A 72,089-nucleotide genomic window follows, 5' to 3' on the forward strand; every position below is an offset into this window, starting at 1 on the left:
CAACTCGTCTATTACCAATCCATCATCCCATCTATTATGCATCTTTCGTCTCTCTTGTCAGACCAATTTCAAGCATTGGTGAGGTGCTTTGGTAAGGGCGATGGTGTTGGTGGAGGAATAGGCAAGGGAAAGGGACTTGGTGGTGGAATCGGTAAAGGTGGAGGAGTTGGAGGTGGTGCTGGAGGTGGGGCTTCATGGTGGTGATGGTGTTAATGGTGGGTGGTGGTGGTAGTATTGGGTATGTAAAAGAAGATGATGATTTGGGGAAGATGAGGGCATTTTAGTCTTTTCAAATTTTAGCAAATAGGTCAGGGCAATTAGGTCTTTTCAAGTTTTTGAAAAGATAGAAGAAAGGGTAGTTTGATCATTTTTTACCATTTAATACCTAGTGTGGACTTAAATGGCATTAGGGGGGTAAAGCAGGGGTGGTACGTGGAATATTGAGGGGCGGTACGTGGACTTATCAGAAGCTTAGGGGGGTACGAGGAATATTGGGTGCATTACAGGGGGTACATGTATTTAACCCAATATAAAAATGGCCAGCACCTCTCATACTCCGACCCAATTTTATAGTAGTTACCTACAAATAAAAATAAAAAATAAAAAAAATGAAAGAACGCTATCTGGTCATGTGCAGCATGCGGTTCCTACGCCTAGACACAAGGCTGCGCGAAATGACTACCATATCCTCATGTAAAGAAAGTTCCAGAACCATAATAAATCTTTGTCTTCTTTATTTGTTTTTCTCACTCCCTTGCATTGTGCTTTGAGTATGTGAGGAAAAACTTTTGTTTAACCGTTCATATTTGTAAATTCTTGGAAAAACTTGAGTCTATTCCTTTTAGCTTTACATTCCCAATTTAGCCCTTCTTAGGTTGCTATCTATCACAGCCCGCCCAACAAAGGCCCACGGGCCTAACTTGCAAGCCTATGGACTTGGACATTAGGCTAAGACCAAGTCCATGGCCTAGAACTCTTTACACTTGAAGGGAGTCTAGACATGTTTTAAAACATTTAAAAGAAAGGATGGTTAAGGAAAGTTCTAGAGAAGCCTTGTAAATAGCTAAGGAAGGAGGAGACTTCTAGAGTCTCCAAGTAGCTAGAATCCTCCACAAAGGAGGTGAGAAGGTTCTAGTCTCTTAGGCTAGAAATTTCCTAGCCATTGGATAGATGATACATGTAAAGATCTTAGACATTCTTTGGGTTCTTGGTTGCCAATAAATAGAGGTTACCTCATTTGGACAAGGCACCATCCAACCAACCAACCAAGCAAGTGAGCTATTAAGCATTGTAATCCAAGCTTTTGACCAATACAAGTTCATTCTCTCAAACTCTCTCTTATGTTCTCTAAGTTCTCTTCCCAAGTCCCTCAAGGAGTGGTGAAAGGCTGACTTAGTGCTAACAAGAGTGCTAAGTGTCGGCGCGGTTGCTTAGTAAGGTCTAAGGCCGTGACAATTCTGGTATCAGAGCTTCGGTTGCGAGGGAGTATACTTGTGGAGATGTCTACTAACCCTTCAGAGGTCGTGAACATGTTGATGAATGAGCAAGTCCGTGGAAGGCAGGCCATTCCCAACAAGGAGAAGCGAAGAGGCAAAGATAAATTCGTAGATGTTGGTGGTGCTGTGGAGCCACGCTTAGCTCGGGTGGAGCTAGCAACGACCGAGGTGAAGGAGCGCCTTGATGTTGTGGAGCAAAGCGGAGAGGAGCTCGAAGGCCACGTCGTGGAGCTCAAGGAGGAGCTTGTGATCCAAATGGGGGAGCTCAAGGAGTCCCTACAAAGCACTCTCAACACCATAGTACACGCCAAACAGGAGGAGTTTGCCACCTTCAAGACTCAAGTGTGGGAGGCATTGGCGAAGATGGATGCTCGCATCAATGAAGTACAAGCTGATTGGGTCATGTGTAGGAGGGCAGCAGCCGGGGGAGCCACTACCTCACGTGAAGTGTCTAGGGTAGAGATACCAAGGCCTAAGGTGTTCGACAGGAAGAGAGACGCGCGGGAAGTCGACAACTTCTTGTGGCACATGGAGAGGTACTTTGAGGCGATGGCACTCGAGGATGAACCTACTAAGGTACGGATGGCTATACTCCACCTCACTGATACATCGACTCTATGGTGGCATAGAAGGCATGCAGATATAAAAAAAGGTATGTGCACCATAGATACATGGGATAGTTTTAAGAATGAACTTAAAAGGTAATTCTATCCCGGGAATGCTACCTTCTTGGCAAGAAGGAACATCAAAAGGCTCAGGCATACTGGGTCTATTCGGGACTATGTCAAAGAGTTCACCACACTTGCGCTCGATGTCCTGAGTATGACCGACGAGAAATTATTGTTCAACTTCATAGATAGTCTTTAAAACTGGGCTGCGCAAGAGCTGCAACGCGGTGGTGTGCAAGACCTTGCTTCAGCCTTAGCAGCAGCAGAATCATTGATGGAGTTCCAAAGAGAAGACAAGCCAAGAAAGAGCAATGGTGAGAACTGTAGGGGAGACCAAGGTTCTGATGCTCATCACCCCAAGGAAGACAGTAGCAAACCCTCTTCAGGCAAGAAGGGAAAGCTTTGACTTGACAAGAAGGATAAGTTCAAGCCCAAAGACAAGTCTTTCTTGTGTGATGGGCCACACTGGGCAAGGGACTGCCCAAAGAGGAAGGCCTTAAGTGCCCTACTCTAGGAGAAGAGTAAGGAAGAAGAGCCGGTTCTTATGGATTTCCTAATGCAACTTGGTGCCATCAAGGCTAAGACAGAGATCAAGGCCACTACTCCATAGAAGGGGTTGATGTACGTGGAGGCGCACATGAACGGGAAGCCCACATGTGTCATGGTTGACACAGGTGCTACCCATAACTTTGCCTCCTCCATGACACATGTGCTACCCATAACTTTGCCTCAACGGAGGAGGCAAAGAAGCTTGGACTTAAGGTGTCCAAGGAGGGAGGTTGGCTCAAGGCTGTCAACTCCCAAGCTCGTCCCATACAAGGCATAGCTCGAGGGGTTGAGATGCGAATGAGGACGTGGAGAGGCACCGTGGATCTATCAGTGGTGCCTATGGATGACTAACAAGTGGTGCTTGACATGGATTGCCTTAGAAGGGTTAAGGTCATACCCATGCCATTCATCAACACAGTTTGCATCATGGAGGAAGGTGCTCTATGTATGGTCCCGACGGTGCAAGGGACTAAGGAAGGTCCCAAGCTTTTGTCAGCAATGCAACTAAAGAAGGAAGTCAAGAAGGGAGAAGACACCTACCTCGTTGCATTGCTCGAGGAGAAGGAAAATAGCCCCATGGAAGCACTGCCTAAGTCAGTTAAGGAGGTCCTTGATGGATGCAAGGACATTAGGCCATCAGGGATGCACAAACAATCACCACCTAAGGAGAAGGTGGATGTGACCCGGTCTTGCGAAAACAAGATCAAGAAGAACAGAAAGAGAAGGGCTAGCAAAAGAAGGCAATCGACAAGCTTTAAAGAAGGGGACTTAGTGTTCGACAAGTCCCTAAAGGAGGTATTTAAGGAAAAGGTTTGCCGATACATTGACCTATACGGGGTCATAAAGAAGAGACATGAAAGACTCAAGTTGGGCTCAATGGACGTTGCTACTTCGCACAAGAGGAGGATATACAGACGTTCATATAGGCCATATACAGAAGTTCTCCAAGAAGGTTATAACGAGGGCGTTGCCAATTTGGGCTGAGGAGAGTGTCACGGCCCACCTAACAAAGGCCCACGGGCCTAACTTGCAAGCCCATGGACTTGGACATTCGGCTAAGACCAAGTCCATGGCCTAGAACTCTCTACACTTGAAGGGAGTTTAGATATGTTTTAGAACCTCTAGAAGCAAGGATGGTTAAAGAAAGTTCTAGAGAAGCTTCTAGAGAAGCCTTGTAAATAGCTAAGGAAGGAGGAGACTTCTAGAGTTCTCCAAGTAGCTAGAATCTTTCACAAAGGAGGTGGAAAGGTTTTAGTCTCTTAGGCTAGAAATTTCCTAGCCATTGGATAGATGATACATGTAAAGATCTTAGACATTCTTTGGGTTCTTAGTTGCCTATAAATAGAGGTGGCCTCATTTGGCCAAGGCACCACCCAACCAACCACCCAACCACCCACCCAACCAACCAAGCAAGTGAGCTATCAAGCATTGTAATCCAAGCTTTTGACCAATAAAAGTTCATTCTCTCAAACTCTCGCCAAGTCCCTCAAGGAGTGGTGAAAGGCTGACTTAGTGCTAGCAAGAGTGCAAAGTGCCGATGCGGTTGCTTGGTAAGGTCTAAGGCTGTGACATATCGCTCCCACAAGTCATTCATCTCTTCTTTCCATGTCACTTTTGATCGAAACTATGGTCTTATAACTCCTAATCTTATATCATATCAATCCTTACCGCTGCGGCTAATGGCCTCCTCCACGAGCCGCAATACCTCATTAAACAAGGCTCCTTCAACCCTAGTCCTCACGAGCTAAGGGTTAAGGGCTAAAGAAAGAGAAAACCCACAAGGTGTATCATTTAAGATGGAATCATCACAATTATGCTTACAAATTTTTTTTTTTTGTTTGGTAACAATTATGCTTACAATAAAAGATAGAAATAAGGTAGTAGAGGGCACATAAACAGCAGAAAAAAAGTATTGTGAATGAACTAAAACAAAATGCCCTTAAGCTAATCTTATCTAATCCATCCATATTGGATCCAGTCATGATGATCTCAAAGCACAAGGTATCTGCCTACCATCCACTAAATCTTCTTTAAACCCTCTGAGTGCATTATAAAGGAGCAACTTTGTGACTAATATTTCAGAACATTGACTAGAAGGTGATAAATGAAGCATTAAAACCATCTCCAATAGGGTGGATGGGAGGCTGGAAAGAAACCAGAGGTATTTGGGGGGGGGGTTAATCTTTTCAGTTATAGATTAGGTCTTGTTATGCCAAACAAATTGGTATGTGGTGGCTGTTGGATGGAGCCGCTACCCTAGCTTGCACAAGATCATTTGATTTCGCTAACAATTGCTTGGTCGATTGGTTGATGGCTTGTCAGTTGGAGTGCATGCCCCATAGGAGGTCAAGGGATTGACTCTCATGATTTGCATATTTGTATGAGAAAAAAGACATCCCTCCCCCATAATGGTTAGATATCTTTTGTAGTTGGTAGTTAAAATCCCATTAAGGCTTGAAGCAGATAGACAGGGTAAACAAAAAAAAAAAAAAATTTTGAATCCTTATTCGATTTCTAAAAAGGATTACTAATCCTTAACTTTTGGAGGAATCCTTCATCAGTGGTTGTGAATGAATGATTTTTTGAATCTTTTTTTTTTTTATTATTTTTTATCTTAGTTTCGTACTTCCGTAGGAGTTAGTCAAAAGATTGAGAAATAGAACCATCTGATTTAATTCGTTCTCATGAAACATTAAAAGCATCTCCTCTCAACACATTCAATTGTGTGCTTCTGTTTATTTGATTTCCACATCCATATTAATGCAACATTATATTAGATTATGCTTCCTACAAGCAAGCTTGGGAGGCCCACAAGGTGTAGATGGCCGTCCATGATGCAGATAAGTTACCTACATGGCTTATTTTATTGGAAATAAGTTATGGGTTGGGTTACGCAGGTGTTGGGTCTTTAATCCCATAGGTTTTCTTTGTAATGGACCAATTTAATGGACCTAAAATATGGGTAGAAAGTAAGAAAACAAAATTTTCTTCATTAGTTTAGTTAGAGTCCCTATTTTGAGTTTGTTTATTTCATTATTTTAGTTTCCTAGTCAGTTTATGTTACTTTATTAGTTAAGGATTGAGTTATACCTTTTCCTTTTTAGCGTTTGAGTCTGATTTTTAGTCTTCTATATAAGTTTATAAGGGGCTACAGCCTTGTACACGAATTTGATTAATTAGATTTATAGAAAAAAAAAAAACCATAGCTTTGCATTTTGCTGTGAGAGAGTATGGTGAGATGCCATTGGTGAGAGACCAAAATACGGTGAAAGGCCGAGGGTGAGAGATCCGAGTCTGAGAGAGACTACCCTATCTTCCTCTTCCTTGCTTCGATTTTTTTTTAAATTTTTTTATTTTATTGTTCTAAAATTTCCTGCAAATTTGAGAATCAATCGAAGTATTTATTTTTATTGGACCTGAAGTTTGCGATCCTCTTGTGGACTGGTTGTCACTTGTGCCTGATCTCCCATTAGTCCTATAAGTAATAAGATTCTTATAGGTAGTTTACGATTGGTCCCTTGGCTTGAGAAGTCCTTATCATTCTAGTTAAGCTTTATGGTTTTTAGTGTACCAACGGTTGATATATCTCAAACCATATATCGATGCGTTGAATTCATGGTGTCAAGTTGTCTGAAAGAGATGCACAATATGGAATCCACTTCTGTAATGGAGAATATCAAAGAGAGACTTTTTTACATGATTGAACGAAATCAGGATTTGGTGGCATCTCAAATACTCTCTACTATGAGAGAGTATGGTGAGAGACCAAAATACAATGAGAAGTTGTGGGTGAGAGACCCGAGTTTAAGAGAGACTACCTTATCTTTTTATTCCCTGCGTCGATTTCTTTTTGTTTTTATTTTATTGCTCTGAAATTTCCTACAAATCTGAGAATTGATCGCAGTATTTACTGGCTTTTTTTTTTGATAGTTCGAAGTATTTACTGTTGCTGGAATTGAAGTTTACAATCCTCTTGTGGATTGATTGTCATTTGTGACTGGTCTCCCATTACTCCGCTAAGTAATAAGATTCTTATAGGTAGTTTACAATTGGTCCCCTGGATTGAGAAGTCCTTATCATAGCAGTTAGGCTTTTATGGATTTTGGTGTACCAACGGTTGTATCTCTCAAACTATATAAAAATGTATTTGATTCATGGTGTTGAATTGTGTAGAAAGAGATGCACAATACGAATCCACTTCCTATAATGGATAATATCAAAGAGAGTGTGTCTGTACATGGTTGAACGAAAGCCAAATCCTGTGGCATATTTTGTAAATAGTTAACAACCGTTTTTTAAAATTATTAATTAGTATTCAATTATTTTCTAAATATCTTTAAAATATTTTTCTTAGTCCAATCAATGGTACAATTTCTCTGGTAACATAATTACCATGGTCTATGGTGGCAACAATAATTTTACCATTCCTAGAGGACTATCACATGTTACTGTTTAAATCTAGGACTTGAGCATGATTAACTATTGTTTTGAGAGAAATAAGAGTTGTTTTACTTTAGTGCACATACTGGTAAATGTACAACTTTTAATGTACCAATTGATAAAAATGGTGAAGTCCAACTCATCTTCTCTTCTTTCAAACCTTAAATGATTTGGGGAAGATGAGTTGCAAGTTTTTCAAACCCTAAACGATTTGGAGAAGATGAGGGCAATTTGGCCGACTAAAACATAATTTTAAAATTTAATGTCTATAGTTAATGGATTGGGTGTTTTTGTTACTTAGTTTGGAAAACAAGGGAGGTACGTGAAAAATTTCAAATCTCATGGGTGAAAGTGTAATTAAGTCATACCTCAGGAGAGGTATGTGTAATTTTCCCTTAATTTAAAGGTCTATTTATGAGAATGCTAACTTAAGAACATACCTTAAAATAATCCTAACTTATAACGATGTTGTTACTTCTACTTATAAATTGAATACAAAATATGAGATAATATAGACTAGTTTCATGATTTGGGAAAAAAAAATGATACTAGGTTGCATATCTCATGTGAATGAAATTAGTATCTTATTCTTACAAAAAAAAATTAGAATCTTATTTTAATATTATTGAGTAGATGTATCTTGTGTTAGAGATTTTTTCTCATTATTTTAGACTGATTGGAACTGTTTAGGAACCGAAATCAGCCCACCCATTTGTTAGTTGTCCTGGATCTCAAGTTCAGAATCGATTGGTCCGGCTCCTGACTCTTTAGGATCGAAACCGTTTAAGGAACCGGATCAATTGACACCCCTAATTCTGTTTTTTTTTTTGGGGTAACCGACACCCCTATTTTCGGTTCTCGCGTGGTGGTGGGCGGGTCACTAACTCACTCGGTGATTCGAGCTTATGCAATTGAACTGTGGGGCCCATCTCGTATCTCAATTCTCAACGAACCAAAGGGCAAAAGGTAGCAAAGCTTCCCGTGCTTCTAATGCCCACCGTAGAGTGTCGACCACGTTGGTTCATTTCTCTACTCTCTGTAAACCTTGGTTTCATCGGCGATTAGGTTTTCAGGCATTCCCTGCTCTGGCCGGCGCATATTCGAAGACACAATGTGGGTGGAGCTTCTTTGTGGGTTTGTGTCCTATCGGTTGATACGACGGATTCTATACGGACATGACATCGTGGAAATGGAGTCCTTTGACTTGGATGCCATGTTCATGGTTGCCTCCAGGTCTGTTTCATCAATTTGATGTTGGTTTGAGTGGTTTCTTTGTGAAATGGAGAAATTTCCTTACCTGGGTTTGTCTGTAATCTTAATCGCTTTTGGCATTCTGTAGAATCGAGAAGCTTTATGGAGGAAAGGTCTATATTGGTCTTAGGATTCCAGATGCCGATACGGGTACTCGACAGAATATCGATATGGTTCTTGTTACTAAAGGGTTGGAATTTCTCTTCTCCTGGGTTGTATTCTGTGAACAAATTCGAGCAATTATTTTGGTGGCGTTGTAATTTATATTGCTTGCAGGGAGTTGATGGTGATATCGGTCAAGAATTTCTCAGGCTTCGTCGGAATTGATACCGATGGAACCTGGATTTGTACAGATGATGGCAAACACAAGACAGAGAGGTACCCTGATCCTGTGAGTCTCAGTTTTTCATCTTTCTTCCCGCTTTTCTGATGGATTCAGAATTGGTTGTAATTTAATTCAATATTCCAACAGCAAATCGAATAAACTAACAAATAAATACGGAGTTCCCAAACTCCCCTCTCTCTTTTTTGTCTTTACCGCAAGCCTGGCTGTAGAACCCATTCTCAGCTGCATTAGTAACCGTTAACCCCGTTGCCGACAACAAAAAAAAAATGGTAAACTGTAGCATATTGTTAGTGAAATAATAGTATCAAACAAATATCAAGTGATGAGAGCTTCAGTAGCTCCAGGTTCATTCCATTGATACTGACTGTAAAATACAAAACATGGGATATGTAGAAACTACAGTAAGTAAAAGAGGACGAAATGCTACTTCAAGGGTAGCGAGCTCCTAGAACAGAGAAGGTACTTTCCTTATTTCCCTCTTACAGCCCTTCCCCTTGCTTTAAAACAGTACATCCTAACTAATTCTGTTATGATTTTATACGTAATAGACCAAGGTAACAGGTTTTCTTTTCTGCCTTGTACTCCTGCGGGCGGGAACTTCTTCTGAAGGATTCCTTGCTAGGTCAGCTGCCTCGGTGGCACTATCCCTTTCCCTGCCTTGAGCCATATCATCACCATCCCCTTCCCAAAGAACCTTGTCTTCAAGGTTCAGCGGTGGGTACAATTGGCACAGAGTAGTCACATCCTCCCATGAAGCTTCTTCTAGTGGTAATCTATCCCATTGTACCAAGGCTTGGGCTACCCGGCATCTTTGCCCCTTGAGATGATGGTAGTTCAGAACAGCATTTGGGTGTGTAACTGCATCACCATTAGAAGTTACAAACAGCGACAGGATTGCTTGAATTTTAAGGGTTCCATCCAAATTCCGGATGAATGCCAAGTTGTAGCCAGCAATTCAAGTTTATAGGCAATGCTACCAATTCATTCCAATACTTTTGAAGGGGCCAAAGAATCACCTTCCTAGCTTCTGATGGGTGAACAATGCCACATATTGCTGACGATTACGTTGTAGCTTAACAAAGACCCAATTGCCTATGTCAAATTGTTTTTCCACTCTATTTCTGTCCGCATGATTCTTCATGCACTCTTAAGCTTGAGTGAGATTGAATTTGAGTTTTTGCACGATGGCATCTTTGGTTTGGAGGTCTTGGTTGATGTCTGCATTAGAGGAGGAACCAGGAATATTCCTCTAGGTGGCCTACCATACAATGCTTGGAAGGGGGACATGCCTACTACGGTATGAAAGGTAGTATCGTACCAATACTCAGCCCAGTGCAAATACTTGACCCACTGTTGGGATCCATCAAGCACAAACTTTGGAAATACATTTCCAAGCCACGACTGAGCACCTTGGATTAGCCATCCGTCGTTCCCTGAAGTTTGAACAGTTGCTTCCAAAAAGTACCGATAAATAAGGGGTCTCTGTTACTAACAATAGTGCAGGGGTGTCCATGAAGCTTAGTAATTTCAGACGCATAAATTTCAGCAACCAACCATATGGTTAGTGAAGTTCACGGGCAAGGCACATAAATGAGCACACTTGGTTAACTTGTTGATGATGACCGGAATTGAAGTTTTACCAACAGAATGTCAAAGCCTGATGATGAAACCAAAACTTTTAAGATAAACCTTGGAATCAAAAGGTTTTAAGATTGGTAGAACGAAGACAGAGTATATGGTATGTAACTTTAGCAACTCTGGGACGGATAATTAGGGGGTGAAAGTTGATGAGATAGAGATTTCGCAAAGTGGACTTTTGAGGTATCTAGGATCAATCATCAGTAAAGGAAGGTGATATAGAAGATGATGTCTCATAGAGGATTAAAGTAGGATGGCTGAAGCGGAGAGGTGCATCTGGAGTGTTATGTGATCGACGGATTCCTTTAAATTTTAAAGGAAAATTTTACAGGACAGTCATAAGATCGGCTATGATGATGGCATGGAGTGTTGGGTAGTTAAGAAGCATCATATAGATAAGCTAAGTATAGCGGAGATTAGGATGTTGAGATGGATGAATGGCAAAACCAGGAAGGATGAAATAAGGAATTGACCATATTAGAACTGGTTTGGGATTAGCCCGATTCAAGATAAGCTACAAGAAAGTTGCTTGAGGTGGTATGGCCATGTTCAACGGAGGCTGCCGGATGCCCCAGTTCGGAGGAGTGACCTGATTCAGATTGAAGGTACTAAAAGAGCTAGGGGCAGGCCTAAAATGACCCTAGGAGAAGTGGTGAGGAAAGGTATGCGTAGTTTAGGTCATGTTTCTAGTATGACGCCAAATAGAGTTGATTGGAGGGCAAGGATCTATGTAGCCTACCCTTAGTTTGTTTTAGACTGATTCGTAGTTGTGATTGTTGTGTTCCCTTTCCTTTATTCTTATTATTAATAGGGGCACTGTTCTCTGTGCCGTAGCGCAGGCTGCGCCCAGGCACATGGGGGTGGGAGCAATGACTACCCTGCCCCCCTGAGTGGCAGGCCCATGTGCCTAGACGCAGCCTGCACTGCGGCATAGAGAACATTCTCCCTTATTAATATTATTCTTTTTTTTGATCCTCATAAGGATCCGTGTAGCTGACCCCATTTAGTTGAGATAAGGCTGAGTTGTTGTATATAGACATGGACCTATCAAGAGTAGTAGTCTCCCGACCAGCCTTAGCAGCTATGCGGCCGAAAGGCCTAGTGGCATCTCTGAAGTTTTTCATTTATACCCACTTATGATTGCTAGTTTTAACATCAATACGAAATTGTAAATAGATTAATTTCTAAGTACTTACGAAAGGACAATTCTCGCCTCATTGTTACATTGTTCTTGTATATCTGGATTTGACTCTAGCTTTGCCACCACCTCTTCTACTGCATCTATTAGGTCTTGATTCATCCCAAGTTTGTACATGGGATTGAGATAATAGACTGGAAGTGATAGAAACAAGTTGTCAATACTTGCTGAGGATCTAAATGGAACGTAACTTGACTTAGGTATTAAAAAAAAGAACTCACTGGCCTTGTGCAGTAGATGTATAAGTTTCTTCTTCCAGCGGTCTTGTATGATCTGGAGGTACTGCCTTCTATCACGTGGTGCTGTTGTACACATCAAGGTTTGAAAACTCGGGTCTCGGAGCCATCTCGGCCCAGCCAAAAACCGAGTTGGGCAGAGATCTGGCCGAGATCTCGGCGAGTTTGTGCACTTTCTTTTTTTTCCGACTCAGAAGCCCATCTCGGTGGGTTTTAGACCTCTTTTGGGTCTGAAAATCAGTATACAACCTATTTTAGGCCATTTAAACACAATGGCATTATCAGATTTTGCAAAAACTTTGTCCAAATAGGACTTTTACATCGGACCCTTAGTTGGTAGGCGAAGACGTATTAAAATAGCATACTATATACATTAGTGACATAATTTATGTATATAGGACTCAAACAAAACATTCAATTAATAGGAAAACAACTTAATAAGCATTACAAATGTTAAAGTGAATAAGTGATACATCAAATTGCTCAAGCTTAACAATGTTACAAGTTACAACTATCATCACATAAAATTAGATTGAATCACATATTCATTCCCCATTTGTCCCACATAATCTTCCCATGACATATTGTTGCTCCACTGTTGCATATAGTTCTCCACAGCATTCATATAAGAGTTCTCATCCACATATGCCAAGATCCCTATCCTAGGGTATAGCTGTTCCACAGTGGCGTTAGACTGTTGCTGTGAAGGTTGATATCCACTGCTTGTGCTACTGTCATATTGAGGAATGTATGGGACTGGGAATGTGGACCCAAAGGTGGACCCAATGCCAGAGCCAGACTCACTGCTTTGATAGTCATACGCATGTGTTGACTGGCCAAACTGACCATAGGCACTATATTCAGAACCGGTGCTCTGCTGGCCATAATCATAGTGATGATGAGGTTGATATGATTGCCGCGACTGATGCTCACTACCAGTATCCATAGTCATGCTTCCAAAACTTGCTAGCATGGTGTTCATACTCGTGTCATCATACTGAGGTTGGTTGTGTTTGCGACCCGTCCTTCTCTTGTACGTTTTGCTGTGGCCACCATGGTCTTGATCTTGTGTGGCATGTGTAAACTGAGACTCACCTATGAAACGCACAGGGTCCTCCTGGGTTCCCACTTCATGCTGGTATTGCTCGCGCATCCCCGCATGACGATCATCATAATAACCACCACTCCGCATGCCACCAGTACCACCACCACCACCACTACCACCAGTAGGGTCATCACCACCAGTAGGGTCATCACCACCAGCAGGGTCATCACCATCACCATCACCATCACCATCACCATCACCATCACCATCACCATTACCACCACCACCATCATCATCATCAGGAGCAGTTCCTGTTCATCCTCAAAAGGTCTCTGTGACTGAGAATGTGCACGCCTCTCTTGCGACATATAGTCGTCAACATCTGTACCGGTTACGGACGCAATTTTGGAGTCGGGCCTACCTCCAGGCTCATCCATCTCTGGTGCACCACGATCCCTCACCCATTGGAATAGGGGATCCTGATCATCATCAGAGTCCTCCTGGAATATGTTGGCTAGCTCGATGGGATCTTTGTCATTGTTCTCAAATTCTTCACGTATGTGCCTCATCCTTAGTCTCATATTATAATGCACATACACCAGCTGCTCCAGTCGTTGACTACCTAATCTGTTCCGCCTCTTTGAGTGTATCAATGTGAATGTACTCCAGTTGCGCTCGCACCCAGAGGATGAACAAGTTTGTGAGAGCACTTTGATTGCTACCTTCCTCAGGTTGGGTGAACTTGTACCATAAAGCACCTACCAATCAGCTGCATTATAAACATAGAATATTAAGAATATGTGCATTGTAAAGGGATAAAATTATAATTCATAAATGTAAAGTCATGCCACATTGCCACCTACCAGGGTCTGACTTTTGTCTACCCTCTACTGCCGCTTTTCGACTGAAACTTGCTGAGGCCTCTCTGAAGAATTTGATCTATTTTCATTTTAAATTTCAAACAGTGTTAGAGGTAGGGCTACAAGTTTGGCCCTGTCGGCCCGAACCCGCCCTGAGCCCGAACAGGGCCTGGGCTAAGATTTCTGACCCTGAGGGCGGGTTAGGGCCAGAAATTCCTGGCCTTGAGTCAGGGTCGGGTCGGGTCTGGGTTGAGACCTCGGGTCAGCCTAACCCTGATTTTGGCCCTGAAGAAATTTCTTTATTTATTAAAAAATAAAAGGTATTATATGTATATCAAGTACTTAGTGCACTTGGCAGTTTGTATTGTGTAAAATCTAGTAGGTACCAAAAGGTCTTGGGTTCAAGCCTCCTCTCTCACATCCTTTGTCTTGTAATTTTAATTTAATTATTGCAGGGCCAGGGCCAATCAAGGCGGGCTTGGGCTGCGCTTGGCCCGTCAGGGTCAGGGTTAGGGTCAAGGTATTTAGGCCCTGAATCAGGGTCAGGGCGGGCCTGGGCCCAGCTAAGGGCACTTAGGGTTGGGCTAGGGTTTTAAAAAGCCCGGCCCAACCCGACCCTGTTGCAGCCCTAGTTAGAGGCATTAGTATGTGCTATTTAGTAATTACATTCCTTTACTGACTACCAATGTACCAAAGTCCCATAGTCTCACCTGATCATTGCAGTCAGATTGTGTCTTGGGATTGACCTCCAACTTCTCAAAAATAGCTTCAACTACCAGTAACAAATCCGTGTCCAGCCTAAGATTATGCGAGTATTGATACTTTGGATTCAAATAGTATGCTAGTAAAGGGGAAACCACAAATATAAATTGTTAGTCACTTAATACTTTTGAGTTTTGAATATAGAAATGTAAAAACTCATATAAAGTGTAAAGTATGTTGAAGTGTTGAACTCACCAGCTTTATGCAAGGGATGACTCAAGTGCTTCTCCCATCGCTCATCAATGATGTTAATGTATGAGCAGGCACTTTGGGGTATTGCAGCTCGGACCATTTCCTTCATCTTCTGCAGGACAACATATATGTGGGGCAAGGTAGGCTTCTTCTCCGTGTCAACAATCCTTAGTACTGCCACCACTGGCTCTAATATGGCAACAATTTTATACAAGTCCTTCCAAAATCCATCACTTGCAATGGTCTCTTGTGCTGCCTTCCCTTCTTCTGTCCTAGAACCTGACCAACTAAACCATTGCTCACTTACAAACATTGACCTCAAACTTACCACTTTCGACTGAATGCTCTTCAATGCAATGTAATTGGTGGCAAATTGAGTGACACCAGGCCTCACTAAATCCCCCTTGCATTTTTCTCTCATCATGGCTAAAGCATAACCATGGTTATACACAAAGGTGGTTACTTGCCTTGCCCTATTGACCACACCAGCCACCAAAGCTTTTTTCCCCATGTCCTTCAGCATTAAATCAATAGAATGGGCTGCACATGGAGTCCAAAAGAGGCGGATCCTCTTACTCTTCTTGTTCATCAATTTCTCTTCAGCTTTCTTAAAATTAGAATCGTTATTCGTCACAATTTGGATAATGTTCTTTGCTCCTATATCTTCCTCCACCACTTGCTTCAGTAGCTTATACAAGTATGATGCATCCTTGACATGCTTTGATGCATCAATAGACTTCAAGAAGACAGTCTTCCCATTAAAACTCACCATGAAATTTATAATGGACTGTTTAGTAGGTCCAGTCCAACCATCAACCATAAGAGTAACCCCATATGTGTCCCACCTTGGCTTCAGACCCTCTATGTACTCTTTCAGCTCTTCTACCTCTTTAGGCAAATATAGATTATACAACTCATATGGTGTAGGCCGCTTCCATCCTGGGCCAGCCCTCCCTGCAGCGTCAAGGAATGCATTATAATATGTTCCTTGTGCTACATTAGCTGGAATGCCATTGTATAGCATGAACTTGCTGAAGGCTTTCCGTGCTTCCTCTTGTTTACCACCAAACACTTGCGGGATGGTTGGCTGGAAGGCATCTTGTTGCCTTAAGGTAGATGGATCCTGCTAAAAAATGGTATCTGGGGAACGTGCTTGGGGTCGGGCTTGGGGCCGTGGGATATCTCTTGTGCCAGTGCTTCTCCTCCTCTCATCTTGTTGCACTGGTGCAGCTGAGCCAGATCCACCAGCTCCTCTTGCTTGCTCATATGCTCTTATATTCTCAAAATGAAAACTTTGCCTACTCTCTGCCAAAGTCTGCTGATAAATCCTATATTCAGCTTTTGATTCGAACTCACCAGGTGTAGGCCTATATTCATTATCATCTCCTACTCCTCCAAGGATGTCTACACCAGGCCTCTCTAGAACTGCCTCATCGAAAGCTATTTGTTGTCTTTCCCTCTCAGCTTTCTTTGTTCGTACTCCTCTCAAGTTTTGTGCCATTGCCAGTTTCACTTGGCTCGGAACATTTCGGCATTTGGCAACATCCTTGCCCAGACCAGACAAATGTTCCTTTAACCTAGTTGCTCCTCCAGAATTTAGAATCTTTCCACAGTAGTTACACTTTGACTTCTTTTTGTCCTCAGACATCGGGACTCCATGTAGCCATGCTATATCCCCCATTGTGTAAGAAATATCTTATTTTTTACACTGTTACATAAAAAAACATGTATTAATAACTATTACAGACTTAAAGTAAGGTATTAAACACTTAAAGTATTGTATTCATAACTATTAAACATAATATGAAGCTACTAGAACAATCAAATACCTATCTCTTATTTATTCCCTAACCTTAGTATTTATTTATTAATTAAAAATAATATTTATAATTTTTATTAAAAATAATTATACCTTCAAATATAAAATATTATAACATAATGATGTATTTGACATCATTTGAAGTTGGACATTAGGTACAAATGTTATGCATAATTTTCCAACAAAAACAGGTATTTTTCCTTAATTTTATATATTTTTTAATTATTTTAATAATATTATTATTAAATCTGAAAAATAAAATATTTTTTTTAATGGGTGAAAAAAAAAAAAATGACTCCATGAGGCTGTAGAGCATGCAAACTTGTCTAACATACATCAAGATCACATCCAAACAATAAGTATTTATCCTATTTTTTTTAATTTCTTTTTTGAAAAAAATCATTTTTTTTTTCCAGAAATTATAATAAAAAATTTAATAACCCAAAAAAAATTCGGCCTCCATCAAGTGATAGATCGGCCAAACTTGTATAACATAACTTAAAATCACACCCATCTACCAAGATTTCATCAATTTTTTTTCAAAAAAATAGGTTTAGGGAAAATGGGTTACCTTTCAAAAAACCTTCAAAATCTTGATCAATCTTGCAAAACTAAGCTTCAATCTTTAGTTTGGCACCAAAATCAGCTTCCAAAGCTTCGAATCCAACCAAAAAATGAAGAAGGGAAGAGAAGAATTGAGACTTTGAGAGAAGAAGAGAGTTAGAGAGAAGAGAGAGCAAAATAGAGAGGAGTAAGAATGATTCTGTCGAGCTGGGGCTGTTTACAATCTGTAGATGGCTTAAGTGAAGTTAAATGAGTCAATTGACCCAAGCCCATACCTGAAACCAGCAATTAGACCCGAGATCTAGCCGAGATTTTGCATTTTCTCTTCCTGGTTTCATCATAAAATCGAGCCAAAATCGAGACAAGATTTCACGAGATCTCGCCGAGATCTTGGCGAGAAAGTGCACTTCTGAGTTTCGTAAGCCATCTCGACTCGGTAAATGAAAAAACCGAGAATCTCGGCAAGATCTCGCGAGATTTCGGACTATGGTGCACATTTGTGCCTTCATAATCCCCAATGCAGCATATAGGGTGGCAAAATAGGCTTCTTCTCTGAGTCAACCATCCTTAACACTTATACTGTTGGCTCCAATATCATAATTTTCTTCGGATTGTACTTGAAAAGTTCACTGAATATGGTCGATTGGGCTCCTCTCCCTCCAACTAATCAACTCCTTTGATCTAAGGCCAACCATCTGTGTCTCGAAGCTCTTCAGGGCAATGAATTTAGTGGCAAATCTAGTCATACCATGCTACTCAATAACGGTAGGGCATATCTGTGGTTTTAATACAAATGTAGTCACTTATCTTGTCCTCTCAACCACAGATTGTACCATGGCCTCTTCCCCATGTTCTCCAGCATGAGTTCAATGCAGTAGGCTGCACATGGAGTCCATAATAAGTGGTACATATTGTTGTTCATAAGTTTCTCTCCAGCTTTCTTGAAGTTACTGTCATTGTCCGTTACCACTTGGACAACGTTCTCTATCCCCTCCTCTTGTACCACCTCCTTCCACAACCCGTAGATGTACTCGACATCCCTTCTCTCGGTCTCTCTTTGGATGCATCCACTAACTTAAGGAATAGTGTCCTACCATCACAATATACCATGAAGTTGATGATGGACTATCTAGTGGGTCCAGTCCAGCCATCATATATCAGTCACACATAGTCTGCCCACAATGAATTCAAGCTCTATATGTACTCCGTGAGCTCGTTACTTTGTGTGGGCTAATAAACATTATCAGCTCATATATAGTGGGCCCTGCACTCTTGGGTCAACTTTTCCTACAATATCTAAAATGTTCTGGTAGTAGGGACTCTGGGTGGCATTGGCTAGGATACTATGATAGAACCATTTGGACATGGTGTCACCCACTGTACCTTTCTTGTCAGACCCACATATACTCAAGCTTCTTCTGTTTGGTATCCTTTATTCTGAAGATCGCAAGATCCTGGTCAAATATGTCAATGACACCATCTGATAGGACTCCCCGGACACTTTGTGACTGCCGGTAGGGCAATTCCGTCTGCTTTTGCTTCGTCTTCCCCTAGCTCTACCTTGTGCAGAGGATGAACAGCTACCAGCCTCTGGTGCAGCTGGTCAAGAGGAACTAGCTCATCCCTTGAACTCGCTAGCTTTATCCTGCTCTTTCCATTTTGCTTGTTGCCTTAGCACGTCGTATCTCTCTCTTCTCTGCTGCTATCACATTACTGGGCATATCCTCCTCATAGCTATATTCCTCCTGTGGTGCTAATTGTTTCTCCAACAGTCTCTTCAAACTCTTCCCTCTCCTTCTTGTCCAATCTCCTTTGGATATTACCCTCCATGAGGGCAGTCAAGGCCTTTTGCACCTCACCAGGGGTCCTATGGCATTTCACCACATCTTTGAACCCACCAATCAGATGTTGTTTCAGTCTTGTGGTGCCATCACTCATCATTTTATTCCCACAATAATTACACCATGACTTGCTCTTATCATTACTAATGGATAAGCCATGCCTCCATGCAACATCTCCCCCTTGGTCAGTCATTATGCAGCCTTCTTACGCTGTTGCATCAAGAATGTAGGCATTATTAACTTTTCTACAATATATATATTTACCCTATTTTTTGCAAAAGTTTTCTTGGGTTTACCTTCAAATTTGAAATTTGAATGAATGTGGCTTAAATCTACCAAAAGATTGAAGTAGATGCTCCAAAGTAGTCCATAAAGTCTTGATCTAGCAAATGATTGAAGCCAATTAGCTAAGAGTTTCTAAAGATTTCAGTCGAAACAGGAGTTGCGCTCGAAATTTCAACTTTCAAAATGCTTCATTTTATATAAAGGTTTGTAACATTATGGTGAAATGATCGAAACGTTTCGGCGTTTTGGTCATTTTGTGAAAACCTAGGATTCCATGTGTTTCACCCCTCTTTTTGTTTCGACCATGTCATATCCAAGATAATTAATATGCCTATCAAGAAAGATCATATCTTAGGGAAATCACTTATTCATCAATAGAAGAGATACGACAGAAAAATTGATCAGCATATATAGAAATCAGACATGAACCTGGAGCATGCTTAAATCACAGAAAAGTAACAGAATAAATAGTGGGAAAACAATAGAAGGAAACACCACCCGGTGATGGCCCCAGGGAGAAATCTGTGCATACCATTAGAAAGATTCAGTTCTTGGCACATCTCTTGAACACCTTGTCCGGCATTTGCCAAGGATTAAGAACAAGTTGGCCTTGTTTGAGGTGAAGTATTTCTGTGTATACTGTTAAGCTTCAGTGTTGCTTTCTACTTGTTATGCTAGTGGTTTTTTTCCCTTTCCCGATAAATGCCTCCATTATATAGAGGACCCTGGGGTCAACTATCTGGAGGATCCCCAATGCAATTGTACCACATGGTATCCCCCTATTTCATTTCCTTCTTTTCAGGAACTTTTAATACAATGAAGTCCAATCTAATGTGAGGGTCCTCTAGATGGCTGACCCTAGGGTCCCCTAGGCATTTCCCATTTATGAAGAAGAACAAGAAATTCTTCTTTTTCTTTTGTTTTCTTTTCAAATATTTGAACTTAAACTGCAGTTGCAACTTTTGGATTTCAGGTTGTGGAAACTAAGATACAAGTTGCAATTCTTGAATCATACTTGGAGCAAAGGGGTGTAACTTTTCCAGAAGGATACTTGTCTGGCAGAGTTGTACTCCCAAATCCAAACTGCAGGTTTGTATCAAGGGTCTTCTTTTTGCTCCCCTACGTTTGAATCATGGGGCCAGGTAGATCCCTCCTGGACCTTACCAAATTATAAAAACATTATCTTTTAATATTCAATGTGCTTAATGTGATTGACCTATTTCCTGGATAATATTTTCTCTCTCAAAATTTGGTCATAAATAAGAAAAGTGGTTAAAGTTTTTAATTGATTAATAAAGGATTTTAAATTCAGTTTCTTGATTTGGTGCTGTGAACTAGTGAGATACTGTTTTTTTTTTGGGTGAGTACATCACTTGTAGGGTTCTTTTTACTTCCTTCTCGTGCCTAAGGATTTCTGGATGTATTTTCTTTTACTGTATGGAGGGGTAAATTTACTGATGTTGGACGTTATGGCCCTAGATCTTCAGTGGAGGATGTACTGATGTTTCTAATCTGTCATTTTCTTTGCACTTCTCTGATTGAGCTAGTCTTACTCTGATCTCTTTTCCTTTGCCCTTTTCTTTTTGTTGAAAAGTAAAATCCAACCAGTCTTTCTTGATAAGTGAAAAAGTCCCATCTCTATGCATAGGTCAAATCTGGTGTTGACTTTGAGTCTAATGAAAAGAACTATTAGAATAAAATTTTAAAGGTGTGAAATCTATAATTTAAGATTGACTGGTAAATAAGGCAAGTTAGCTTATTCCCTGTTGTTTCTCCTACAGAAAATTTAAAGGTGTACAATTTTCAAAACTTTATAACTCAAATTTATGTCCAAAAAATTTCATGCATTTTGCTTGTATGGTGAAATAAAGTTTATTAAAAGTTTGGGTCCCACTGCAAAACATTAACAGTCAGAATAAATTTTTTTGCTGGTCTATTTGAATCATAGTTGTCGAGGCATTGCCTAGGTGGGCGCCTTGACAAATAGGGTCACCTTGGTTATCTTGGCGGTGCCTTGGTCACCTTGCATCCAGGCTCCCTCCATCGGCTTGGGTTGCCTAGATGCCTTCATAACTATGGTTTGAGGTTATAATATTTATGCCTTTTCTACCTAAAAGTACGAGCCCTACTCTAGATTGGTTATGTTGTTGCTCCTGTTTGTAATTTATTTATGTATTTTTCTAAATATTTAATGGGCAATAAACACCCCAAAATTTACATTATTTTACTTATGCCCATGGCACATGTTAAAGTGCAAAAAGGTGAGCTCAATGGAAGGTAACATTTAACTTGCTGGGTGAATGTCACTTATATCTGGTATACTTTTTTTTTTTTAATGAAACTTAGTCATTTTTGCTGATGCCTTCTTTTAGGATTGTTCATTCAATAAATTTTCCATCAGAAGTCATTCCATTTGACAAGTGGATAGAGCTTGAACCAGAACCAAGAAATTTGTTTCGTGGTTGGATTAAGGATGCATTTCGTGGAGGAAAGAAAGAGATGCAGGATGGGATACAACAGAAGCTTCATTTCATTCTTAGCACAGCTCCAATGTGGGATAGGTTTGTCCTTGTCTGAGCCTTAAAAGCATTCTTATTTTGTCTTATACACTAAATCTGATATTTCTACTGAATGTAAGTTTTGTACCTTTCAGATGGTGACCATAATGTACTGGCTCTGTACTCAGTAGAGGAGTAGAACCTCCTTGACCTTACATATTTCCTGCATCAAAATTCTATACAATTGATTTGCTTCCACCCACCATCCCTTTTCCTACAGATCTATGCCAAAGCTTATAGATAAGATATTTTTTTAAGTTATAAATCATTTAAGTGTATCAATTTTTGGGTAGACAGTTTTACTGTATTTGTATTTTTTGAGAAATGTCGAGATTTATGCACTTTCTTTGGACCATATACCTACTAGGATATTTGGGTGTTTTGAATTAGTTTGTTGGCACAATAGCTTATCAATGTGTGGGATCTTTCATATTTATTGCAAAGCCTCTCCCTATCTCACTAGTTCTGTAGTCTCCTCTCAATAAGAGGAACATGAAGGAAAAGAAAAAGAAACAAAAATGAAAAGGACAGTTATTGGACGTCTGCTTTCAGTAATGGAGAGCACCTCGATTTAAAAAAATGAAAAAACAAGGCTGATTTGGGTTGTTTGTTTCATGTAGATTTCTTTAATCGGTTATGGAAATGAAGAGCAAATTTTTATGTGATAAATAACGGCTCTAACTGTTACTACGGATTATATTTGCTCCCATTTCTTTCTTACATTTATTAATTGTCTTATCCAACAATAACATCGAACTTATTTCCAATTTCTGTGCAGGTTGGAGCTTAAAGATAAGAAATGCTTTCTTGGGGAATTTTTACAGTTCAAAGGAAGAAAAGAGGATATGCAAGTTCTGAGAATCATAAAGAGATCGAAAGTTAGTCGACTAATCATCCAGAAGTCAGCTAGGCTCTGTTTAGGTAATTAGAAATCCTTTCTTTTTTGCCTTGAGATGGTAAAGGGTGAGGAAACATCTATCTCACGGAAGGGAACAGCTATATAAATAATTCAAGAATCACTAGAACAATACTTTCTAGATGGCCGTATTATTTATCAATCTGGCCTATGCATCAGATGGCGTATTTAGGATGGCCAGCAGGAAATTCAAATCAAATTGATAATCTTAATCAAACATTTTAGAGTAGGGTAAGTGAACCCTTTTTTTTTTTGGGGGGGGGGGGGGATTGGGATATTAAACAATCTTCGACTTCCAAGAATATTGGTTGAATGGTCTAAGCTGAAAAGGCAGTATGTAGGATTGTTACAAGCTTTTTGGAATGAACATCTTTTACTGTATGGAACAGATGACAAGACTTCCTCCACATGGATGAAACAGTGTCACAATTGTAGTAGCTTTACATGAAGAACGATGGAAGTGGACTGACATTAAATGAGATGCCAAAAAGTGGTTAAGCAATGAGCATGCATGCTTTAAGAACATAGTCAGTAGATTGACCATATATAAAATGAAGTGCACATCCACTTCTTCACTCAGAGCTGATTTTCTGAGCAATATCCTTAAGTTACTCCTACCCGCTTGGATAATGAATCTGATTTAATGGAGAAAGTCCCTTTCTTTAAGGGTGTCCATTTTAGACCAGAACTGGGAACTGGACTAGAACCAACCCACCCATTAAGTTATTAGTCCGGTTATAGTTCTGAATTTTGGAACCGATTAGTAAACGAAAGGGTTGGTTCTGGGATGGGTCTCACAACCAAAACTTAAAGACCAGTTTGGAACCACTTGGAACCAGAACCACCTGGACCCATTTAAAGCTAGATCATATATTTGTTGTTGGTGATTTGGATTTAGAATTTTGGATTTATTGGTCTGCTTAGTAATGGAGATTTCTTTTTAAGTATTATGGTTTATATTTTTATTGTATGCTTAAGGATGGATATTTGGCTATATGTATGCTTAGGAATGGATAATTTAAGAATGGATATGAATGGAATGGTTATTTCGATGCTTAGGTAAAAATTTTAGAATTTTGGACTTTGTAATAGTGCTGGGAATAGATTAGTAACTGGAACCATCCCACGCATCAATAAATGGCTCTGGATCTCAGGTTTGAAACCGTTAAGATAAACGAGCCAATTTTGATCCTGATCCCTTAGGACCAGAACCGATTAGGAACTGGACTGATTTACACCCTTACCTTTCTGTTTCCTGTAGGCTAAGTTATGGCTTTTCTGCACATGTTTTTACAGTGTTGCACTTAAATATTCCGTCCTATTCTGACTCTGGAACCTTGGGTTTCCTAAAAGCATCATTCCATTATCTTAGTTTTGCATTTCTATCTGATGGTTTCATTATTAGAAAAATTGTGTATCTGTAAACAAAATATACCAAGGGGGGTCAATTCAGTTAGTTTCGTCCTCGTTAACTCACGGCATAGATTTGTTACTGAAAAATCTAGTTTGTTATTTACGTCACTGTTGTCATTCTAGCCAGTTCCTTGTTACTTGTATATGTTATTCTTTGCGGAAACCTATCAGAATATCTCCTTTGGCCTTTCATATGGTGTCTCCTAGCTTAAAAAGACAATATGGAGATTTTGTTCTATTTCTCCATTTTTTTTAAACCTCTTGTACAGTGTACTTGGTTGACCTCTACCATTAGGCAAACTTGGTACTTGACGATCTCATAATCTCGTGATAATTTGTTCAAATGTGTTTTCACTTCATAGCTGTGACACTTCATTCATTTGATATTCTCTTTGCTTTGCAATCTTGTTGGGGAACTAGTCAACTGGAAAAATATGATCCCTGGTACATTTTGAACCAATATAGGATGTTATGTTATTTCAAAAATTTTCCTTTCTTTCCCCAGCTTTGGCAAAGCTTTTCTTTTCACTTACTACTGAGTTAGGATAGTGAGAATTTATTCTTAGGTCTGGTTATCCAAATTAGTCCTTTCATTCCATTATAGTGTGTAGACTGGTGGAGTGTTGCCATTCGGATTCAAGGAACAGACCACTCTTCATTTTTAGGCATCCTGCAACACTCTTACCTTTGCCTCATTTATGAGGTCTTCAACTCTTTTGTACTTTTGTATCTTATTCAAATGCTCCCCCCCTTGTCCTTTTGGAGTTATTTTTACTAACGTCCTTTAGTTCCTTGGCACTCTCTTTCTCTGACTTGCTACCGAGTTTATTGATATGAATACTTCCCCCTTCTGATACTCGTAAAAAAGGCCTTTCTCCCTTCATCTTTCCCAATATGAAGCTCTTGTTTTCTCGACTTGATACTTATAATCAATTTTTCACCCATTGCAGGTTGCTCAAAACTACAGGTTTTGTACTCTCCTCGTGATTATCGAAGTGAGGGGAGTTCAGCTTCTGAATGGAAAGAATTGAAAGTGAGATCAAATACAGAGGTCTTATTTCAGCCCCGGGGTTCTGATAAAGTCCGTAAGTTGAAGCTTTCATCTATAGTTTCAATGTCACTGAGTGCATAAAAAAAACGCGAACACCCGCCCCTTCCTCCTCCACCTCCCCAAAAAATATGTATGTATTTTCTATTTGGCCATCTACTAGGGGTTTCTGTGCATACTTGGGAATCCAGTAATTGGAAGAAATGAAGACAAATATTTGATTATCTATTAGGCCTAGAGAAACAAAAAATGTTCAGTATGTCTTCATTTGCTGCTTTCTGGTTTCACCTCTATTTCCCTCAATTCTTGGAGATGTTTATTTGGATTGGATAAACTGTGTAAGAGGGAGGAATTTACTCTTAGATGTCTTACGAATGCCAACCGAAAGTTATACAGATTCTACTATTTCTGTGGATTTGTTAAGAACACAGAGAAAATCCAACCCAGGGTTTGTGTATTGTATGTGTGCTCGATAATGAAGTTTTCTGGCAAGTTCCGGTCTCAATGTGCTGTGCTTTATTTCATCTTACATTAACTGCAAGGCTCTCCTTCTCTCTGCTTGCTTTATCAGGTCATAGATCTTTTAGTAGAAATTGCACTTTGGTTTTAAAGGCAGATTGAGTGCATGCATCTGTTGCTGCAGCCTCGGAAACTCTCATTTTAACAAAGTAATATGGACCAAGTTTTCCTTCACCAGTAGAAAAAGGAAGAATTCTTTCTCAATATTATCGAGTTAGTCAGGTGCAAATCCATCAGCTATGTCATGCATAGCAAATAAATGAAGAGCAACTAGCAGATGGTGCTTAAAGGGGCAAATTGATCAAGTTTGAATTACTGTAGCAGTTTTTTTTTTTTTTTTTTTAACACCTTATTTGTAAAAGAGCGTACCCAGTCCATGAGGCTCCTATCATTGCAGGGTCTAGGGAGGGTCATAATGTTCGCAACTTTATCCCTGCTTTCGCAAAGAGGCTGTTTCCAGACTCGTACCCGTGACCACTTGGTCACACTAGAGCAATCTTATTTGTCATTGATTTAATATTTTAGATATAAGATTTTCTTATTGACACCTTCTACAAGGTCAAATGATATATTAATTTTTTCTTTTTTATTTCAATTAAGGTAAAACCTATCATTTCGCACATGTATTCAAAGTGTGCGAGACAATCGACTTTTGAAAGTGACATAATGGCAAGTCACTTTCAAATAATAATGAAAATGTTATTTTTACCGAATGATTTAAAGAATTTTTGGAAATAAGACAAGAAGCAATCAAATGAAAGTTACATGTTCTAAATGTTGTTGCATATTGGTTGTCATTATCGGCAACTATGGTCTGATCAGTAATGAGGTGGCCAGTTCTGAGTCTGATATGTGAACCGTTCCAGGCAGCTTCCATATGGGCAGTATGAGTTGGTCAGTTCTTTCTTTATTTATTTCATATTTTTCTTCAAGTGGATGTTAAAATAGGCTTTTCATCTTAAAGTCTTGATAAAAAAAAATACTTAGAAGTTTTCGAAAATTCTGAAATTTTATGATGGTTCATAGCATATTTGATGTTTTATGAAAAATCGGAGTATATATTTTCTGTAATGACATTTTGCCCCCAAGATTATTTTAGATATTTTGTAAATATGGGTTTAAAAATCTAAAATTGTCTCGGTTTTTTGGGTGGATGTGATAAAACATGTTTTGATACATGGATTTAGGCTTTGGTTTGATGAAAAAGATTAGAAAAATAGGCCAAAACAATTTTATCAAGGTACCCTTCAAAAGGATAATTCAGTCTTTTTTTGCATTTAAAAATCCAAAACAAATCAGAAAAATTCCCAAAAAATAATGTTATGTATTTGACTGTTGTCTAACATTTTAGAGTTAATCCCCCCTCTGATTATATGACCATGCCATGTTTGTATGCTCCCAATACCCTTTAGGACATATATGCAATTTAATGAATTCTAATTCAAAAATGACAAAAAAGTGTATATTCTCAGTGCTTGCTGTATAGGATCATGTGATAGGTCATCCCTCACTGTTTTGATTGATATTACATTAAATCATATTTGTTTAGTTATTTAATTCGCTCTCACTCTTTCCATAATTAGGATACATCTATCTTAATGCACATGTTATGACATGTTTAAGTTGAAAATCTTATTTCTTAGTGTATGTGAATATGTTTGAAATGTTTTGGTAAAGCTTCACACATGCACTCTCACTTATTTTGAACATAAAGGGCATTTTTGCCCTCTGAGGGCATTTCGATAAATTTATTAGGTTTAGGGCAAAATTGACTTCCGAGCATTAGAATAATGTAAATTGTAGTAGCTTAGGGTGTTTTAAGTAATATATGCATATTTTCATGCTTCCCTTGACTTCAAAAGTGCATGTTTAAACATATTTACCATTTTATCTTTTAGGGGTAATTTGGTGATTCTCTCTCTATCTACTAGGTCCCTTAGGCTCTGTATGGTAACATGTCATTTCTGTTTTGTCATAGATAGTGTTGGAGCTTGGAATGTTTCATCAAGCGAGTAGAGGTGTGGTCATCTCATCAGATTATTATCCTTTCTAATTTCTAAAGTGTGGCATTACGGCAGTGCTAGGTGGAGATGTTGACATCTAGCAGCTGTCGCATCCAATAGTCCGAACTCATTGGTATGGAGGGTTGGATGCGGCAGCTGCCAGGTGTCGACATCTCTACCTAGCACTGCCGCACTGCCACACTTTAAGGAATTGGAGAGGATAATTTTCCTCATCAAGACATAATTGGGTTTTTTTTTTGGCCGCCAAATGCAAGACAGATGTCCGTTTTTCATGGAAGCTGAGGCTATTTAAGATAGAATTCTTTTTGCTAAGTCCTTATCTCTTTCTATTTCTGGTTATTTTATGTGATTTGCGTGCGCTTAATAGTGATGTAACCTCTCTGGACTGGGCTTCTACCTAGGGCCTTTGTGGAGGATGTTTTTGTATTTGATTCTTGGGAGAATGTTCTCTGTGCTGCAGCGTAGGCTGCGCTTAGGCACATGGGCCTGCCACTCAGGGGGGCAGGGTGGTCATTACGCCCACCCCCATGTGCCTGGGCGCATCTTGCACTATGGCACAGCAGACAGCGCCCCTTGATTCTTTGTTTTCTATTGTGAAGTTCTAGTTTGTCTCTCGCTCATTTCTTGATGAAGGGGGCTCAGTTCCGGGGTTATGGGTTATCCCATTTCTGGTGGATACATCCACCTCCTTTTCCTGTAAACTTTGTGTACTTGGAAGGGTTTCTTCTCATCTCTTGTAAACTTTATGTACTTGGGAAGGGTTTCTTCTCATCTGATTTTCTTTAACATCTTTAGTTTTGTGGATTAAAAAAAAATAAAAATCAATAGACAATGCCACATGGCAAAAATATTATGTCTCACTGTTTGGAAATGGCTTTTGAAAATGATTATGCACCCAACTGAAAACTACCTATGAATCATGAAAGCTTTATCCATTACCAAAAGCTTTAATGTGGTTTTGAATTATTTTCCTAGTTGTTTATTTAAAAAATAACGTATTCAAGGGGGGTGTTTTTTGCGTGAGACGTAGGGGCCATGCCGTGCGCGACAGCCAATGAGAACCCATACACTGGTACATTAGGGGTTGAATTTCCGCCATTTAGGGAGGGGGCACATCGGTCATTTTTGCCTCCATGTGTCTGGATGTGACCCTACATCCCATCAGAGAACATTTCTCCTTTACGCTATTGCGCCTCTATGTCAAATTCTATATCACGGAAATTTGCAAGATTCATACCCTCTTTGATTGCTAAAAACAATAGAGCTGGATTTATAAAAACAAAAATTAAAAGGCAAATTACTACGGTCAAAATTTGCTATTTTCTTATAGGGAGAAAAGCGCTAACCGATCATGTAGTGCGGCGTGTATTTGCGCCGAGACACAGTCATGTGCGAAATGATTGGCGCACCCTTGGTCCTTCCCGTCTTTCGAAGGGTGGACCAGTCATTTCGTGAGCGACTGTGTCTGAGCATAGACACACGCCGTGCTGCACAATTGGGTGACATTCCTTATCCCTTTTTTAAATGTCACTAGTTATTTATTCTGACTCTGATTTGTGGACATATGAAAATATACAATTTAGATAAAAAATAAAAAATAAAAAATGAACAAATAGATAAAAAGAGGGGGGGTGGAACTAAGGACCAAATTGTCTAGGTGCTTGGTTCTTAGGTGAAGGAAACACCCACAAATCTTAGGTCATCATTAGACCCCTTTCAATATATATAAAGTCGAAAATGCACTTCACTATTCCCCTATGCCCATCCAACAACAATGATGGCTATACCTTCTTCATTGTGGTTTAAAGAAAATCCGGTCCATAAAAACCTAGATGAAGAAGACTATCAGCTAAAGAACCTGCAGGTTCGCATGGTTATATTACAAGAAATCTATAAATATCCATTGGGGTTTAACAAGAAATAACTGACTGGTTAGGTGTACTTTCAAGGGTATTGAAGCCTTAAAGTTTTTGTTTTGAGTTGAACACTAGTTATGAGGGGTGAAATTTTTGTTTCTTTTTGGTAGAAGAAAAGAAAATACAATAAAGTAAAGATAAAATATTATTTATAGAATCTAAAGCAGACAAACCCCTTGTTAATTTTCACGCCGTAAAAACAAGCAGAACAACTCATAGTCGTTCAGATGGAATCTATTCTGTGGAAATGTTCCATCTGAACGGTTGAAAATCGTTCACGTATGCTCACGTACGTGAACATTCAACCCCCTTAGTTAAACATATCAACTAACCCATGTTCCCCAATATTACAAAATTGAATTGTTCGAGAGAGTAATTCCAGCTGTTCAAAAATATATAGAGTGTTCCAAAAATTATGAGAGGCGACAGGATCTTTGATTATGTGTTGCAATTCCTTCGACACATTCTAAACCTGCACGTTAGACCATCCATGAGAGAAAACAAAAGTTAGACCTTTGATTGTGTTAATACAATCAAGTTCAACCAAAACAAAATTCCCATTTATCAAAACACCAAAAGCTCATCTTGACTTGTTCAGCCTTCTGTCATGGTGACCTCCACATATTAAAATAGGGAACGTTAGAGATGGAATAGTAAGAATATGGAAAGGATTAGATGCATTACCGTTTTTAGTGATGAAATTATCCATTTTCTCATAGTGAAAAGGCGATAAATACAGTTCAGATGTACATCCTTGGCAACACACTACAATAAAACACACTTGTAGCTACAGATGTAAACGGATCGGATTCAGCTCGGACAGTGCTATATCCGCATCCGCATCCAATTAGTTTTCGGATGGATTTGGATAGTGCTAAACGGATACGGACATGGATACGAATCGAATATTTTATCCATTTACATGTAAATATAGTTTTTCAGATAGCTATAGCCTATCCATATCCGTATCCGCTTAACTTTCGGACGGATTCGGATAGTGCTAAATGGATACGGACACGGATACAGAAACAGATTTCGACTATTCATTTACATCTCTACTTATAGCTATAGATATTTTACTGCGATTTTTTAAAACCACAACTATAGATATCCTATAACTACGGTTTCTTCGTGTGCAATAATATGGAATTCTTATTGTTGCGATACTTAAAAAAAAAACCACAGTACCAGAGGACCTGATTAAACATTTTCACTGTTTATGGGTCTCATGTAATAACAGTGATATATCATATCCCCTTAGCCCTAATTAAGAAAGGAGCAACAGAGCCTTCCGATTATCAGAAGTGAATTAAGAGTTGTCCCTTTCCATTGAATATATTCACATTAATTCCCATGTCTCAAACCAGAATAACCTACACAGCTGTTCTTCTCTTCAAAAGCAAAATAAAAGGATACCAAACGTCCCTCCCTCTGTATAATGGGCCCTTTTGGCTTGTGAGAGGCAAAGTAGAAGGACAGTTATTTAAGCACCCTAAGGATTTATTCTCTCTCTCTCTGAGAGTCCCTGAGGCAGCTTTTAGCTTCTTGAGAGGCACAGCTTTCTGGGTTCCCAGCTGTTTATGTTGTTTTGACAGCTCTAACAATTAAACCTGAACTGGGTCGATCAGCCCCACCCTTGCATGGGCCCGGATATGGTCGACTAGCTGTGTCTATTTACTATTTAGGCGTCCCAATTGCTGTTGTCCTTCTTGGGCAGGACCAGCTCTAATTAAAGGATAGACAAGTAGGGTGTGAACTTAGAACCGAAGCCAGGAACTATACTGGGATTGATCGTTTGAACTGATTGTTAATGTGTCAGTTCGAGTCTTAACTATTAGAGTGATTTATAATTTAAATTGAAAATGTTTTTAGGATCGAGTTTCCCTCCACACAAGGGCCAAGAGAGGGCAGGAATGGGTATTACGAGGGTATTTTGGAATATACTAAAATCCTAGAAGGGGTTTGTGAACCCTAGGATGGTGGTTGAACTGTCATCTTCTATGGGTGGAGGAAAACTATGGGAACGAAATCCCCTCCTAAAATTTTTTGTTACTTAATAGACTTAATGGGATGAGATGAATGTCATAATGGGAAGAGACCTTCAACTAGTAAAGAGAGTAATAATTCCCTTAAATTTGTGGGAGGAAAAAACATTTTCTCTAAAACAAACAGCCTTCATGAAATCCATAACTTTCTGTACTAGTTTTACCTTGTATTCATCGCCTATGGTAAACATAATGATTAATTATTGAGCAACGAAGGAGGATCCACTAAAAGCCGGAACCGAGAACCATCTTGGAAGTGATCCACTAAAACCTGGAACCGTACTGTTATTAAGTGGATGGTTTGGGAGTTTATTTTGGGAATGATTATTAAATGGGATGTGACGGTTCTGGGACGGGTTTTCCAACTGGTTCAAAATTGAATGATCAATAAAGAATGGTTTGGAACCAAAACCGCTAAGACCCATTTAAGATTGGTTAATACTTAATAGTTATAAATAAAAGAATCATGCACCAACAGATGGGCCAATGGAAGCGTGTGTAGGGACATAGATCATGGGGGATTTTTCATTTTATCGAGAGGTGAGGCGGTCATATCGGGGGAACTGTGTTTGGGATCATGGGCTACACAACCAGGCAGTGTTCTCTTTCTCAAATTTTAGGAAAGATGGTAGATGGCCAATTGACTAGTAAAACTGAAATTCTTTTAGGTGGAAGACATGATTTGATCCTACATACCTGTGGTGCATCTCATTTGGAACTTTTGATGGGGGAAAGGAATGTGATAGTTGTTGGAAAGAGGAGTTTAATGGCGGATTAGAGGAAAAGGATGGTTAGTAGAGTGGGACAGTTTGGTGAAGAAAGGTAGGTTATGTATATGCATGGGAAGTGGGAGTGCAAGACAGATTCAAAATCTCCAGCTAACAACACAGAGAATGATAAAATTTTTGGATCCTCCATGGCCACTTGCTCTGTCTAACTTTCACTGGCCCACATGTCAAATCATCTCAAACAACTCCATTAGATATCTGATATATTGTGGGCCTCCCCTTGCATATATGGGCCCCGAAATGGATGGAAAGAAAGGATTCAGTAGAGCCTTCATATGTTATAAAAAAAAACAAAGTGGCATGTCGCTTTTAGTTAAGGGAAACATCTTCTTGTAACTAAGGTTAGTTATAACAAGATTGTACCTTTTTTTTTTTTTTCAAAATAAAATAGAAATTAGACCCACCATCAGTTCTAAGTATGTGATCAGCCTTAATCAATGGGCAAGGTGGAAAGGGAGAGACGTACAGGATGGTCCTATCCACAGGAGAGGGAGAGGGAGAGAGACAAACACAAGTTGGGCACCCCGTGGTGTCCTACCCATAAGGGGGGGGGGGACGAGGGAGAGAGACAAACACAAGTTGGACACCCCGTGGTGTACCCACCCGTTTCCTTTAAGTATAAATGTATAGGGGTGCTGTTCTCTGTGCCACAGTGCAGGTTGCACCCAGGCACATGGGGGTGGGCGCAATGACCACCCTACACCCCTGAGTGGCAGACCCATGTGCCTGGGCGCAGCCTGCACTGCGTAATACCTTTTGTTTCAATGAGGGTAGATCATGCCATTTCATATAAAAATTACATCAAATGCAAAATTAAATGACTTTTCACTTTTGTATTTTTTTTAAATCCCTCCTTACACAACAAATACTATATTAAATAACTTTTGAAAGTAAGACAAGGGTAATTAAAATGAAGGTTACAACGTTACAAGTGAAACACATTCTCTCACTTTCTTCTTAATCACAGTTTTCCTTTATGCATATTTTTCCCATAAAACAGCCAAACACAAACCTAGGGATCGATCATCCATGGCCTCAACTTATATGATTTTCCATTTGTCCACCTTGAGATAAATAAGGAGTATAAACTTGAACGTATGCAAACTTCTTAGTTTATTTGATGATAACTTTATGTACAGAGGAGGTTTTTTTTAGTTCATTTTCTACAATTAGTATAAGCAATGTTGTGACATCTAAGGATTATATATGATCTCAACTTGTGTGGGATATATATATTTCATATGTCCACCATGAAATAAAATGAATTTAAATATAATCATGTGTAAATTTTAATTTATTGGACGGAAACTTCAACACAAAGGAGGAAGATACTTAAGTGTTAATTCATTACTGAAATAAATTAATTCTTTATAATCCTCAAAACAAGGGGTTAGAGGTTTCTTTTCAAATGAGGAAGAGAGAGAGATAGACTCGTGGGAGTGCTGAGGTAGGCCACACTCCTTGACAGAGTTCTTTTTCCCTATATATATTAAGGGGAAAAAAACTGTCTGGAAGTGTGGCCTACGTCAATACTCCCATGACTCTATCTCTCTCCTTCCCATATGAAAAGATACCTCTACCCCTTTGTTTTGAGGAGAAGAGAGATAGACACATGGGAGTGTTGATGTAGGTCACACTCCTAGACAGAAAACTGCTTCCCATATATTAAAAGGGTATATTCATAGCCTCATGGAATCAGCTATAGAGTTTTAACGTAGGTCACATTCTCAGACAAAATTTTCTCTCTCTCTCTCTCTCTCTCTCTCTATATATATATATATATATATATATATATATAAATATATTAAAAATGTATATTCATAGCCTCAAGGAATCAGCTATGACTTGTTTACCAAAAAAAAAATCAGCTATGGCTTGATTTGTATAAAATTCCATACATCACATATATATATATATATATATATATATATATATATATATATATATATATATATATATATATATATATATATTAAAAGTGTATATTCATAGCCTCAAGGAATTAGCTATGACTTGTGTACCAAAAAAAAAATCAGCTATGGCTTGACTTGTATAAAATTCCATACATCCACCATGAGATAAGAAATATGGATTTGACTTTGTTGAATATTTCCTTCTGGTTTTTTTTTTTTTAATCCAAATTAATAAACTTTTTAAAAAACAACTCTAATTCTGTTAGATTCATTGAATGCAAACTTAGTGGCAGACATATTAACTTTTAAACTTCATCATTATTGACAACTTGACCTAAGTAATGCACTGATCTCTACTTGTTCAACTATGTTAGCAATTCTGATAGTTCATTGAACACAAATTTAGTAAAAGAAATTAATTGATTTTTAATTCATTATTGACGGATTATCCTAAGTTGGAATCTAGAGACAATCTATGGGATCAACTTTTATGATATTTTATATGTCCATCATAATGTCATTAGTACAAATTCAATTTTGTTAATAACTAGGTTATCTATTCATTAATAGTTTATTCACTATTGAAAGATTGACCTAAGCAATGTTGTGGAATGCCAAAAAAGGGTTACATGCTCTCTTCCTCACACCTCTCTGTGTTTATAAAGAATTTCTATTAACCCCAATAATCTCTGATACAACAACTTAAAAGGAACCAAATGGATATAAATTTCCATATAATTCCCCCATGTAAACCCTAAAAATTTTCCTCAGGGGACAATCGCCCTTGAATCTCCCAACTTGGCATGACCCAAGAAAAGGAAATTTTTTTTTTTCAAGTAACATCAACCCAATCCATAGAATACAAGACATCAACCATCCAAGGTTTATAATGTGTAGCTCTAAACTCGAATTTAGCTCGTCTTCAGGGAGCCCAGCACGTCCAGGGTGCTGCCAACCGTTGGACTGTGCCACACACATCCCTAGGTGTGCATGGAGATGTGTGCAGCACAATTCAACCGTTGGCTGTCCCCTAGGCGCATGCCTCCCTGGAGACGATCCTGATCCCTTTTTTTTTTTTGATGAAAGTGTAATCACACAAACCACACACCAATTCTAAAAGATTAACCGACTTTTAGGACCGTGGAATGACGGATATACACAACACACACCACACTCACACACCCGATGTGAGACTAAACCCACACACCTTTTTCTTTTTTTGATGAAAGTGTATTCACACGATCCTGATCCCTTTAATTCTTTTAAGTAACATTAATACATGGAGGACATTTGCTAGTGCAACTGACTTGAGGCTAGTGTAGTTGAGTCTAGTCTTGGAAGGTTTCGAGTTCCTTTTAAAGGTTTGGGCTTGGGGAAGAAAATTTAAGCTATTAGTTGGATTCCAATCTAATGGTTGAGAATTCATTGTCAGCATCTTCTTCTCTCAAAATCATTTTATCTATAAAAAAGTTATTACATACAAAAGAGAAGATGATCAGAGAAATTGCTCTGATGAAGACCACTCTTTTAACCAAAAAGACACATGCATGTACATTTATACACTGCAGCCCCCCATGCCCAATGGTTTTTATTTCTTAAAGGCGAACCCCAAATATATAATAATGTTTACAAAAATTAAACACTATTTCTTGAATAATTTCTTGCAAGGCCGAGAGTTGAACAAACGCCCTCATCCGGTTACGTGTCATCTTCCCACCCGTTCATTTATTGGACGGTCAGATTCTCATCATTCCATAATACTTTTACTCCCGAATTCCACCATTTGTTTGTTCAACTTCTTATTACTAATCCTCTGTTCGAATATCCTCGTTTCCTCGCACCTGACCACAAAAAAACAAAAAAAAACAAATAATGTCAATTATGCCAATCCGACGATCCAGGGTTGATCAAATGCCCCGTCATCTCAACCATCAACCGTTCTCATTAATGCAAAGAAGGTAACGTCATTAATTCAAACGTAGACAGCTAACCAGTTTACACTTTTTCCGTGGCGAATTCGAAAAGACGAAATTGCCACTGCCACTAACCTTTCTGGTGGGGAAGCAGAGGCGGGCGTTAACATTTGGGCTAACTTGACGGCGTCTTCGGGTCGGTTAACAACGTGGTTGAAGCAGAGATAACGGCCGTAACTGGAAACATCTTCGAAAACACAGATATGAGCGTCGACAAGGAATTTTACGTCAACCGTCACCAACACTCCATCTTCGTACATCTCAGCCGCTCCTTTCAGATAAGGGTTCGTGATGGACAGTTCAGGACCCAATAGAAGCCCAGCGTTGACGGTCACCATGCTAAGCCCGCGGTCCATCGCTAAAGCCCAAGCCGTCTTCTCCGCCAGCGTTTTAGATAATGCGTGCCATAACTGCCACCATAAAAAAACCACCTAATTAGTGGATGGCTAACCTAGTAAATAAACTACCACTATAAGGGCAATAAATCGGAGTTTTCGATGTAGTAGTTGTATTAAAAAGACGAAAATACCCTTATCGTGTGCGTTGTATTACCTTGAATTTTTTGCAGAAGTTGACGTCGCTCCAGTTTCTCTCGTCAAAGTCCAAGGTTGACTTTCTATCCTCTCTCCATATAACGGCCGTTACTGACGACGTAAACACGACTTTGTCTATCGTGTCCGTCTGTGCGCACGCTTCCAGCACATTGTGAGCTGCTCTCACTTCTACATCCGCCATAAATTCCTGCACCAAACCAATTTCACATGACAGAATTAACTTCAGATCATTATAAGAATTGCACAAAACTTGAGGTTATTTTAGTAAATTAAAAAACTCAAATTCCTTTTCCCAGATAGGGGTTTCACTATGTTGAGGCACAGTATTAAATCTAGTTTTGAAAGACCAATTAAGTGAGATCGAAATTTGTTTAAAATATTATATATTTTTTAGGAGTTTTGTTTGGTTTTCTCTGGGTGTAAAATGTTAAAATGACTCAAATAATCAAAATTTCGACGAAACAATGCATTTTGAGATCAAAATTTTCTAATCGAGATGACCAAAATTTTACCAAATATTGCATATTTTCATTTCGACATAGCATCTAGTTTCTCCCTGACCCAAATATCCGAAATTCACGACAGATGCTCTTGCAGAGCTGCAGTAACAGATCAAAACCCTTAATTTTCTATTTTGCACGTGCAGACACGTGGCATAATTAAGATGGTTAATATTTTTAGAGGGGAAAAATAGAGAAAAAAGGGGGTTTCTTGTGTTCCTCTGCAACCTTTGTTTTTGGATCATTCAAGTTTGGAAAAGAGATTTTATCAAAAAAAAGGTTTGGAAAAGACACACAAGAGAGAGAGAGAGAGAGAGAGAGAACATACATCGAAGGTGGGTTGGTCTTGAGGAGGTTCAAAGGTGTAGAACAAGCCAGAACAACCCTTCAAGGCATCCATTAAGCTTTGGTAATCAAAAGGATCAGAATGGAAGACTTTGAGGTTCTTGTTATTCTCAACACAAAGTTTCTTCAAAGCTTGTGAATCACCTGATAAGAAGAAAACAAACAAAACCCACCAAAATTAACAAACCAAACAAAAGCCAGAGTTGAAGAGAAGATGGTTGTGGTGGTGGAGGTGGAGGAGATGATGACCTACCATGGTTTTGAAGGGCAGCATGGACGGTGTAGCCTAGGTGGAGGAGACGGTCTACAAGGGAAGAACCAAGAGGACCTGAAGCGTCCATGACACAAACGGTCCTTGAGATTGAGGAATAATCATCGAACGTAGCTGGTTCCATAATCTGATTTGTTCTCTTTCTCAGTCAGAGTCTCTTGGAGAGCGAGAGAGAGAGAGAGAGAGAGAGAAGAAGAAGAAGAAGAAGGTGGGTTAGGGGTGGACAAGGAAGAAGGGGTAGATGGGTTTGTGGTATTTAAAAGGAGGGAAGGAAGGAGAGAAGGGTAGCATTCAAAGAGTGTGGTGAGGAGAGTAGATGGTTGGGAAGTGGTTAGTTGAGGCAAAGATGCAAACAACAAAAATAAAGGGAAGGGGTAGCGGAGAAAGCTAAGAGAGCCCCATGAGAGAGAAAGAGAATTTGTTTTGTTTATGATTAAATTCTGATAGAAACTTATTTTAAGGGACCTCTTCAAGGCGACTTCCACAGAGATTCTGCCACGTTTTGGCATTGGTGACCGGTTTATTTAATTTTAGGCAATTGGGAATTGTTTCTATAATCGAGTATTCCTAGAAGTCTTTCTTGACTAGTGGAAGAATTAAGAATTCCGGGATTCCGGACCGGGTTGAATTCTTCCGATCCACGAATTGGTCTTGACTTGACTCGGCTAATTTTAATGGATCACGGTGGTGTTTAAGTGTTAAGTGAAATAAATGCATATCTAAGGTTGTGTTTGGTATGTATTCTTTAAATGTATTTTATGTCAATTTTGCATTCTCATGAAAAAAAAAACAACTATTTTTATCATCTAAGAATGTAATATCAACCTAGAATGCATTTAAAAAATGCATACCAAACACTGCCTATGTCTAGTCGTTTATTTATACACTTAATTAGAAGGATTCCATGGTGCTTACCTGTTAATGTCAATAGGCCTATAACAAGAGTAGCTACGATCTCCTGAATCCGTTTTTATGGAGAGAGTTTTGCAAGTCACAATCATGGTTATGTTTAAATGCCAAGAAAAGAAGAATTTTTTAAAAAAAAATTTGAATTTGAGGAGGGAGATAGACATAAAAAAATAATCATTATATTATCATGATTTTTGTCTTATTATGTTTTTTCTTTTTTTTTTTTCTTTTATTGACATTCAAAGATAGCCTAAAATGGGAGAGTCGAATGTGACTGATGTGGCCCAATTGCCAAATCACCATGCGTAATTGTAACAGATGGTTAGAGCCTTATTCGTAAATCTTTGATATATGATTAGTGTTATAAGAGGTGTTGCGTGTTAAAACCTCCGTCGTCCGGTTCTCCCACGGATGAGCCTGTAAAAAATCGAGTGAGCGTAAGAGAGCCGGTGTGACTCCGGCCTAGGACTCTCCGACGCACAAGTTAGGTCTCCAATGCAACAGTGTAACAGCTAGTAAAAAGTGACAAGAGCGTTTGAGCTCCATACCTGAGTATTTATAGAATGAGATGAGGCGGTTGGAGGAGTCCTTGTATGGTAAGAGTCCTCTGTTGGTAGGGCTCTTCCGTGCGGGGTGGAGTGGAGAGTTATTTTCGGGGTCGGACTCTCACTAAGGTAAGAGTCCTTATTGGAGTGTGATTTGGTATCGTGACGAGATCGTGGCTCGATCCTTATCCCACGATACTCGGGTAGTGCTGACGTGGCACCATGATCCCTGGTGGGGCGTTATGGTAGCTTCTGTGGACGAGGGCTCGACCTCGGGTGGTCGTGGCATCGGTGCTCGGCCTTCGACGACCGTGGCCTCGGCATATGTGGCTGGGAGTTTCCTCGGCTACGCTAGAGCTCGGCCGAATCATGGCGGCCGATCTTGGGCAGACCTGTATGGACTCAGTTCACAGCTCGACTGGCTTGAGCCTCAGCCATGCTGGGGAGATCATTTACTCGCTTTGAATGAGTTATGGCGCCACGCACCGGGTGCTAGGCCTGGTCCTCGGCTGGCCGAGTGGTCGGTATATGTGCTCGGCCAGGTCGGAAATGAAGTGTTGCTTCCTTCCGGGCGAACGGTTTGGCCCGATCTGGGTCGTGCTCGGCTCAGCTCAAGGCCTTGGTCTCAGCACATCCACGTGGCGACCTCCGGTTGGTTGGGTGATTTATGACTCATCAAGAGGATAGGTAAGAGGGTTTTGGCCATAGTTTTTAGTTTTCATAATATCACCATCAACATTGTGATATGGGAGACACTCAAAGGCTAGATAACAACCACTTGGAGGCCATTGACGGAGTAAAGTTAACCTTTACCAGAGCACACAAGAGTTTTGCCGGAGTTAGAAAATATCGCCTAGAGATACGAATTTTGGACTGAAATAAGTGTTTCTCCCTTGCTTGATTGCGCTAAGCTGCCTACATCAATACCAAAAACTTAGTTCAACTTGGGGTGTAGTAAAGCGGCTGGACCTGAGTAGGGGAAGTGAAAATATTGAATCAAATCGAGCTCGACTCAAGCCTGACTCCTATATGATTAAATTTGGTTTGAAATTGAACCTGAATTCGGTTGACTTGCACCTTTAGGAAAAACATTATATGATTATTTGGCTCAATTCCACTTAGACATTTTTAGTTAGAATTTTATTTTATTTTATTTTATTTTTGTGAAGAGAAAGTTTACTATAATAAGCATGTATACACCCAAGAACTTTAGACTCTAAAAATCTATGAAACCAAAAAATGGAATATGATCAATCTATCAGATACGTGATATATAGGGCCTTCCAAATCAAAGTATCTACAAAACTATTCAGAACGCGTGGAATACAAAGAAAAGAATTGAAACAAAAGAAGCAATATATTTAATTTTTTTATTGCAACTAAACTTTACATAGATATCTGTTCTTCCTTATTTTTTTCCTCACCATAGACATTTCATGGAAGGGAGGTTATTCCTAGAATTCACGTTCTAAAGGATCCGCATTTGTAAGAAAGAAAACCAAGAGTCAAAGACTCCATTGTTGAAAAAGTCCAAAGGTAAAAGATTATTATTTACACCAAAGAACAGTTCAAAATGGATTTATTCCAATCGTGTCAGGTTCTATGGTAATATATTATTAATTAGACAAAAGAGCAGTTCAAAATTTCCATTATTACAACCGTAACGTGTGTGGTTTTATATTTGTTTAAAGGATCTTTGAAAGTATCAATCTAATTTTTTTTAAACAAGACATTCATTACATGTGATTAGATATCCAATCATATTTTATTTGCACATAAGCCGATCGAGAGACACCAATACAGAACCTCTACGGCCAGCTGCCTGTGTGGCGCACACACAGGGTCACATGCAATGATTGCCTTAGCTCCGCTCGGACAAGGGTAAGGTGGTTATTGCACATGGCCTTGTGTTTACGCCGCTCAGGCCACTCGGGCAACTGCACCATAGAAGATTTGGACCGGAAAGACACTGGGTATGCCCTTTAAGTGCGGAGAGACCCTCCGGTTGCTATCATCTAGGACCACAGCCTTGTTATCGTGTGGCTGTTTCACAATCTCTTTGATGAAGGATTTGGGTGAAGTCAAATACTTATTTGGCATCAAATTTGTTAGAGATCACCAAAAAAAGAATGTTGTGTTTGTTGCAATTTATTTATATAAAAGAGATTCTAATTAGGTTTAACATGGAGAACTCCAAGAAAGGAAATGTTCTTTTGAGGTATGAAGTACGTCTCTCTAAATTTCAGTGCCTTCAATCTCAAGAAGACATTAAGGAAATGAAGAGAATTTTCTATGCTTCAGCAGTAGAACGTATACCATGGTGTATACAAGCCCAGATATTTGTTATTCAATTGGAATTGTGAGTTGATATCAGTTAAACCCTGACAAAAGCATTGGACTGTTGTCAAGAATATTCTCAAGTATTTACGGAATACTAAAGATCATTTCTTGATGTATGATTTTGACCAGTTATCAATAATGGAATACACTGACTCAGATTTTCATGTTGACAAAGATAACAGATTGTCCAAGTTTGGTATGGTCTATATGATGGATATCGGGTCGATAATTTGGAGAAGTGCCAAATAGAAGTCGACAGTTGATTCCACTACTGAGGTTGAATAACTTGCAATAGTTGGTGATGATGACAAAGGAGTTTGGCTGAAGAAATCCTTGACTGATCTAGAGATGGTTTTTTAGCTCATCAAGCACATCTCACCATTGTATTGTGACAACAAAGGGCAATAAAACAAGCAAAATATTATCTGATTAAAGAGATCAATCATCAATGTGATGTTACTATCACCAAGATTGACTCTGTAGAAAATGTGTCAGATCCTATGACAAATGATTTGTCTTCTGCTGTGTTTGAGAAACATGTAGACTATATAAGTGTAAAGTACATTGGAAATTGGCTATGATGTCTAAGTAATAGATTGTTAGAATTATGTGTCCATCAAATCCGAATTGTTAATTAATTGAATTAATTTTATCATTATTTTTATACATGACATAATTAACGGACTATGGTTGTCTTTAGGTTTTTACCTAAAATGTTTTCGATTAAGGATAGATATGGACACCCTATTCTGACGATCGTCCCATCACGTGTTTCTAAAAATGCTAATTCCAGGGACATAGAAGTGAGTACACATACGACATGTGTATTAATTGAATCATGTGAGAATCTCACGTATATTACTGCCAAATGATTAATGTTTAGTGAATGCATAGAGAGAAAATAGGTCAGAGAATGGCCATTATTTGACCAGAGGCCTTTTATAGCGAGGCACACTTAAATTTGTGGGTTTAAGAAATGACTTAAATTGATGATATATTAAATTTCAAACTCAAATTCAATCATGTACCCTCCCAAGATTCTTATTAATCTTTGCATTCTCTTCATAGTCTTGCTTCTCCAAAACTTTATTCTACAACTTGGTAGACTACGGTGGACCTGAAACTTGTGATATGAGTGGGGAACAATGGGATTTACTAATCCACAAAGTTTCAGCCTCATTTGACCGGATTTGGCTCCTCTCCAGGGAGCTCAACACCCAGGGAGAGCCTAGGGGACATCCAAGGGTTGGGCTGTGTCGCACACATCTAGGTGCACACCTAGGGATGTGTGCGGCACAGCCCAACGGCTAAAATTTTAGAAACTAGTAGATAGCACATATCAATTTCTCTATTTATTTGTGAAAGGGTATAACAAATTGGTTTCAAAGGGCGATGGTAGACCTAGGCAGTTTTCTGGGTTTCCCGGCGATGGACCTGCAGCACAAGGAGGGCGTGGCACCACCCCCTCCATCATTTGCGGCGATGACAAAGGCTTCCCTCCCGGAGATTGTGGATCTACCGCTGCCGATAAAGGATGGAAATCTAACTCGGATCAAGATCCCCCAAGCAGCGTACATTCAACAGCTCGATAAACTTAAGCACTCCCTTCTTGGGAGGTTGAACTTCAGATTCACGTCTATGGTGAAGCTACGTGAGGCTGCTCAAGGATGGGGTTTGAAGGAAGGAGTCCACATAAAATCTCTCGGGAAAGGATTTGTAATCTTCAGCTTCATGAACTCAAAGGACATGACTTATATGTGGAGACGAAGCCTGGTCTGGGTAGATGGTCAAGCCATACGCTTCCAACAATGGAGGAAAGATTTTAAGGTGGATGACCAAAAGCTCACGCACAAGCTCTGTTGGATACGGTTTCCAAATTTGCCATAGGAGTACTGGCATGAACATATTCTATTATCGATTGCTAAGGCGGTGGGAAGGCCTATAGCCATTGATAGAAGGACTAGAGACTTGCATTATGGTCACTACGCTCGGGTGTGTGTTGACATCGACGATTCGCTGCCGCGAGTTGAGGAAGTTTTTGTGGAGCGTGAGCGAGAGGAGTCTAACGAGATGTTTGTCTTCAAACAAGAGGTTGTGTTTGAAGAACCACCCTCACGTTGCTCCGGCTGTCGACATTTTGGTCACAAGGTGGAGGCCTGTCCCAACGAGGAGATGGACTATCCAACTGATGCAGGGATCCCGGGTGCAACCTAAGTTGAGCCTACGCCGGCGAAGCAGCAGCGGCGAGATTGGTGTCCAAAAGCCAACCAGGGGGCTTCGCCGGATGATGCATTTTTTGCTCCGATTTCTAAGGAAGGAGATGGACACGTGGCTGCAGATTTGCGAGTTAACTCACTTGTTGTTACCCAAAGGAATTTGGGCTCGTTACGTAACAACCCCTCCCCCTCTGGAAGTGTCGTGAAGGACTCCTTAACAAACTCAAACTCTGATTTTCATAGTGAGAATAGGGGGGATATGCATGCTCTTGAACAAGATGAGGAGAATAACGTGTCAAAAGAAGCGGTTTCAATTGAACTGTTCCATGCACATCACGGCTCTTTGGAGGGGGTTCCACTTCATGTTAATAAGTCTTCGGAGAATCCAGCGGAGGTTACGTCACCGATTTTGGTTACTTGTCAAAATGGAGGGCGCATGGCTATTGTTGTCCATGACGAATCTGTGCAGGTGGATGATCAGATGGGGGATGCTTCCTTTTCAAAGGTGACAAAGCGTAGAAAAGCTCGAGAGGGACATATTTTGAAATCTAACATCCTGGCAAGCTCAAGGCGACGTGGTCTGGCTGAAGTTAGCATTGTGGACCAGGCGCTGCTAAAGGGTCATGGTGATGACGCGCTGGATGTGTCGCCCCAACTCTAGATTGTTCCCAATGAAGTGTCTCTTTTGGAATATTAGAGGAGTGGGTAACTCTCGGGTGCGAGCGCATTTGCGGGGTATAATAAAGACTTACTCACCAGATTTTCTCTGTTTAGCTGAACCCAAAATTGAAGCAACTAAATGCAATTTGGGTCTTCTCTCTTCTATTGGCATGACAACTGAGATCATTTTTAATAATCGGGGAGAGGGTATACCCAACCTGTGGTTTCTATAGAGGGTGGAAATTCCACGTCCTAAGGTGATCATGGTCTCGGACCAGCATATTACTCTACAAGTAGAGATTCAGGGGATCAAAAGTTTGATTTCGGTGGTGCACGCTAGTTGCTTCCGTTCTGTTAGGCGCAGTCTCTGGTGCGATTTGGTCTCTCTGTCAGGGGTTACATGTCCATGGCTTGTACTAGGTGATTTCAATGCCTATTTATATGCAGACGACAAGAGAGGTCCAGGAAGATTCAACCTGGGATTAGTAGAGGAGTTCGCAACCATGATTGATTCTGCGTCTCTTTCTCTGATCCCCTCCACAGTTAATAAATTCACCTGGTCAAATAATCGCAGAGTGGGAAATGTCCGTGCCACTTTGGATCGCAGTCTATGCAATGATGCTTGGTGGCAGAGTTATTCAAATAGTGCCCAACAGGTGCTGGTGAGGGGGTCATTAAACCACGCCCCTATTTTGGTTCACTGTGAAGAAGTCCCCCTGGCCTAGTAATTTTCCATTTTGGTTTCAACGTTTTTGGACAAATCATGAGAAGTTCAATCAATTTGTGAAATCTAGCTGGGAAGAACCAATAAGAGGTTTGCCTTTATATGTTGTTGCTCAGAAACTTAAACGACTGAAAGGCCCTTTAAAATCCTAGGCGAGAGAATATTTCCCTCATGTTGATAAGGAGGTAAGTAGGTCTCACTCAGAACTAGAGTCGATACTAAATCGGATTGAGATGGAGGGTATCTCGGAGGAGCTTTTTGAGAAAGAATGCCAGGTGAGAAAGGAGTATGATCAGGCAGTATTCCTTCAAGAAAAAATGTGGAGGGAAAAATCTATAGATAAATGGGTCAAATTGGGAGACAGATGTACAAAATATTTCCACCTTTTAACTAAGCTCAGAAGATCAAAGAGTTGCATACGCAAGATTATTACGGAGGATGGCTCGACTCTATCCAATGCGGATTCGATTGGTGCCCATTTTGTTTCTCATTATGAAATTTTTTTCAAAAAAGGGACATATTCAAAGAAGGCTGATTTACTTGAGGTAATTCCATCCCTAATTGCTTCTGATGATAATGCTATGCTTGCTAAGATTCCATCGCACGAGGAAATTAGAGCTGCTGTTTTTTACCTTGAACCATCCAGTGCTCCAGGTCCAGATGGGTTCCCGGGAACCTTTTACAGGGTGTGCTGGACTATAGTAGGCAATGATGTCTGTAGAGGTATCCAGAGCTTTTTCAGGGAAGGGATCATCACCAAAGGGATCAATAATAATTTTTTAAGCCTAGTGCATAAGGTGGAAAATGTAGATAAAGTGGGTCAATACAGGCCGATTTTTTGTAGGGAACTTCTTCTTCAAATTGATCCCAAAAATCATGGCTACACAGTTGTCCTCCATTCTAAATAAAATTATCTCCCCTGAGCAAGGTGCATTTCAGAAGGGCATGCAAAGTAATCTTTGAAAACATTGGCGTAGCTTCAGAGCTAACCAATTTAATGTTTAGAAGTAGCAGAGTTGGAGGCCTGGGGTTAAAGCTTGACATTCAGAAGGCATTTGACACCTTGGAATGGAGTTTTTTGTTTGAGGTACTGGAAAATTTTGGTTTCTCTGATTTGTGGATCTCCTGGGTTCACCAAATCATGTTATCCTCTCGAATCTCAGTTTTGATCAATGGAGCTCCAATAGGCTTCTTTGGCATGGAGAGGGGATTAAAACAAGGTGACCCCCTCTCTCCCATGCTATTCATAATTGCAGAGGAGGTTCTGTGCCATGGTCTCTCAACCCTTCGAGCCACAGGGAGTTTGAAAACTCTGTCAGGACCACGCCAGGTAACCACTCCATCTCACCTACTATACGTAGATGATCTTTTTATTTTTATGAAGGCAGATCTGAGAGGGGTTACAAAAGTGTTGAAATTTATAGAAGATTATGGAGAATTCTCTGGACAAAAAGTTAATCTGACAAAGAGTAAAGCTTTTTTAGAGAAGGTTTCGACTCCACGCAGACAGAGATTGGCTTCAACTCTACAAATCCCTATAAGTTCTTTCCCTACAAGGTATCTTGGGGTCAGATTGCTAAAAGGGAGAGTTAAAAAGGAAGTAGTTCTACCATTGATGGATCACTTTAAAAAAAGGTTATCGGCTTGGAAGGGACGGCTTCTTTCCATGGCAAGCAGAGTGGAGCTGGTGCGATCAGTCATGTGCAGTATACCAATTCACAACTTCTCCATTTATCTCTAGCCAGTTTCTGCAATTGAGATAATGGAACGTTAGATTCGCAATTTTATCTGGTCAGGGGAAGCAGATAAGGCTAAAGCCATTATGGTGCGATGGGACAGCCTATGCAAACCTAAAAGGGAGGGAGGTTTAGGCATTCACCGGTTGAGAGATGTAAACTTGGCTCTAATTGCGAAGCTTGCTTGGTTTATAAAAGCAGCAGACTCAGATTTCGCAAGGTTTTTAAATGGCAGATTTTTAAACAAGGGAATTTAAAAAAGGCAGTGGGCACATCTTCCATTATGCCAGGGATTCGAAAGGTGTGGGAGTTTGTAAAATCGGCAGAAAGATGGGTGGTAGGGGACGGGACAAAGATTCAATTTTGGTATGAAAAATGGATTGGGGATCAATCCATTGAAGATATGCTTCTCCCAAATCGGATCCCACAAGGCTTAACAGCCACGGTTTCAGATTACTTAGACGAAGATGAGTGGAATTTTCCACCTGTTCAAGACCAAGCTCTCAAAGAAATATTAGCAAATATTCAAGGAATGGGGATAATTCTCTCAAGGCACAGAGATGCTCGCATGTGGGCTCATACCAGTTCTGGGGTTTTCACAATTAAGTTGGCCTGGGACGAGTTGAGAGTTAAAGCTACCCCACCATCGTGGCTTTGGGCGGTCTGGCAGAAAGCTTTACACCCTCGCAGTTCTCTCTTTGGTTGGAGGATGATGCACAAGGCTCTCCCTACAGATGATATGGTTAGTGTCCGTACAGTCCCCTTAGTATCTCGATGTGAGTTATGTCATTCAGCTTCTGAATCTAGGCAGCACATTTTCATAAGCTGCAACTACGCAAGTGCTATATGGAAAGAAATTCTCTTTCTGTTTAATGAAGTTTGGAGTGGTTTTCCCATAATGGAGCTACTATTTTCTTGGTGGCGGAGAAAGTCCAAGGCAGTACCCCTACCATGCATTTGGAAGCTACTACTTATAGTCACCTGCCAGCAAATATGGATGGAGCATAATAAACGAAGATTTGAAAATCAAAGAAGTGACCCAAAGCAAGTCGTCTTGAGGTGTCTTAGAGAAATCAAAGACTGCTCGCATCTGTCTGCAGTCCATATTAAATCAATTCAGGAGTTGGTATTGGCAAGGTCCCTTCATATAAATAGTGTGAAGCCACCTACCAAACAAGTAGTAGAAGTTCGATGGAGGCATCCCCCGTTAGGATGGTGGAAATTAAATGTTGATGGATCATCACTGGGAAACCCAGGGTCTTCAGGGGCAGGGGGTCTTATACGTAATCACTTTGGGGTGGTAATGAGAGCATTTGCAAATTATCAAGGAGTGGGATCCAACTATGATGCTGAATTAAATGCCTTTTTTATAGGCATCAAAGCCAAATCCCTAAATGCAGAAAAACTATGGGTAGAAAGCGACTCAGCCTCAGTGGTGTCATGTATTCTATCAACAAAGCTGCCATGGAAGTTCATTTAGGAATGGTGGAAGGTACAGGAATTCTTAGAATCCATACAATGGCGCATGACCCATTGTTTCAGAGAAGGTAATGCCCCGGCGGATGCTCTAGCAAACTATGCTGCAAAAACGAAGTCAACCAAGGTCTGAAATGCTCCCCCAAACTTCATAGTAAGTGCTGTTAATTGGGAAGCTCTGAATAGGCCACTTTACAGATTCAGATAAGCTTCTTTTTTAAATGTAATTGTAACCTCATATTTTCTCATCAGTAATACATACATTGCTAATCATTAGCTAAAAAATGAAAGGGTATAACAATTAACAAGGAGTGCTTATAATAAAAAGACAGAGTGGATTAACGGAATTTGTCAATGACAAAAAAAAAAACTTAAAAAATTCAAGAAAAGAAATAAAACTTTTGTACGTAAAATAATAAAAAATAAATGGGTGACTAAAATTATAGCCCAAAAGGGAAGGGAAGAATAATGAAAATAATTACCTTTAAGGCTTGATATGTGGCTAACTTAAACGGCTGGCTAATCCAATGCAATTATGTGTTATCATTCACTCCATTCAATAGAATTATTATAACCATTTTCTGTTGTCAGTAACATGGAAGATTACTCATTGTTGTTGTTGTAGAGAAGTGAACTTAATAACTGAAAGAAATGTATTGATTTGCAAAATTCATGCATTTGATCTTCTGTATTTGTTGGACATGCCATCTTATGAGATTCTCAGGAAAGGTCTAGATTTTGTTTTGAATTATCATGATATTTTATGGACAAAGTTTTCCTTCACCCATAAAGGACGGTTCACCCACATACCATCCTAGGGTTCACAAATCCCAATGGGGTTTTAGTATTTTTCCAAAAGATTCACGTGATGCCTTCTCCCGTCCTCTCCTGCCCCACGATGAATGGGAACTCATTCACCGTGGGTGGAGGGAAACCCAATCCATATTTATTTGTTCAAGCATCATGCTTTTTGTTATTAGTGAAGCCTGATCTCAATCCAGAAAATGTTGTGGTGATTCTTCGGCAGGTCGTTTTGTCTTCGAAACGTGTCAAAATGGCTTAAAAGTGCATACTACAATGCCGTAGGCTCTGATCCCTCTAGAGCTCGTCGGGATCTTTGAATTGATATGTATTTCGACCATATGTTGGTTCTGGTCGGAATCAGACCGGGTGAGTCTCTAGGGGCAGTTTTGTACTTTTTGAGTTTAGGGTTTTCTTATAAAATGTTGTTATTTGTTTGAGAGATGTGAGATTAAGATTTTGTATTTTTTGCTTCACAGAAGTAGTGACATCGTTCTATCGCTCAGCTGTAGATGTAGCCTTCCTTCTTGGGATGAACCACGTAAATCTTGTCCTATGTGATTGTTCTTCTCTTTCTCTTTGTTTTTTTTTCTACAAAATTGTCATTCTGGATATTATTTTCCTACACTTCTATGTTCTTTATCTGATTTGCGATTTTTATTGATGACCATGTCAAAGGTGGATCCTTAAATCAAAGTTTTATGATGTTATGCTCTACTGAAGGCAATGCCACCATACCCTAACACAACTGCCCTTCTCTATTACATTAGGTTGAACATAAAAGAAGATGTAATATCAAAAACAGCCACATAAAAATGGGACATGAATATATGATGATATGGGTAGGGACATGAACCCAATATCTCTTAGTTTGTATGGTTTTGGGATAGCTAGCACCCAAACGAGATTCCATCTATCAGTTGTGAGTTGTGACCAAACCAATTAATGGGGACCAAAGCAAGCTCAGCCGCGTGTTTCAAGTTAGCAATGCTTCATAAATTTGATCTTCACACTTTGTATTTGTTGGACATGCCATCATATGAGATTCTCAGGAAAGGTCTAGATTATGTTTTCAATTGTGATGATATTTTATGGACAAAGTTTTCCTCCACTCATAAAGGACGATTCACCCACATACCATCCTAGGGTTCACAAATCCCAATGGGGTTTTAGTATTTTTCCAAAAGATTCACGTGATTCCTTCTTCTGCCCTCTCTGCCCCACGATGAATGAGAACTCATTCACCATGGGTGGAGGGAAACCCAGTCCATATTTATTTGTTCAAGCATCATGCTTTTTGTTATTGGTGACATCTGATCTTAGTCCAAAAAATACTATGGTACGTGATCGTAGGCTCTGATCCCTCTAGAGCTCGTCGGGATCTTCGAATTGATATGTATTTTGATCATATGTTGGTTCTGGTCCGAACCAGACCGAATGGGTCTCTAGGGGCAGTTTTGTACTTTCTAGGTTTAGGATTTTCTTATAAAATGTTGTTATCTATTTGAAAGATGTGAGATTGAGATTTCATATTTTTTGCTTCATAGAAGTACTGGAATCATTCTACTGCTCGGTTGTAGATGTAGCATTCCTACTTGGGGTGAACCACATAAATTTTGTCGTATGTGATTATTCTTCTCTTTCTCTTTGTTTTTCTTCTACAAAATCGCCATTATGGACATCGTTTTCCTAACACTTTTATGTTCTTTATCTAACTGACCAATTTCAATTGATGACCATGTCGAAAGTGGATCCTTAAGTAAAAGTTTTATGGTGTTATGCTCTGCTGAAGGCAATATCACCATACCGTAACACAACTGCCCTTCTTTATTACATTTTTTTTTTTAAGTAGAACCCTTCTTTATTACATTAGGTTGAACATAAAAAAAAGATGTAATATGAAAACCAGCCACATAAAAATGGGATAAGATGATATGGGTAGGGACATGAACCCAATATCTGGTACTTTGTATGGTTTTGGGATAGCTAGCACCCAAAGGAGATTCCATCTATAAGTTGTGACCAAACCAATGGGGACCAAAGCAAGCTCAGCCGCGTGTTTCAAGTTAGCAATAATGCTTCATGGTTATGCCATATCTTTTGGTACCTAGTAACTACCTACCCGAGCTAATTAATTGGTAGGAGACACGTGCTTCAGTCACAGTCACAGTTTCTAAGGCTATGGCGATATCTTTCGTGAACCCAATGACCTGCCGGCCGGTCTATCATTCTACCTAGCTACCTGAGCAAACAAATTTTTTTTTTTTTTTTTGATGAAACAACAAAGTGTAATCACACAAACCATACATCAATCCCAAAAAGTTAATCGATTTTTAGGACCGTGGAATGGCAGATATACACCACACACACACTCGATGTGGGACTAAACCCACACATCTCCTTTTTATTTTTATTTTTTGATGAAACAACTAAGTGTAATCACACAAATCATACACCAATCCCAAAAGGTTAACTGACTTTTGGGACCGTGAAATGATGGATATATACAACACACACACCCGATGTGGGACTAAACCCACACATCCCCTTTTTTTTTTGTTTTTTGATGAAACAACAAAGTGTAACCACACAAATCACACACCAATCTCAAAAGGTTAACTGACTTTTGAGATCGTGGAATGACGGATATACAGCTACTTAAGCAAATTAATTGGTAGAAGGAACGTGCTTCCATCACTGTTACAGTCACTGTCATTCACACTAACCATGAGAAGGACTGTAACAACTAACTTCCAAAAAGCTAGACTCATGTCAACAGCTTCCAATACAACAACAACAGCTTCTTGCCCAACTAAATGAGGTCGGCTACATGGATTTTCGCTTTCCAATTAGTTCTATTCGACATCATAGTTGGTATCAAGTCTAAGCTATGCAAGTCTTTCTTCATCATTTCTCTAATGATTAATTTAGGTCGGTCCCTGGCTCTTTTATTATATTTAATTTAAATCTGATGACTCCTTTGAATTGGAACATCCCAAGGCCTTTGTTGAACATGGTTGTGCCTAAGGGTGTCAATCGGTCGATTTGTACCAATTCTAGTTCGATTTCACTGATTTCGGTATGAAAATGAGTGAGACCAAAACCTGATCCAATAAGGATCCACCAGTTTTGGTTTGATTTTGGTTTCTCTTATTGGTTTTGTTTCGATTTATCGTGTAAATAAGTTCAGAAGTATGAATTTTTTTTTTTTTATGAATTTCGGACCTGTATTGGTTATTTATTAGGTTATATCGTTTCGGTTTGGTTTTTTATGTTTGGTTCGATGCCTTGTTGGTTTCGGTGTTACAAAACTCCAATTTGAAACATGATCTAATAAGCTCATATCAGTTTCGGTTTCGATCGGTTCGGCTCAGTTTTATTAGTTTGGGCTAGGTTTTGATACCCCTAGCTGTGCCACCTCAAATCACTCTCACGTACTTTATCATGAATCAAATCTACTCTCAACTCAACTCTAATATGGTCATTCAAAACTTAATTAGAGATGAGTTGGGAGTAGATTTGATTCATGTTAAAGTAAGTGAGAATCAAAGCTACTCCCAACTAGGGATGTAAACGGATCGGATTCGGATCGGATACGGATCGGATGTGATCGGAGCCGGATATTCCCTGGTCGAATACGGATACCTCTAAACGGATTCGGATGCGGATCGGATTCGGATTTTCGACCATCCGTTTACATCTCCGCCTTGTGTAACCCGACCTTCCTCCCCTAGCGGATACAATTCACTCTCAATCCATATCTCTTAGATCATGATTCTCTTTTCATCATATTCTAGAACTTATTTAATCTTCAAAAACCCTTGAAATCATTATTTACTTAATTTTTTATTATTAAGTATTCGGATTTTTTTTCGGACGGATTTTAATCGGAGTATTCGGATTATTTTCCGGATATCTCTAAAAGAATACGGATGCCCCTAAACGAATACGGATGCGAATTCGGATTCGGATTTCGGTTATCCATTTACATCCCTACTCCCAACTCAGCTCTTATAAGATTTCTTCTAAGCTTTAAAGAGATACGTCGATCACACAGTACTTTGGAAGCACATTTCTATTTCATCCATCTTATTTTAATTATTTGGACATAACCATCGTCTATATACCCTTCTTTATTTATAATTGAGCCCAGATATCTAAAATAGTCACTTTGTGGAATTTTCCTCTCGTCGAAATTCACCACTTCATTTACTGTCCTAGTGTGACTAAAGTTACACATCATGTATTCCATTTTCATTCTACTTAAATGCAGACCTTTTGAATCCAATGTTGATCTCCATAACTCTAACTTAGTATTAATCTCTACTTCTATCTCATCCACCAAAACAATATCATCTAGAAAAATATACGCCAAGAGGAATCTCATCTTGTATTTCTCTGGTTAAATCATACATGATTAGTACAATGGAAAAGGGCTGAAGATAAATCCATTATGTAACCCCATTAAAATTGGGAATTCGTTACCTTGACCCCTATAGTCCTTATGCTAGTCACCACACCATCATATATATTTTTAATTATGTCAACATATTTACATGACACTTCCTATGTGGGGGTAAAAAATTAGACCGATCCAATTAAACCAATAAAAATTGAACAGATCGAATCAAAATGGACCAACTAAATTCCTTAATGGTTCGGTAATAGTTTTGATTTTAAAATATTTCTGAAGACCAAAATTAATTGAATCGACCATTTGGACCAAAACTAGAAAATTTTTTGAACAAAACCTGATAATTCAAAATCAGAAAAATGGAGATTGGACTGATAAGAGACCGTTAAAAGAATTTTATAGTGGATCGAAACCAACTGAACCGATAGCTTTTGGTTTTGATTTGATTTTTGTAGATTGAACACTTTATCGATTTGATTTTATCCTGACGCAATATATGTAAAGAACAGAAGGGGGAAAAACATAAATCAAAACCAGACCAGACCGGCCGGCCGATTACCTATACTTGTTTTCTTACTCTGGTCACAATCATCCAAGCAAAGGTGGCTTCTTATGTTACACCAGCCCAAAGGATGTAAGACGACCCTGCAACTGAACCAAGCAAACCTTGGGCCTATGTAAGACCTTGGGACCGACATGGACTAGGAAAGCCCAAGGCCCATAATAACCATTGGACCTTATGCGGGTCACCCAACCCATTAGAGCTAACTGGCTTCTTGTTTTATTGTTCCTTATGAGGATGGAGAGGGTTCTCTACATGGATCCTGGTTGTATTCCATGTAATGGTTTAGTTGGTCCCACAGCTTTGTGGATATAATTCATGTTAGCCTTATGGCTTCAATTATGTGGTGAGTTTTAGCAAAAACACATATACTAACAGTGAGGTCCTTAGCTTATAAATTTTGTTTCATTTGAAAAATTAATATATGGGAAGAAGAACGTTGCCCGGTCGAGTGGCCTCTGCATCAGCATTGAGCAAATGAGGGGATGTATTAGGGCATTGATTACGGGGATTTGTTTTTTAGAAGGGTCAGAACAGTCATTTCAAGGGGGTTGTGTCTGGATGTAGCTGCACATAACCAAGCAGTGTTCTTTTTCCCTTAAAAATATTTGGACTTCAGTAGGTAAACTAAGATTTATCTCTGTAGAAACATTTCAATTTAAAGTAGGAGAAATGTTTCCTGCGGGTGAGTGTAGCGCCCATGCCCAGACATAGAGGGAGCGAAATGACCACCCCACCACCCATGAAAGGTGGAAATGACCCCCTGTTTGATTCTTTCGTGTGTGCTCTCGTTGGCCAGACTACTAAAAGTCTATTGATCGACTGACAACTGCTAAATTGGTCGTATCTCTCTAATTATGGGTCCGCCCAATCCAATTCTTTAATGGTATGAAAGATTACTCCGTTAACCTCGTTTTTCATGTTTTGAGCTTTCCCAAACTCTTGACTATTTTAAGGATGTCCCACCCAACATTTCCTAGAGCATATCCATTTAGAGAAAAAACAATAGAATAGAACATGCCATATAGTTTCATGTTTTTGTTGGCAAAATAATAATTAGTATTTTCAGAAAAATTGTTTTAATTTAGGACGAATGTGAAGCTTCCAAAGTGCTCTCCAAAGCATACATGCTTGTGTAGAGATTGGGTTAATGTTCTATTGAAGAAGGTATGCAGCAACTATCTTTTTGGAAAACTGTTTTAGACAAAGGGGAGATCCATTGATCCTCACAATGAGTTACACTAAGGGGATTCTAAACTGTACATCAACAACAACAAAGAAGCATGTAAATGCAGGTGAAACATGGGAAGTCTGCCAATACCTGCAACCTGCGCCTACACACAGGACCGTGCAAAATGACCATCCTGACCCCCTTAAATGAAAAATCCCCCTAGTGATGCTCCTGTGCGTCATTCGCCCCATGCTTGTGCAGGGTCATATAGCCTGACAACAATCTTCTGCCCACAGAAAAAAAGAAAGTTCTATGAGCAAGTGGGCATAAGGGAGCACACCAATGAGGAGCAACGAAACGGTTTCGTATAGAGGGAGCAAAAAGCTCATTTCACAGGAGAGAGTTGGAATGAGTATAATTTTTCAAAATTGCAAAATCACATATTTAATATGATACACAAACTTTTCAAAATCGTCCAGATAAAGTGAACGTTCTACCTTTTGCTCCACATCTCCATCAGTATCTGTCTCAAAGATATCAGACAAAGCTTCAGATTCTGAGCCAATACCAGATTCACTCATAGAATCATCCTCAGGAGATTCATGTTTTTCAGACAATATCTCTTCTAACTTAGCTGAATGCCCCAACCTCTGGTTGGATAGGCTAACATTGTTGTTGCTGCCAACCTGTGTCTCCTGGCCTTCCTTCCCTGACTCGGTTTTATTTTCATGCTCTGTTTTTGCTTTAACTTGAAGCAACTCAAGCTTCATTTCATGCCTCAGGATGTACTTCTGCACAGCTCGAAGGGCATCCCTGTTTTTGGACTTATCCAGAGCCTCCACATTAGAAAAAAAGTAAATGCAAATAAAAATGTGTGCACGTTTGTGCCTGCATTCATGTGGATGTGTTTTGTATGAGAGAGAATAATGGTGTTTTTGTTTCAGAGCCCTTTAAGAAGAAGTGTTCCTCTGGAGTCAAAATTTCTGGATCATGGGTTGCTTCTAAAGACTCTGTGGGTTCAATCTTTTTCAGAGTTTCTACAATTCTAGCCTCTCCTTCTTTTGAGCCTGTTACATTGAGAGTAGGAGAGGAATAATGGATTCTTTCACTTATGCAACATGCCTCATCTCCAAGTGATCAGTAAGTCGAACTCCAATGTTTGTTTTGGTAAAAGATCAGATGATTATTTACAATTTAATCAGATGTTTAATTGTGAAGCTTCATCAAACTTTTCAAATGTCCAAATAAACACAATATAAATAAATAAATAATGATCTGCATGTAGGGAATGGCCACACATCAACTGGTCAACAATTCACTATAGCATGCCAAAACATCTAGTTGTCAACTACTTGCCACTAGTCTAATGGTTTAGATCATCTTTGCATGGAAAAAATGTCCCAACAAGGTTGCCTCAAATCATTCAAAATGGATATTTTCATCATAATGAGAAGTACGAAGTCTATGATTCAAGAGAACATCCAAAATGAATAAAATGAGAACTCTTTCAGCTCTATTAATCATTTCTCCCTGATAAGGCAATGCACGACAAACCTTAACCCTGCATGTAATAGGGCCATAACAACAACAGTAACAAACACATTCAATCCATAAAGATGGTCAAAACTCAGAAAACCAAAACTTAGCAGCAACAGTGAAAACACTTTTGAACAATATTGAACAAAGCTTGTTTGAAGAGGCATTTGATAAGCAGATAACCAGATTTATAAAGAAAATAATTCAGAAAGTTCAATGAAAAACAAAGATTGAAACGCCCAACAAACAGCCTTACATATCTGGCTGTTATGCAGTTTCAGCTTGATCTACCCACCAAAGTTAACAAGCATCAACCTATCAAATCAAGTCCAAAATGTGAAATTTGAGGGTTCAATATAAGACAAATAGCACTAAACCTTATTTTCACAAAAACTGGACCACATTTGCTACAGTTTCTGCTTCAAGGCCAGAAATCTAACCATTTTCTGGACCATCATATCACTTTTCATGCCCAACCAATCTGTAAGCTTCTGATTCTCTCTAGAACAAATCTAATAGATGAATGTGCCACTTGCCCCAGTGGTAAGGACCTTTGATTGTTGTGGCCTGGTCTTTGGATCAATCCTGCATTCACCATTCGTCTTCTTCTAATTCTCCAACCACAAATTCTCAAAGAAAAATGATATATGATAATGAACTATGACAAATTCTACCAAAATCAAGAACAATAAACTCTAGTAGCAGCAACAGAGCATTAATAACACAAGCAATTAACAATACGAAGGAACAACACCAATTGGTGAGCAATGGATACAAAACCCTAGAATAAAAAACTATGCAAAGCCTAGTTACTTGTAGATGTACTACTTGGATATCTCAAGGACCCCTATTGTAGTCTCTCTTAATCAAACTCCTATTTAGACTATGACTACCTAGAACTTTTACTGCAAGAGACTAAACTTGGAAGAGCCCTTGATCTATTCTCTTTGTAATTTATCTTAAATCTAATCTGAGAATCCTTTGCAATTCATACTAAACATGATTTGTCATGCTGATCCTGTATTTGAAAGTTGTTAATTCCAAACATCCCCATTTGTGGTTTCCCATTGAATGGAAACTGAATATAAGATCCCACTTAAGAAACATAGGAACATGTCTCACCAAAGCCCTTTACTTCCATTTTGAAGGGAGAGACTACAACCACATTTCGTTTGGGGTATTTTACAACCAAGACCCTTTTCCTCCACTCTACCAAAACAAAAATGGGATATCAATTCAAAAACATACAGTTAAGATTATCGTGTTTAGTTATTTGGGGTTATGGGTTATGGGTTATTTCTGTCTTTTATGGTCTCTCTAGTTAGTTCTATTTAATTTTATGTCTCAAGGGTATTTTGGGTGTTTCTTACTGTAATTCACTTAAGTTTGATTATAAATAAAACCTGCCTCTCACGATTTAGTAATTGACTAAATCGTGAGAAGTCTTCTCTCCAATCAGCCCCTCCATCAGATACGGCAGAATTTGCAAACTGCTCACAGGCCCACTGTGGTTTGCCATGTTTGAACCAACACTTATCAATAGTATGATTAGACGATTACAATGAGTGCACCATTTAGAACCAGCATCAACAGAACCAGATCTAGCAGTGGTAGACCTATAAACTGGTATTTCGGTAGAAATAATGGCACTCCTGAGATCTGAGTTTAGCTCTCATAGAATGGATCTCAGGAAACAATACCTTGGGGTTTCAATCGATCAGGGAGGAGGGGTTCACACTCAAGATTACTGGCCATTCACGACTGGTATAATGATTCCGCAGATCTAGGATTACAACCCCCATAGTTACACTAACAGAGAATAGTCCAGCAGCAAGTTAACACAACCAAGATAAAATAAATAAATAAAGAGAAGAAGGAATAACAGTAAGAAAAATAGAGGAAGATGGGAAAATAACGATGGGGGGAAAGAGAAGATAGGAAGAGAGTCACATAGGGGAGCGGGAGGAGAAGAATCACAGCCACTGGCTGTCAAGCCACGCAGAGAACCAACAACTTCAATATTCCATTCTTCAAAATCTAAATCCCAATAGTAGGGTACATACATACAAATAAAAAAAGAAGCATATCCGAGTTTGGAAACTCAAAACAGTTAGGAAACCAAATCTTATGTTGCTATCTCTTACAACAACAAAACTCAGCCTTATCCCAACTTAATGGGGTCGGCTACATAGATCCAAACAAGCAAAGTAAGAAAAACTGCGATCTAGCAAAAAATGGGAAAGAAAATATGAGAAAAGAGAGTGGGGAAAGAGTAGAGAAATGACAAACGAAAAGAAAAAAAATAAAATAAGAAAATAAAAATGAAAGATGAAGAATAGTAAGAGGAAAGAGGCACAACCCAACACGTTAGGAGAATCTCAACTAAATGGGGTCTATTACATGGATCCTTGCCCTCCAATAGGCTCTATCCGAGGTCATACGTGGTACAAGACCAAGACTACGCATGTCCTTCCTCACCACTTCTCCTATGATCATTTTAGGCCTACCCCTATCTCTTTTAGCTCCTTCAATCGGAATCATACCACTCCTCCTTACTAGAGCATCCTTATGTTGGCCAAACAACGGTCCAGGGATCAAACCATGGTTTCCTAGGGAGACCAAGATATTTATTCTTAGGGTTTTGCACGCCCTGGGTTAGCCCATGGTGTCCCATGGGTGCCCCATTTTAATTTTTAGGGCTTCCCATGGTCGCCCATGGGAACCCTGGTGCATCCCTGTTAGGGTTTCTCCTTCCCTCATGTGTCCCATAAAATTTATTATCACAGTAGGGACGAAGAAACTCATCCCTAGTCCATCACATGGCAAGGGGGATCCATCCCTAATTAGAATGCGTAGCGAAAAAGGTCGATTCGAGTTTCTTTTGCATCCCATAAATATTAATAATCAATAAACTGAAGGAATTAATGAAGAACTGCTAACCTGGTGAGCCTCAAGTGTTGCTCCTCCAATAGACAGTGGTTCTTCCTCCAGCGAGCGGTCCAAACAAACAGATCTGAACCTCCAATGGTGCTACCAAGGTTCTACACGCCAGTCCCAGATGCTCTCAAACTCCTCAACACAAATCTAGGGTTTCACAAACCCTAACTCTCAAACACAGGTGAGAGAAGCAAGAAGAAGAAGAGAGATCACAAGAGGGAGAGAGAGAAACCAAAAATGCAGGAGAGAGAAACCAAAAATGCAGGAGAAAGAGTGTCTGCTCCAAAAACGTGGAGAGCTTACTCCAACGGGCGCTCCAGACAAACAGATCTGAACCTCCAATGGTGCCACCAAGGTTCTACACGCTAATCCCAGATGCCCTCAAACTCCTCAACACAAATCTAGGGTTTCACAAACCCTAACTCTCAAACACAGGTGAGAGAAGCAAGAAGAAGTAGAGAGATCACAAGAGGGAGAGAGAGAAACCAAAAACGTAGGAGAGAGAGTGTCTGCTCCAAAAACGTGGAGAGCTTCCCCTTCTGCGTTTTTTGGTCCCCTATTTATAATAATAGGGTTTAATTAAATCCTAGATAGATTTAATAGAGCCCTAGTGAGAGTCTGACTCTCTCTCTCTCAGTCTGGCAGTTTTGTTTAAACTCAAAGTGCTACACAGGTGAAGAAGCAAAATCTAATAGGGAAAGTATTAATTAAATTCTTTATTTAATTATTAATGGATAATTATAATTAGCACAAAATCCATTAATTAAATAAAGAGCCAATTAAATTAGCAAATTCTAAATAACTCCCTATATGATAACAATTTATCATATACAACCCCCCCACTAATCAACACCATCATTATGGAATCTAGGGCATGTACACATGTACTGCCAAACCCCAATCCATAGTACATGTCCATATAAGAGCGTCTGTGCATCCGATCGGGTCCCGCAAAACTCGATAAAACACTTTATTTGAAATAACTATAAATAATGTATCATTTTAAGTAAAATAAATTTTGCAAAACCATTTCCAAAACGGTACTGGATCCAGCTTCTGATCCGACCATGCATAGACAGTCTTTATCTTGGTGTTCCCCAATCGGGCAGTGGTGACCGTGTTGGATAACTCATTCACTCATAAAGTGTTCACGTATTCCCAGAACACCGGCTTTGACTCGCTTGAGTCTCAGTCATTGATGAACCAAAGAATGCGATCACACTTTGTAGTGACAGGGTTCCCTCAGGTACAGGGTGTCGGTGACACATGTCTATCCCTTCCTACATCTGGCAGTAATACATGAGGGAATCGACAAAGTAGATTCTTCGCCAATGCACACATCAAACATGTGAGCACTCGCATTCATACCCTGACATCACATGTCTAGGCATACCCAATGCGACGACTATATGATATGGGTGCCCAGCCCAAACCCTAGTCGTGACTACCATTTTAAGTATAACTTACGGACACATAATGCTCAAAAATTTTATATCGCATGTGACAATATTAAACTAAAATGTATAAATGTTAAATACAAAGGTGAACCGGGTTGAACCAGACCGAACCGGGTTTGATGGACACACACTTGTCCAACAATCTCCCACTTGTACATCAAAACCAATTCCCCATACATTTTAAACCCATGCCCTCCATGTGTTTCTCAAACACACCTGGTGACAAACCCTTTGTCATGGCATCAGATACATTTTCAGTTGTGTCCACTTTGGAGAACTCACATCACCCTGATGGATAATCTCTCTGATGAGGCGATACTTTCGCTGCACGTGCTTGTTCCTCTGATGAGCCCTAGGCTCCTTAGCTTGTGCAATGGCCCCTCTGTTGTCACATAATAGGGGAATAGGGCCCTTGACAAGATTAGGGACTACCTCTAAATATGATAGGAATTTTCTCAGCCAAACACCTTCTTTTGCTGCATCACAAGCTGCAAGGTATTCTGCTTCGGTAGTAGAATCGGCTGTAGACTTTTTTTTTGCACTCCGCCACATAATGACACCTCCACCCATTAGATATACCATCCCGGACGTGGATTTTCTGTCATCCTTGTCAGTTTGGAAATCCAAATCTGTGTATCCTAATACTGACAACTGATCAGATCCAAAAACTAAGAAATATTCCTTAGTCCTTCTCAAGTACTTGAGGATATTCTTGACAGTACTCCAATGCTCGCGTCCAGGGTTAGATTGACAACAACTTACCATGCCTACTGCATAGCAAATATCCGGCCTCGTACACAACATGGCGTACATAAGACTCCCTACTGCTGAGGCATAGGGAATCCTCTTCATCTCTTCAATGTCTGTCTGAGACTGAGGACATTGAGATCTGAAAAGACTGACTCCATGTCTGAAGTGAACACTTCCCCTCTTGGAGTTCTCCATACTAAATCTGGCCAGGACTTTATCTTTATAGGTAGCCTGTGACAAGCCTAGCATCCTTTTCTGGCAATCTCTTACGAGTTTGATCCCAAGGATATAGCTAGCTTCACCAAGGTCTTTCATCGAAAACGTTGTGGATAACCACTGTTTTACTGATGAAAGGAATCCTACATCGTTACCAATCAGCAATATGTCATCTACGTATAAAACAAGAAAACATACTGCCCTCCCACTGATCTTCTTGTAAACGCATGGTTCATCCATGTTTTGATCAAAACCAAACGATTTGATTGATTGATCAAACCTGATGTTCCAGCTCCTGGAAGCCTGCTTCAGCCCATAAATGGATCTCTGCAATTTGCACACCTTTCTTTCTTCCTCCAAGGAAGAGAACCCCTCTGGTTGTTCCATGTAGATTTTCTCTTGAAGGAACCCATTTAGAAATGCAGTCTGCACATCCATCTGCCAGATCTCATAATCAAAGTGTGTTGTGATAGCCAATAAAATCCTGATGGATTTCATCATCGCTACTGGTGAAAAGGTTTCCTTATAGTCTATACCCTCTTTCTGGGTATAGCCCTTTGCTATCAGTCTCGCTTTGAATCTTTCGACCTTTTCATCTGCGCCCTTCTTCCTCTTGAAGATCCATTTGCATCCAATTGGGTTGACGCCAAGTAGTGGATCGACTAGAGTCCAGACCTTGTTAGAATGCATCGAATCAATTTCAGAGCGCATTGCCTCCAGCCACCTAGTGGCATCAACATCCTTTAGAGCCTCAACATATGTCATTAGATCATCATCCGATTCAACCGATACCATATGGAACTCTTCCACAGTTTCCTCTTCGGTTAGAAGAGTTAGCCTGGTGGGTGGTCTAATAGTCCTCCCACTGCGTCGAGGTTCCTCAGGTGTTGGTATTTCAGCGGGTATGTCAGTTGGTCTCACTTCTGGAAGTGACGTTTCTGAGCCATCTGATAGCTCTTTTATGACTACTGGTTCGGACCTTTGGGTCATCATTTCTTCCTCAAAAAATGTGACATGTTTACTTACAATGACCTTTTGGTCAACTAGGTCATAGAAATAATAGCCTATCGTGCCTTTGGGGTAGCCTAAGAAATAGCATCTTGAAGTCCTGGATTCCAACTTGTCTGTCTGTTGCTTTCGCACATGTGCTATGCAACCCCATACCCTAAGGTGTTGAATACTGGGCTTTCGCCCCTTCCACAACTCAAAGGGTGTCTTGGCTACAGACTTAGATGGAACCCTATTCAAGATATATATCGCCGTCTCTAAAACGTACCCCCAGAAAGAAAGAGGCAGCTCACTATAAGTGAGCATCGTCCAGACCATATCCAATAAGGTCCGATTGCATCGTTCGGATACACCATTTTGTTGTGGTGTGCCTGGATTAGTTAGCTGACTAACTATCCCTTGGGATATTAGATGTTCTTTAAACTCATCCAATAGATACTCCCCTCCACGATCTGATTGTAAGGACTTGATGCGTTTATCGAGCTGTCTTTCAACCTCGGCTTGGAATTCTTTGAATTTATCAAAGGCTTCCGATTTCCTACGCATCAAGTATATGTAACCATATCTAGATTAATCATCGGTGAACGTGATAAAGTACTCATACCCATATCTTGCTTGTATGTTTATGGGTCCACACACGTTAGTGTGTATCAACTCCAACAGATCTGTAGCTCTAGCACCTTTATTGCTAAAGGGTTTCTTGGTCATTTTGCCTTGAAGGCATGACTCACAGGTGGGGAATGGTTTCACCCTCAGACTCTCTAAGGGCCCATCCCTCACCAATCTACTGATTCGGTCCATATTTATGTGACCCAATCTTAGATGCCACAGATATGTTGAGTTCACTGGAGCTGCTTTCCGTTTCAAATCAACATTTGAAACAACATTCGTTCTAATAGGACAAACTAGAAAATACAAACCACTTTGCATATATTCGGATGCCACAAAGGAATTATTAAAACGAATAATCAATTTAGAATTAAAGGAAAAACTATATCCGTCCAAAACAAATTTTGAAACTGAAATTATCTTCCTCTTGAAAGAGGGTACATAATAGCAATCCTTTAAAACTAAACTAGCAGAACTAAAATTTAAAATAAAAGTTTTCATAGCCAATGCCATGGTCTCAGCTCCAGTGCCCATCGAAGACGCACTTCATTTCTTTCCAGGTTCCTTGTCTCCTTGAACCCCTGCAGATCATTGCAAATGTGAACAGTGGATCCACTATCCACCAACCAAGAATTGGTCGGTTCAAAAGACAAATTAGACTCATAAAGAACGTGAACATCACATGTACCTTCTTTAGCAGCCTCTGTTTCATCCGGCTTCTTGTCTTTCAAAGTTGCCTGGTAAGCACGACAGTTTCTTTTCCAGTGACCCTCCTTCTTGCAATAGAAGCACTTGCCTTTGCCTTTATTGCCAGACTTCCCACCCTTGGCTTTCAGGGTCTTGCCCTTACTTCCCTTTTTCTTCTTCTTCCCATTTGAAGAAGGTTTTGCCTTAGTTGCATTGACCTCAGCCTTGTCCTTTTTCAAGGACGCTTCAGCCTCTACCAGCGCATTAGCAAGCTCGGTGAGCTCCATCTCCTTCTCGGACATCTTGTAGGACATCCTAAAAGGTGCGTAAGCGGAAGTGAGTGACGCTAAGATCACATCGGTCTTGTAACGTAGGCTGAAATCGGTCCCCATGGATTCCGAGTTTTCAAGCAGATTGATCATTTTCATTACATGATCCATCACTGGAGTCCCCAGGACATCTTGGAGTTATGGATTTGACTAACCGCATCAGAATGTGCGTGTGTCAACTGCCTGTTGAACAATTCAGCAAGCTTATGCATTTTACCCCCAGCAGTGCGTATATCCTTAACTGAGTCTACAACTGACTTTTCCAACGATCCTAGGATATAGAGTGATGCCTTAGAATCCCTCATGAGGAACTCTTGCATCTCTTCATTTGCCTTAAAATCGTTCGGGTCGGGTTGAGGAGGAACTTGTTCATCTAAAACTGTGTATAGTCCTTTAGCATTCATGAGCAACTTAATGCTCCGGTACCAATCGACATAGTTTGTACCATTAAGTTTGTATTCGCTAATGAGTGTTAACAGATTGGAATTAACGGCAGCCATCGTATATTAATCTACACATGCACAAGTAAATAACCACATGCTAATTAATGACCATTGAAAATAATAAATTGAGCACACACACATCAATGGTCTTTCATGATTTGGGTTTCCCTCATAATCCAAAAGATGAATTGGATACCTACAACCCTTGCATGCATAACTTACCCTGCCGGGAGTCATTATACACACCATGGTAGTGTGGACTAAGCTGTTCGCCTCATGGGCTTCCAATATTTTTAGCCACCTAGGTGTCATGTCCAGATCCTGTCGGCTGACATAGACCCAAGTCATGTACTTACCTATTGCATTAATTAGAATCATGGAATCATGAAAGATGGTCCACTGTCGCAGTGCCCTCTCACTATCCATACCCTAACGTATCTAGATAGAGGTAAATATAGATAAATGTGTGACAGAGGTCCTGGCAATGTCCTGTCGGCTTATGCAGGGTCATGCCACACACTTTCTACATTTATCTTCAATAGGAGGCCATGGACATGTCTACCGATTAAGACTAGTCCATATCATACATGTATTGTGAATAAAGAGGGATTAATTAACTCTCATATATATGGATAGATTTAAACAACATAATTAATCAACATTAATTAAAAGTGATTATGGGATGGCGGCATTTTTATCAGAAGCAATTAAAGAACCCTCCCAATAAAAATAAAACTAATAACTTTGGGTGCATTTATCATGTCATGGATGCCACGCCTCGATCATCTCCTCCGCCCAATTACGTCTTCAAAGTAGGTGACTTGCATCTCCATAAGCTTTGAGCACCACATGTGGATCACCATCAACATGCCCTGGGAGTCCTAACTCCTCTAAAATTTCAATGAAAACCTAGGAAAAATTCTATACACTTTCCTTTCCATAATAATAAAGAAACCCCGCATGGAGAAACCAACCCACCATTTGGGCTGCCCATGGGGTGGAGTACATTTGTTTATAAAAAAAGATAAGGGGAGAGAGAGAAAGAGAGAGAAGCATCACATCCACCCATAATCCCATGTATCACATACATAAACAATCCATCCATTTATTAGAATGCCATTCCCAGAATCACATCATAATATAATTTCATGCATGGGTATTAAAGCAAGTAAACCAAAAATTAAAACATGGATTCCTTCAATTATTGAACCACCACATCGCATGTGATAACATGTATCCAAGCCCATAAAATTAAAATCGCATTTTAATTGCAAGTGGGTAAAGATGGAATCTCTTCACCCATCATCATCCTCCAAAAAAAAAAAATAATAATAAAATTCTGTTTTGAAAAATCTGTTTTTTTATTTATTTATTTATTTTTATTGTTAAACTGGAGGGAAAACAAGGGGGGTACATGCAGCCCACTTGCGCAGGCTGCAGGCACTCCCTGCGCAACCCATAGGCACAAGGCCCACGGACAGCAGCCTTGGGCTGCAGGCTAAAGCCCACGGACAGCAGCCTGCAGGCCCGCAGGCAGCAGCCCGCAAGGGGATGAGCACAAGGGTAGGTTCATGGGGGAGGGCGTGCACAGAGGCTTGGCAGCGTGTGCTCCCCCCGCATATAGAATATGATTACAAAATTTTAAAATAAAAAATTAGTAATCACAACCTAATTGGATACATGCTTCAATAATTGGAATAAATAAAATAAACCAAATCAATCATCACATGGGTAGGTTGTTACACTAACAACCTTGTAACTACCCATGTGCACATGGGAAGGTTGTTACAACAACCATATTCTAACCACCCATGTGCCAACTTGCATCCCACTCAGGATAATTATATTAAACTATTAATTATCTAATATTCATGGGTGGGAAAGGTGGCTCTGATACCACACTGTTGACCAAACAATGGTCCAAGGATCAAACCATGGTTCCCTAGGGAGACCAAGATATTTATTCTTAGGGTTTTGCACGCCCTGGGTTAGCCCATGGTGTCCCATGGGTGCCCCATTTTAATTTTTAGGGCTTTCCATGGTCGCCCATGGGAACCCTGGTGCATCCCTGTTAGGGTTTCTCCTTCCCTCATGTGTCCCATAAAATTTATTATCACAGTAGGGACGAAGAAACTCATCCCTAGTCCATCACATGGCAAGGGGGATCCATCCCTAACGAGAATGCGCAGCGAAAAAGGTCGATTCGAGTTTCTTTTGCATCCCATAAATATTAATAATCAATAAACTGAAGGAATTAATGAAGAACTGCTAACCTGGTGAGCCTCAAGTGTTGCTCCTCCAATAGATAGTGGTTCTTCCTCCAGCGAGCGCTCCAAGCAAACAGATCTAAACCTCCAATGGTGCTACCAAGGTTCTACACGCCAGTCCCAGATGCCCTCAAACTCCTCAACACAAATCTAGGGTTTCACAAACCCTAACTCTCAAACACAGGTGAGAGAAGCAAGAAGAAGAAGAGAGATCACAAGAGGGAGAGAGAGAAACCAAAAACGTAGGAGAGAGAGTGTCTGCTCTAAAAACATGGAGAGCTTCCCCTTTTGTGTTTTTTGGTCCCCTATTTATAATAATAGGGTTTAATTAAATCCTAGATAGATTTAATAGAGCCCTAGTGAGAGTTTGACTCTCTCTCTCTCAGTCTGGCAGTTCTGTTTAAACTCAAAGTGCTACACAGGTGAAGAAGCAGAATCTAATAGGGAAAGTATTAATTAGATTCTTTATTTAATTATTAATGGATAATTACAATTAGCACCAAATCTATTAATTAAATAAAGAGCCAATTAAATTAGTAAATTCCAAATAACTCCCTATATAATAATAATTTATCATATACAACTCCCCATTAATCAACACCATCATTATGGAATCTAGGGCATGTACACATGTACTGCCAAACCCCAATCCATAGTACATGTCCATATAAGAGCGTCTATGCATCCGATCGGGTCCCGCAAAACTCGATAAAACACTTTATTTGAAATAACTATAAATAATGTATCATTTTATGTAAAATAAATTTTGCAAAACCATTTCCAAAATGGTACTAGATCCAGATTCTGATCCGACCATGCATAAACAGTCTCTATCTTAGTGTTCCCCAATCGGGCAGTGGTGACCGTGTTGGATAACTCCGTCACTCACAAAGTGTTCACGCATTCCCAGAACACCGGCTTTGACTTGCTTGAGTCTCAGTCATTGATGAACCAAAGAATACGATCACATTTTGTAGTGACAGGGTTCCCTCAGGTACAGGGTGTCGGTGACACATGTCTATTCCTTCCTACATCTGACAGTAATACATGAGGGAATCGACAAAGTAGATTCTTCGCCAATGCACACTTCAAACATGTGAGCACTCGCATTCGTACCCTGACATCACATGTCTAGGCATACCCAATGCGACGACCATATGATAAGGGTGCCCAGCCCAAACCCAGTCGTGACTACCATTTTAAGTATAACTTACGGACACATAATGCTCAAAAAGTTTATATCGCATGTGACAATATTAAACTAAAATATATAAATGTTCAATACAAAGGTGAACCGGGTTGAACCAGACCGAACCGGGTTTGATGGACACACACTTGTCCAACACCTTAGGCCTCCATTGAATATGACTATACTATACCACCTTAAACGACTCTCTCGGAGCTTTTCATTAATCGGGTCGACTCCCAAGTTTGCTCTAATACGTTCATTCCGTACTTTATCCTTCCTTATTTTGGCAATCATCCATCTTAACATCCTCATCTCTACTACACATAGTTTTATCAATATGACACTTCTTAACTCGCCAACATTCTGCCTCATACATCATAGTCGGTTGTACAACAGTCCTATAGAACTTTCCCTTAAGCTCTAAAGGAATATGTTTGTCACATAACACTCTGGACGCACCTCTCCACTTCATCCATATCACTTTAATTCTCTGTGAAACATCATCCTCTAAGTGACCTTCTTTACTTATGATTGGCCCCAGATATCTAAAATAATCACTTTACGGTATTTATCTTTCCTCAATTCGCACCATATCAGTATCCATCATAGTGTTGACTAGAATTATACATCATATACTCCATCTTCATTCTGCTAATCTTAAAGCCTCTTGTTTCCAGGGTTGACCTCCAAAACTCTCACTTAGAGTTAATCTCTTCTTTTGTCTCATCCACCAAAACGATATCATCAGTGAAGAGCATACACCACAGGACCTCGTCTTGAATGTTCTTGGTTAGATCGTCCATGATAAACACAAATAGATAAGGGCTTAAGGCTAATCCCTGGTTTAACCCAATTGTAATTGGAGATTCTTTTCCCTGACCTCCACAGATCTCACACTAGTCACTACAGCCTCATACATATCTTTAATTACATCCACATGTTTACTTGATACTCCTCTCCTCACTAGAACATGCCGGATTAAATCTCTAGGGACTCGGTTATAAGCTTATCCAAGGTTAATAAAGACCATATGGAGATCCTTCTTGCTATCTCCATATCTATCCATGAGCCTCCTCAATAAGTAGATAGCTTCTGACATTAAGTTTCTATCTCTTACTTAAATCTACCCAAATAAAATAAAATATTACATGTTAATGCCAAAATAGAAATTAAAATATCCTAGTAGACCAAGAGCAAACTTGGACCCGATTCTCATTTTGGGTTCCCAAACCGAGTTCAGCCCGGTCCATAAAAGCAATAATACATCAATGAATTTTGAACATTTTGCTTAATTTAGTTAAGAAAAAGTTCCACATCATCTAATAAAGTATCAATTCTCATCTTTATTATGTGCTTTCGTTTCATCTTTGACTTTTGTGTATATACATACTCTCATATATTTATTCTTTCATTTATTTTATATCAATTAGCTGTGTCTGTAATGGTGTAGATGCACCAAGCAAACCATAACCCTAACTACAAGAATGGAGATTGACAAAATAGAATTTGAACTCGGGAAAACAAGTTGTGTCCCTGATAATGTAGGGCAACTGTGCTAGCTGGTTTCTACTGGTAAGGTAGGATTCAGATGTGAAGATTGGAGAAAACTTATTCTTAAGTAGGGTGTGACGGTCCTATAAGGGTATTCGTGTAATGTTCTTTCTTATTTCTATCCTTAAGTGTAAGAACACTTAAGTCATAGTCTTTAGTTGTGGACCTGGTCCTTAATTGTAATTTTGTATTCTCATATCAATATATATACATTCCCCACCCACGGTTTGAGTATTCTACTCTTCACTCAAACCTTGGGCAATGCTCTCTCCATTCTCTTCTTCTTTTCGACTTCTCTCTTCTCTTCTCTCTTTCTTATGTGCAGGTATGATTCAAGTTCTGTTATTGTCACACTTGGTATAAGAGCATTGATTTCAGTACCTGAGATTCCTTCGTCGTTCTTGTTTTGAGTGTGGATAGGGGTTTTCCCTTTCTTTTGGAGTACAGCTACCTGTGTTGATTTTTATCTGTTAGAACATACACAACTAGGGTTTCATCCTTATTGTTATTAAAGTTATTGTTTGGTAACGGTCTCAAGAACGTTCTTTGGCATTTTTTCGTTCTTTAAGAACAAAAAAATGCAAAATCGTGTTTGGGTAATCGGTTCTTTCTTTTGGTCTTTAAGAACGAACCAGAGGGAATCTTGATAAAAAGAACGTTCTTTACAGACCGCCTCAGACATGGTCTGTAAAGAACGAGAACAAACAATTGAAGCAACTATCGAGGAAAAAGGGGAAAACCCGTGATTTCTTGTACTAGGTTTGAAGTTCAGAGGGCTTCTCTCTTGCAATCAAGTGGGGATGAGGAGGAGACCTGCAACTGTGGTTGGAGCTTCAAGGTGAGTTCTTTCTCTCTCTCTCTCTCTCTCTCTCTCTCTCTCTCTTGGTATCTCTTTCTCTCTATCTCTCTCTCTCTCCCTCCCTCTCTCAGTTGCCTCTGTTTTGTGAAGTTTTTTTTTATGGTTTTGGAAAGCCTAGATCTAACAAAATCATTATTGTTACTCCCATTTTGTCTCAGGAATTGGATCACCATCACTATAATTCGAAGGAATCAGCCGAAATGGTATTGAATTTTAGGGATTTATTGAGCAAAATTAATTTTTGGGTATGGATTTTAGGGATTTTGTATGATCTGTGTTAATGTTTGTTGATGGATTTTGTTTCTTAGGGGGAAAAAAAATTCTAAGTCTGATGGGTATGTTGTTCATGATTTGCTGCAAGATTAAATATGTGTGTGTGTTTGGGTGAGGGGAGAGAGTAAAGTACAAATGGTTAATGTTTGATTTTCCAGGTTAATACTTTTTTTTCAGTTTAATACAATCTGTTTACCTGCAATCGCCACTCCTTTGTTGCGAACAATCGTAATAGGTTGGGCTATGGTGGCACTAGCAGGTGTAATATGGTGAACCTGGCAACTTTTATTTGTCTCCAGAAGATCAGTTGGGTGAATAAAATGTCTATTGTGAAGTCCATTTTACCATTTATTGTAGTTCTTAGCCTAGGATTTAAGTTCGGTGGCTGGACCTTTGTCACCAGTTTATCTTCATTTGCCTTCATAGTTCTTACTTCTATTAATTGGCTGAT

The 72,089-nt window shown here is 39.7% G+C and overlaps 2 protein-coding genes across 2 annotated transcripts; one reads left to right on the plus strand and one right to left on the minus strand.

Annotated features, from left to right (window-relative positions):
• The first annotated feature begins 8,177 nt into the window (after nucleotides 1-8,177).
• Nucleotides 8,178-25,245, plus strand: LOC122644636. Its single transcript, XM_043838016.1, has 7 exons — nucleotides 8,178-8,386; nucleotides 8,493-8,594; nucleotides 8,681-8,795; nucleotides 20,164-20,279; nucleotides 21,563-21,751; nucleotides 22,527-22,669; nucleotides 25,028-25,245. The coding sequence occupies exons 1-7, from the start codon at nucleotides 8,265-8,267 to the stop codon at nucleotides 25,207-25,209; spliced, it is 969 nt and encodes a 322-aa protein (XP_043693951.1). The 5' UTR covers nucleotides 8,178-8,264; the 3' UTR covers nucleotides 25,210-25,245.
• A 10,510-nt stretch (nucleotides 25,246-35,755) lies between these two features.
• On the minus strand, nucleotides 35,756-38,301 carry LOC122646440 (cinnamoyl-CoA reductase-like SNL6). Its single transcript, XM_043839992.1, has 5 exons — nucleotides 37,956-38,301; nucleotides 37,686-37,846; nucleotides 36,856-37,044; nucleotides 36,379-36,713; nucleotides 35,756-36,171 (listed from the first exon to the last, which is right to left on the minus strand). The coding sequence occupies exons 1-5, from the start codon at nucleotides 38,095-38,097 to the stop codon at nucleotides 36,078-36,080; spliced, it is 921 nt and encodes a 306-aa protein (XP_043695927.1). The 5' UTR covers nucleotides 38,098-38,301; the 3' UTR covers nucleotides 35,756-36,077.
• Between the last annotated feature and the right edge of the window lie 33,788 nt (nucleotides 38,302-72,089).

Source organism: Telopea speciosissima, chromosome 11 (genome assembly GCF_018873765.1).
Source record: "Telopea speciosissima isolate NSW1024214 ecotype Mountain lineage chromosome 11, Tspe_v1, whole genome shotgun sequence".
Classification (NCBI taxonomy): domain Eukaryota; kingdom Viridiplantae; phylum Streptophyta; class Magnoliopsida; order Proteales; family Proteaceae; genus Telopea; species Telopea speciosissima.

What these genes read in the sequence shown, in the direction of transcription:
- LOC122644636 (XM_043838016.1), top strand. Translation starts at nt 8,265, where the DNA reads ATGTGGGTGGAGCTTCTTTGTGGGTTTGTGTCCTATCGGTTGATACGA. An exon ending in CTCCCAAATCCAAACTGCAG is followed by an intron (nt 20,280 to 21,562) that starts GTTTGTATCAAG and finishes GCCTTCTTTTAG; the next exon opens with GATTGTTCATTCAATAAATT. An exon ending in GTCAGCTAGGCTCTGTTTAG is followed by an intron (nt 22,670 to 25,027) that starts GTAATTAGAAAT and finishes CACCCATTGCAG; the next exon opens with GTTGCTCAAAACTACAGGTT.
- LOC122646440 (XM_043839992.1), bottom strand. Translation starts at nt 38,097, where the DNA reads ATGGAACCAGCTACGTTCGATGATTATTCCTCAATCTCAAGGACCGTT. An exon ending in TGCTGCCCTTCAAAACCATG is followed by an intron (nt 37,847 to 37,955) that starts GTAGGTCATCAT and finishes TCTTCTTATCAG; the next exon opens with GTGATTCACAAGCTTTGAAG. An exon ending in TCTGCTTCCCCACCAGAAAG is followed by an intron (nt 36,172 to 36,378) that starts GTTAGTGGCAGT and finishes TTTTGTGGTCAG; the next exon opens with GTGCGAGGAAACGAGGATAT.